This window comes from Panthera uncia (assembly GCF_023721935.1).
Source record: "Panthera uncia isolate 11264 chromosome A3 unlocalized genomic scaffold, Puncia_PCG_1.0 HiC_scaffold_12, whole genome shotgun sequence".
Taxonomy (NCBI): domain Eukaryota; kingdom Metazoa; phylum Chordata; class Mammalia; order Carnivora; family Felidae; genus Panthera; species Panthera uncia.
Window position 1 is genome coordinate 18,773,061 of NW_026057579.1, and position 71,654 is coordinate 18,844,714.

At 45.9% G+C, this 71,654-nt stretch overlaps 1 protein-coding gene across 6 annotated transcripts; it reads right to left on the reverse strand.

The window, feature by feature from the left end:
- Positions 1–2,062: 2,062 nt before the first annotated feature.
- On the reverse strand, positions 2,063–55,376 carry MAPRE3 (microtubule associated protein RP/EB family member 3). 6 transcript variants are annotated; one of them, XM_049652421.1, is made up of 8 exons: positions 55,211–55,376; positions 18,674–18,786; positions 5,757–5,884; positions 4,985–5,130; positions 4,170–4,371; positions 2,729–2,883; positions 2,459–2,611; positions 2,063–2,214 (listed from the first exon to the last, which is right to left on the reverse strand). In XM_049652421.1, the coding sequence occupies exons 3-8, from the start codon at positions 5,875–5,877 to the stop codon at positions 2,146–2,148; spliced, it is 846 nt and encodes a 281-aa protein (XP_049508378.1). In that variant the 5' UTR covers positions 5,878–5,884; positions 18,674–18,786; positions 55,211–55,376; the 3' UTR covers positions 2,063–2,145. The 6 variants fall into 6 exon arrangements, with proteins under 6 accessions (XP_049508378.1, XP_049508376.1, XP_049508381.1 ...); XM_049652419.1 differs by lacking the exon at positions 55,211–55,376 and adding an exon at positions 34,766–34,900; XM_049652424.1 differs by lacking the exon at positions 55,211–55,376 and adding an exon at positions 34,766–34,895 and having other exon boundaries at positions 4,215–4,371.
- Positions 55,377–71,654: the final 16,278 nt, after the last annotated feature.

A 71,654-nucleotide genomic window follows, 5' to 3' on the forward strand; every position in this document is an offset into this window, starting at 1 on the left:
AGCCCGACGTGGGGCTCGAACTCACAAACTGCAAGATCAAGACCTAAGCTGAAGTCGGATGCTTAACCAACTGAGCCACCCGGGCACCCCTACCTCTTACAGTGTCTACCTGGAATAATGGAGGGAAAGCCCTTTGAAGTTAGGCAAGGGAATTAAAAGTCATAACGATCAATAAAAGCAGGCAAGGAACTTGTTGGGAGGAGAAAAACAGAAGTAGAATAGGGCTAGAAGTATCTATGTGGGGGTGGGAGTCAAAAGGAGGAGGTGAAGCGAATGAGGAATGACCAGGAATGAACTGCTTCTCTAAGGCTTCTATCTGGAGTCATTAGAGAAATGGCAGTGGTCTGGCAGAGGCTCAGGGAGCAGGGTCACAGGAGAAACAGTTCCAGTTTGATCATAATTCAGGATGATGAGGAAACACCTACAAGGACGACTAGCCTGCAGCCACAGAACACTCTGGAGGTCACACCTCCGTGGTCTTTGGGGATGAGCGCCGAATCGTGCGTCAGGAGGTCTGAAGTCTAATCTAGATTTTGACCACCTTGAGCAAGTCATGTCACAAGCAGGCCTTGGTCCCTTCATCAGTAAATGAGATGACTTTGTTTGATTGGGCCTGGTTCCCACATTCATTTCAGGGCCCTCGGTCCCTGGTCGGCTTCCGGGCCATTGGTTACGATGGCCCTTTACCGGGGCACGCACCAGGAATGTAGGGCTGTGTGGATGACGTGAGGCTTCCTGACTCCTGGTTCCTCAGAGCTTGTTCGAAGAAGGAACCACTCGGGCACTGCTGTCCTAGGCTTCAGCACTCAGAGCTGCTTGCTCTTTGTAACCCACTCAGCTCTCTCTGTCACATAATACCTTGTCCCCAGCTGGATCACAGTTGTGAGGTATATAACAATATGCGCCCTGACTGGCCCAAAGGAGACTGAACCAAAGCAACCCTTGGCCGGGCCCCCAGCCCGCCCCCAGTTACTGCCCCCACCCCCAGCCACTTTACTGGGTTGCCCATCGTCACAGCCATGGCCCCAAACTTTGTTCCTTCACGGGGATTGGGGCTTTGGGGCCTCCGTGAATTCCTTCCCTTAGAGCCCTGGCACCAGTGTTGAGAGATGGGGACTAGGTCAGAGCTGGCCTCTGAGGCCAAGCGCCATGGCAGTTTCTAGGCCTGACAGAGGATGGCAGGGCTGCAGTGCTCCATGGCCGGCACCTCTGGAGAGGGGAGTGCTCGGGAGGAGAAAAACATTGAGACCCAGGCCGTGGCTCGCTTGAGGGAGACAGGGCATGGACTTTTACCACACAAGTTTATTTAAATAAAAGTGAACACATATGCAGGCTGGGTGGCCCGAGGGGGCAGAGGTCGGGGAGGAGGGCAGATGGGAGGCAGACGAACAGGAAGGTCCAGGCAGAATCTGTGTGGTATGAACCAAGCTGCAGAAGGGGTGGCTGGGGGCCTGGGGGCGGTGCTGGGCTTCGGTGCTGGGGGCAGGGGGCCGAGGGTGGGTGAGCCTGGTGCCAGGAGGTCATTTTCATCCCTCACGTGCTCCCCCCGCCTCTCCCTGACCACCGGGGCCTCAGGCACCCCCCACTCGGTCCCCTTATCCCTCTCCCGACATCAGCCTTCCCCTCAACTACTGGGAAGTCAGAAGACAAAATAAATAAGAACGGGTGAGTCCTGCCGAGGCTCCCAGCAATGGGGTAGGGATGCCAAGCCAGGCACACTGCCCCGGAGCCCCGTGCTGTCAGCCCTGGGAAAAGAACAGGTAAAGTGCAAGGAAAATCCAGTAAGTAAAAATATACCAATGACTTTGTCAAATATACAGCTGCTGGCTGTCAGGGGAGCGGGCGGCTGGCTGGGGCGGGCGGCGGCAGCGCCACCCTGGGAAGTGTTGGCCGACACAGCGTAGAGACAACGGAAATAAATAGGGGTGGAGGGGTGGACAGAGGCCTCGCCCAGCGCCCACCGGGCCTCTGCCTGCTCACCTGCCCCGTCCCCACAAGCCTCGCTCCTTGCCTGACTCCCCAGTGCTGCGGCACTGACACAAAGCACCCGGCGCCGACCGGCTGTAAGGAAAGGATTATAATGTGGGGCGGGAGCAGGGCGGGGAGGCACGGCAGCCGTGCAGTCAGCCAGGGCTGGGGCCGCCCTCAGTACTCGTCTTGGTCTTCCTGTTGGTGTTCCTCAATCTCATCGTCCTCGGGGGGTGCAAATCCTTCCTGGAGGGTGGGAAGGGAGAGGGAAGTGGTGAGCCAGGCAGGCCAGGCAGAGGGGGAGACTTCTGCTGGGAGCCAGTCCCACCTCCCCTGCTGATCTCTGTGTGACCCTGGGCTCTGACTTCAGTGGGCTCTCCCCACCCTGTTCCCCTAGGCCCCTCGGGGTGCTACCCCTTGTGGTCTGCAGGGGGCAGGATGGGGAGGGCCCAGTGGGCCTGGGACATGAGCGAGTGAAGGCAGAGCTCACCTCGGTGGCATAGAGAATGCCTATGATGCCCGAGATAACAGGGCTGTTCTCACTTTCGTGTTCCTGGCAGATGAGCTCGATGTCTCGAAGTTTGCTGAAGTAGAAGTCACGCTCCTTCTCCAGCCCATCCACCGTCAGCTTCAAATCCAATAGCTGCTTGGGGACAAGGCGGTGTTCAGGCCAGAGGCCCCTGCCCCAGACTCCCCTTCCCACCCAAGGTCCTGGCTTTTGTTGAGGGCTCTCTCAGTGACCCTCGCCCACCCTACTCACCTGCTGATTGAGTTCGAGAATCTGGGCATCGGTCTCATGGCCGCCATTCCGGGCTGATGGGGGGTTCTTCCGGAGGATGCAGGGTGGGGCCACATTGCTCAGCCGGCCAGAGGTCTGCATGTTTTTGGGGCCTGTGGGGGACGTCCTCTGTGGAACTGCCCAGAGGAGAAAGGTCGGATGGGGCCACGTGAGCCCACGGCTCGTGGGGCCTGAGACAGCCTGGTGTGATGACTGCGGGGGCAGGCCCATGCGAAAGGCAGGCACTCTTGCCCTCCCCTCCTCTCCCACTCGGGAGGGGCATCGACATCTAGACCTCAAGCCATGGCCACACTGACACCACAGCAGCCGGGCAGCTCTTTGGCAAGCCTGGGAGAGCAGGGACTATAGGGAAGCAAAGAAGGTATGAGGTGTGGGGAGGGGGGAGCTGGCCTGAGGGAGAAGTGAGAGCAACCAGGAAGGAGGATTTGGGAAGTGGGGCTGGGAGGGTTGGGCCCTCTTGTACTGTCAGCCAGAGTCTGAGGAAAAGCAGCTGGTGCAGGGTCTCAAGTCTGGCACTTGCTGGGTCTTTCCCGACAGAAGCCCCACCCTCCCCAGGGATAAACTCAGTCTCAGGGCCCCTGCCCCTCCCAGCATCCCTGCCTCAGGATGGGCTCTGTGCTGTCTGCTGGGCCTGACTCCGGGACCCCGGCTCCTCCCCCACAAGCCTGACATGCTGAGGCCACTTGTCTTCTAGCTATGGCCGCTCCCTAGACAGAGCTGGCTGCTTCTAACACAAAGCAAGCAGGTGAAGGGGGGGGGGGGGCAGGCCCAGGCGGGGCAGCAGCGCAAACAGAGGAGTGGCTCTGCTATGACGGGTTCAGATGCTGGGGCTGCTCCTTTCTCTTCCTTTCCCCAACCCTCTCATCCCCCAACCGCCCTATTGCTTCTCTCCCTTTTCCTCTCGAACCCAGACAAAGCCTCCTTTCAAAAGACTCATCTCTTGAGGACTCAGGGCTGTGGGCCTTTGGAATAGGGGAAGATCGGATCCCAATGGGGGAAGCTTGGCAGACTCCTGTCCCCGGGGGGCGTCCAGTGGGCAGGGGGCAAGAAGGGTGTGTGGTGCTGGCACCAGGCCCCTGGCCTGGATGGACCTGGACAGACGAACCGCGCCACATGCCGCCCCGTCATCTCAAGGCACAAAGCCAGTGCCCTGGGCCTCCCAGCACCACTGCCCCCATGGCTGGTGCCGGTGGCTCTCCGTTTGCGGCCCTCTTTCCAGCCCTGTCCTCCCTACTGTGATTCCCCCTGGTCTGGGCGGGCAGCAGGCGGCGTCATCTGAACTCCGTGATAACAGTCTCCTCTAGGCTGGCAGGACCGGGCCGGCAGCCCAGGGGGCGCTCCTGGCTGCGGAGCCATGCCGGTCAGGCCCCCCACGCTCCCTCCCCCAGCTCGGGCACGTTACCTGCTGTGCCAATGAGTTTCTTGGATTTGTTGAAGATCTGATCACCTGGGTTAGGAGGGGGCGCTACGTCCTGGCCCTGCCGCGCCAGCAGAGGGTTGTAATCCTTTCCGTCATAGTTTGCGTCAAAGAATTTCTTAAACCACTGAATAAACTCAAAATTATCTTGGAATTTTCCTTTCACTAATTTCTCTACGGGAATTATCTGAAACAGACCACACAAGCAGAGAATTTTAGCCACCTGCTGCCGCAGGGCTGCCTTCCTCTGTGAGAGGGTCCACTGCTCTCAGGAAAGCCAGCTCCTGGGCTGCGGCGTCTTCCACCTTCTCCACGGGGCCCCTCCCTCGGCACCGGGAGCCGGGACGCTGTGGCCGGGCCTGGGAGCCAGAGACGGCCCTCTCCTCCAGGCACGGGAGGAGCCGGCTGCGGCCCTCGGTGCTGCCGCCGTGTGCCTGTGGGGTGGGGGTGCCGGAACCAGGGGCTGGGGGCCACTGAGGCAGTAGAGTGAGCCAAGAGACTTTCCTCAGGCCCTACAGAGAAGGACCTTAGTAGGAGCGGCGCACTGAGCCCCAGCTGCTGAGACAGACAGGGTCCAGAGAGAAGGAAGGGGAAGGAATGTCGGCAGGATAGGATATCAAGTGTGGGGGTTTTTCCACCATGCCTTGAGCTGGGGGAACATTCCCTCCGGAGAGCAGGGGGGTGGAGAGAGGCGTGAGAGCTGGAATGACCCCAGCAGCCCCTGCTGCCCCGGCTGGCGGGTCATCTTCTTCCCCAGGGTCACACAGCTCCTCAGGGCCCCCCGGAGCACAGGCACCTACTTTGTCAACACCCATCTTCTTGAAAGCTGCTTGCAGCACCTTGAAGTTGTGGATGTATTCGTGCTCTAGTTTGGCCTGGAACTTCACCTTCCTCAAGTGTACACAGCCGGGGAAGAGCATGTCCATGAACTGGCAATAGGCTGCCCCTGGGGAGAAGCACAGCTGCCTGAGGGGGTCCCCTGCCTGGGCTGCTCCCCCAAACTACCCAGTCTCCTCTCTCCTTGTCCTGGCAGGGTCAGTCCTACGGGTGGGACAGATGTGGCCAGAATCCCCCCCCCCAGCTTTCCCAGAATAAGAGCAACTACGACAGATTGATACGGTCACGTCAAACACTGCATACGTGTCATTTAATCCCAACAGCAGCCCTAGTTTGACAGGCATGTTCTCTCCATCTTGTGCATGGGGAAACTGAGACCTAGCGACTTGCCCAGGACTGCGCTGCAAGAAGAGCTGAGCTTCGGGCCCAGCGTGGCCAGATTAGACCTCATGCTGTGGGCCGCTGGCTTCGCTGCCCGTCCTGGCTCTTGATACCCCACGGCCCCTGCCCTCCCGCAGCCCCTCCCCGAGCCTCTCCTGCTCTTCGCTTCGGACTCTTCCCATTCCACGAGACCCTCATTTCCTTTACCGCCACGACTGTGACTAGTTTAGGGCTCTGCTGCTCTCCTCCTCAATCCTAATTTCTGACTCCGTTCTCTGCTGTGGCCCTTCTGCCTCCCTCTCTCTCTCCCCTTCCCTCCAGCAGGGCCCACTCCCCCCACACCCAGGCTCCTACCTGAACAGAGCTGTTCTATCTTGGTATAGTTGAGGTGCAGGGAGTCATTGACCCATGCCAGCATATCATGGCGACTCAGATTTTCACTGGTCACGGACGTGGAGTACACATTGACGGCCATACCCCAGCTGCAAAGAAAGACGAGAGGCAAGGTCAGCATCCAGGGGCCTCGTGCTATTCCTTGACTGTAAGGACAGAAGGAGCTGGACAGTCCCGGGCGAGTCAAAAGCACCTTCCTCCAGACCGGCCTTGCGGTTTTCCCTCCTGGAAAACCCTTCAGGCATTTCCCTCTTCAGGCATTTAACTAGTGCCTACTATACGCCAGACATGTGCTAAGAAACTGGTGATAAGATGTGGTCTCTGCCTCCAAGGAGTTTACAGACAGGCAAACCCTCACAGAAGGGAGTGGCAGGGCAGTGAAAGCGGCACACACGAAGTTAAGAGACGACACAAAGGTGGGAGTGATCTCTTCTGCGTGACAAGGTCAGCGAAGGCTTCGGAGCAGAGATGCTGCAGTCTGGAAGGACCAGGAATTTTCCAAACATGCAAAGGGATGGGGTAGAAGGGTACCGCAGGCCCAAGGACCAGCGAGAACAAAGGCATGGCTTATTCTGGGACTCTGAGTTGTTCAGCAGGCCTGGGGAGCAGGTTTTTGTGTTGGGGTGTGGTACAGTGAGGTTGGCAGGGACAGATTGCAAAGGGCTTTGTTTCCCACGAGGAGGAGTCTGGACTTTCTGTTCAGACAACGGGAAGTCATTAGAGGATTTTAAGCCGGCAGTAACCTGACCAGATTTGTGTTTTAGAAAGCTGACCAATCTTGTCCTCTCCTTTGACTTGAAACCCCGTATTTCTGTGGCCGGTGGCCTGCTGGCTGACCCACAGGCACCTAAACTCTGCTTGTCTAGAACCTCCCCTCAATACATGCGTCTCCTGTTATACTCATTATCCCAGTGACCGTCACCACCAGTCACCCAATCACGCACGTTAGAAACCTGGGGTTATCCTACATAGCCTACGCCCCCTCACACTCATATCCAGTCATCCATCAAGTCCTTTCCAGTGTGCCCTGCTCAGACTAGTCTCCTGCTGCCTGGGGGCTATGTATGCGCTCTCTCAGGCCAAGGCCAGCAGTAGTCTCCTAAAGGCCCCCCCAGCCTCCAGTCTTTCCTGGCCCACCCCTGATACTGCTCCGATCAGAATCCATGTAAAAGTAGCCCAAACCACACCACTCTCCGTCGCAGTCATGAACGAGATCCCCATTGGCTGAATTTGCCTTATAGACTTGAGCTGTTCAGCACTCCCAGCATTGGAAGCATTTTTGAATTAGTGCCCAATATTTTAACGTTGGGATGTTTCACACAAACAACTTGAGGTTTCTGGCTTTTGGCAGCGCTGGGCCTTTGTTCCTGCACAGCAACCAATGGCTGCAGCTGGGCAGAGGCGCCCCCTTCTGGCCAGCGGATATGAGCTCCTCCTTATCCTCCCCCTAGCCACGGTCAGCCCAGTGTCACCGACTTGCACAGTTAAGCACACAGTATACCTTGTAACTATGTCTTTATCAGAAGTGGAGAAACAGAAGACAGACAAAAGGACAGGGTATTTTGAGAACTAAGAGAGAGCTTACTTCGGACTGAAGAATATTTCTCTAGGTTTAATACATAAAATGTCTCTGTGAAGGAAAAATATGCCCAGACCACTTCCCTTCCTCCCTCCTCCCCCCAGCAGGCACCTGCCCTTATCGTGTGACCCTCCCCACCACTTATCAAACTCCTAACTGGGCCCCACTTCTCCAGCCCTGTCTCTCACTTTGCTCCCTGAGTTGGGAGCCTCCTGCAGCTGCCTACTCACCCTGTCTGGAATGCTGCCCCCACCCCAAAGTCCACTCGTTCTCTGCTCCCATGGTTTTCAAACCATGGTCCCTGCAGGAGCAGCAGTGGTGCTGTCTGGGCTTCGGCTTGCTAGAAATTGCAATCCTGGAGCCCCACCCCAACCTACTGAGTCAGGATCTGTTCCTGACCAAGATGCCCAAAGGGTCTGCAGGCGCAGATTGGAGAAGCTGCTTTAGAGAGGAGCCTTGGGTGGCATCCACTGGGCTCTGCTCCCTCATGGCCTCCACCCCAAGTATACATAATGGAACTTCACTAGATGCACACTCAACTTCAATGGCATTTTTGAGAAAAATCGAGAGAGAAACCTTCTTGTTTTGCCCTTCATTGCCCTGGGAAAGGGAGGTCCGGCAGGCCAAAAAGCCAACAGAAACAAAAATTATTGTATTGTCTTGCATTGTCTTGGGAGCTCCTAAGGACTCAGAAGCTGGGAATTCCAAAGATTTCTGAGGGTAATTTTGACTGCACTTGGGTCTCCTCTTACACAGTGGTTTTGAGCCCAGTGCCTTTGCCCTTCTGACCCTTGCTCGAACCACAAGACTTGTCTAAATGCCTGCCCCCCTTGTCAGTAAAGGCCTTAAAGCCAGGGGTGGGGTTTTCAGGCCAGTCACAGGCAAGGTATTCAGCAAAATTGTTGAATGACTGAGTGATGCCTCCTCATGGCCTCTCCTCTTTCTGAATCATCTTTCATCACCTCTGGCCTGGACCCTCTACCCCCACTCAACCTTTAGGACTCAGCTTGGGCATCATCTCCTCCAGGACATTGTCTCTGAACGCCTGCCCTGCCCCTCTCTGTTTCTATAGCACGATGAGCATGCTCATTCACAGAATTTGTCAATTCTCCTGAAATCACTTCTATGCCTGTCCCTTCCACCTAGATGTAAGTTCCTCCATGGCCAGGCTGTTTCATTCACTTGTGGGTTCCAGACCAATTCTCCATGAACAATAATTGCAGAGACTGGATTTAGGAGAGTGCTTCTGAGTTCCTAGGAAACTCACCTATCAGTAAGCTAGTGGGAATGGGGAATGGATGGACACCAAACCTGACAAAGAGGCAGAATGGGTAGGATCAAGGAAAGTGCATTTTATTTTGATGACTCTTTAGTTAGGGATTGTGAGAAATAGAAAAGACTTGCTCCTGAGTTGAGGGAGTTTATAGTCTTACTGGGAAAACTCACAGGAGAATAATATAACCAAATGCCCCAAAGCGTAGTGTCACCTACTGTTGTGACAGGAAGTCAGGAAGGAGAGGGCGGGCAGAGTTAGAAAGAAATGGGCTTGAAAGGACCCCATCTGAGTGGTCAGACCCTTCCAGGCCTCCAGGGGGGTTGCAGAGGCCTCCAGGAGTTCAGTGCGGGAGGAGACAAGCTATTGTGGATACTGGCCTTCCACTAGCTTGAGCTAGGGGAATTATTTCTTCCCCCAGGCCCCTGAGGCAGGGTGATGGGAGGGGTGGGGAGGGGGAGGGTTGTGGCTCTGCGTTCTGTAGGAGGTGTCTGCCTCAGGGGGTCTAGGCTGGTCAGGGCTGGATCTAGGAGATAATGGGGGGAGGGGTCTTAGGTTGGCCCTGGGGATTCCTGAGCCACTCTAGGGATTTTTTTTTTTTTTTCCTGTTTAGTGTATGAGTTTCAAGGGCTGATTATTGAATAAAAAGCAGAGGCATTGGTCTAGGTCAAAATTAGTCCTCCAGAACTAATTCAAGAGACTTCCAGCTTTCTTTGGGTTCCATAGGACTGAACAGGTGATAGTTCACATTCTTTACTAGAAGAGTACATCGGATTCTCCTTCAGAGACATTCAGTAGGCCGGAGTAAAGCCCAAGTGCATCGTGTGTGTGTGTGTGTGTGTGTGTGTGTGTAACTATATATGTATTGTATATAACTATATTATATATGTTACATATATAACTACATATAACATACTATGTATACAATTTATTAATACATATTTATATATAATATATAACATGTAGAGTATATATACAGTCGGCCCTTGAGCAATACATGGGTTAGGGGCTCTGACCCCCCCTCCACAGTTGAAAATCTGTGTAGAACTTTTGACTCTCTCCAAAACTTAACTATTAATAGTTTACCGTTGACCAAAAGTCTTCTTGATAACATAAACAGTTGATCAACACATATTTTGTGTATGTTTTATATACTGTATTCTTATAATAAAGTAAGCTGGAGAAAAGAAAATGTTATTAAAATCACAAGGAAAAGAAAATACACTTACAGTATAGCCCACTGTATGTATCAAAAAAAAAATCTACGTATATGTGGTCCTGCACAGTTCAAACCTGTATTGTTCAGGAGTCAACTGTATGCAGTTACACACACATACATATATACACACAAATATTACATATATTATGCACACACACACACATACACACACACCCTCAGGTGGGTCTGATCCTCATCTGATACAGGGGCTTGGCTGGGACTGACTAGCCTACACTGCAATGGCGTACGCTGGGATGTTGGGATGTTTTGCCACCTCCCTTGGGGGGGAAAGTGTTAGCCATCTTCCTCCTTGATACATGGGAGAAATGTCTAGTTTTCCTTCCAGGATACAACCAAAGAGCTTGCTATCAGGGCTCCAAGAGCCACCAAGAGCTATACAGGTACTTGAAAAATGCCAAAGTCTTCTCAGCTTGGCCAGAAATTCCCAGCTCGGTCTGTGCCTGATGATGGGAGGGCATTCTCCACACCTTTGATCATTTCTGAATCTAGGGTCCCCAAAGTGGCAATGGGGCCTGTAAGAAGGAAGTTGGAAAAAATGTCTCCTTGAGGGCCAACAATCATGTTGTTGCCTCCTGTGGGGCTTTTGGGAAAGAGGGTGGGGTGTGGTGGAGTGGGGTGGGAGAGTGGGGTGAGTGTAGGTGGGAGGCTGATACTAGGAACAGAGCCATTATTTCCACTCAGGACTGGCCACTCTCTGCCTTGGTCAGGGTCCATTTTAGCTCAAGAGGACTCATCTAAGGTACCCAGGGGTCTCTGCAAGGATTTTCTGTCACACTTGCTAGAGGGTCCCAAAGAAGTGGCTTCCTAGCTCCCTTATCCCCCATCCTGGTAGGGAGGGCAGGATTTCATTTTCCTTTCCTAGATTTGACACCGTAAATAAGACTAAGCTATGACCAGCAGGTGGCACCCAGGTCCTGAGCTAAAACCTCCTCAAACATTTCCCCCATCCCCAAATCCTCCTCTCCCTAGCTCAATTTAGAAAAAGAGAGCCCCCAACTTGGATGTGGGCCCTCAAAGAAAAAGCCTGGTTTTGTCAAAAGCTCGTGGTGTCAGGGCACGGGGGGTGGGGAGGGGGCGGTGGGGAATGGAGTGCTCATTCCTGACCCAGACGTCCTCTGAGAGCTGGACCAGCTGGAGTGGCCTGGAACGCTGGGTCTAAGATTCTGGACTGAACCACACCAACCTCTCTGTTCCTCAAAGCTACACATGAAACTCATCAATTGGTCCACCTTCGGATGACGTTTTGTATTGGGTGTTAACTCAGACCTAGACTCAAACCAGATCAGCTTCTGGGGGCAAAGATATATAGAGCATTTATCCAAGCATCTGGCCCTTCGTGGTCCAACTGCCTCCAATTAAAGCGGAGAAACAGTCTGAGAAAACTCTTGAAGTTAACACACCTGTTACCAAGAGCTGCTTTCTCTCTTCTGAGACAATGGTAGCCACCCCCACAAGGGGTCAGGCTCTGTTTCAAAGGCTACCACAGCGAGGTCTTCCCTGTCCCTGGGTTTCTACCATCATCTTTGGCACATGGTGAATATCAGGAGAAACGGCCCCTGATGGGGTTGTGGCATGTCACCGTCTGAGCCAGCTGTAAACCCCATTCCGGGACCAGACTGAAAATGCGGCCTCAGGAAAAGCCTGCTCTTCAGAGCCATGACTCCTGCTACAGGTCTGGAGTCATGGGAAAGACAAGTTGAGGAGGTTTAAGCTGATGGTTTTGCTAAATCATTTCCCGTGCTAGGACTGTAAGGTTCACGGTGCGTTTACTGGAGATGGGAAAGGTGGCCACAGGTCTCGTCCAGAGAGGCAGAGCGGCTGGTCACTCTGTAGCCTAGTGACTTCAAAATGACTACATCTCAACATCCCATAGTCAGCAGAGTTTCTAGAAATCATCCAGTTCCTTCCCAGATACCCAGGACTACATTAGCTCTAAGTATTTATGTTCCTAAATCATAAATAAGTCTACAGAACTCTGAAAGTTCACATTCTGATATTTAATAATAGTATCACGAGCCTAAATCTGATTTTGGCTTTTCGTTTTCAGGTCTTCAGTGGAAATCTATCTTCTACAAATGTGTCTTGAAGCTAATTCAGGGACATCCAACCCCCAGTTCTTTGGTCCCTACAAGAACCCCCTGCAGTTCCCAGGACTCTATCCTCCAGCCAGCACGGCTATGAAAGACACACCGGGTCTTTCAGTCCTGCAGTGGGTGTTGGGCAAGCCTTCGGCAGCCTCCAAAAAGGTGCTGTGTTAAGCATACTGAGCTCCAGTCAGAACACTTGCGTTCAAATCCTGGCTCTAACATTTCCTAGCAGTTTGGCTTTGGGCCTCAGTTTCCTCATCTATAAAATGGGGACAGTCCCCACTCCATCAAGCTTTCATGAGGATTAAGTGAACCACATACACAATGCTGAGCAGAGCCCAGCACGTAGTTTTCAGTAAGTGTTTGTCAGCACCACTGGGGCAGACAGCGGGGACTCCAAGGGCACTTGTTTGAGAAGCAGGGGCTCAACACGTACCCAGCTTCAGGTCTCCGAGACCAAGGAAGACCAGTCCTGGAGGGAGAGAGACTACAGAGCTCTGCCCTTTCTGCCTGGGGACAGCCATCTGGGCTTCCTGAAGCTGGGCCTCTGACCACAATCCCTCCCCAACTCCAGATTTCCCACATATTTGGCTTTGTAGATTCATCCTACCGGTCAGGAGAACTGGAAGAGAAGCTGTGGGATCAGAGGACAACTCTGAGGAGTCTGCCAAAACGTTTCCTGCTCCTGACGTGGGGCTATGCCCATTGTCACTGGGTTAACCTTTCCTGCCCAGGCCCAGGGGGGCTGAAGTCACCTGTCTGGAAAATCTGCAAAATTGCTACCCCTTGTCCCTTTGGGTCACACATCCAGGTTATTCCGGGGTTGCATGGAGGCAATATGTGCAGGCAGGCATGAAGGGTTCTGAGGGCCTGGAGGAGTCCTGCCAGCGGGTCACAAAGCCCTGGCAGACCCAGCCAATCACCTTCTTCTCACGGCTGAGCAGGGACCTGACTCATATGGAGGCTCAGCTCTCACAGTTGAATTGTCAAAGGTAGAGAGGGGGCAGGTGGAACAGCTCCAGGGCTGGTGGGGAACCAGCATACGCCCAATCCAGCAGATCCAGGACAGGGATCTGGATGGTACTGGTTCAGGTGGGGACTGGAGCTTCTCTAGGATTCTGTTCTCACAACACTTTTAGGTCATGTGGCTGTGGCTGTTCTCTAAGATCCTGAACCCCACAGAAGTCCCAGCTTCCAGGGTCTGGGACATGTCCTGCTGAACAATGATCTCAACTCTATTTATTTATTTATTTATTTTAAGAGAGAGCAAGCAAGCAAGCGGGAGTTGGGGAGAGGGGCAGAGAGAGAGAGAGAAAGAATCTTAAATGGGTTCCACACTCAGCACGGAGCCTGACACGGGACTTGATCCCACAACCCTGAGATCATGACCTGAGCCAAAATCAAGAAGTCGGATGCTCAACCGACTGAGCCACCCAGGTGCCCCGATCTCAATTCTTTTTTTTTTAAAGTTTTTTTTTCAACGTTTTTTAATTTATTTTTGGGACAGAGAGAGACAGAGCATGAACGGGGGAGGGGCAGAGAGAGAGGGAGACACAGAATCGGAAATAGGCTCTAGGCTCCAAGCCACCAGCCCAGAGCCTGACGCGGGGCTCGAACTCACGGACCGCGAGATCGTGACCTGGCTGAAGTCGGACGCTTAACCGACTGCGCCACCCAGGCGCCCCCCGATCTCAATTCTTAAAGAGGCTTCCCCAGGCTGGTCCGGGTAATGCTGCCATATCCCCGGAGGCTGTGTTCAGCCCCTCTCCCCCGGCCCTGCTCTGCCGGGGGTGGGTTGCTGGCCCATCTGTGGCTAGCCTGAGGACAGACAGGGAAGGAGGCAGCAGCGGCTGCTGTGACATGTTAAGAAGAGAACATTGGTTTCTGCAGCCCTGGTGTGCCTGATTTTCCTTAATGATCCTTCGCGATTCAAAAGCAGGTGTCTCCCAGGGGGCACATACAAGCTGTGTCACTTTATCTTCCTTAAAACGATGTTTTGTCAGCCTGTATGCCTTGCAGTTGTCACTGGACCAAGTGGCATGTTCTCCCTACCTCTGGAACAAGTGGATCTGACCGGTTGTTTAGCCTGCTTTCCCTCTATCCCAAGCTCAGCCCTCCTCTGCCCTCATAGCTCCTCCTGCCCCATAGCCAGCCCCTCTCAGAATTCTCCAGCTTTATTCCCTTGCCTTTTTGACAGACTGCTCATTTCATCTGCTAGCTTTTCCACCAGAAAGTCTACCCTGGTTATGTCTAGAACTTGACAAGCTTCAGTGTTTGGTCTTCTGTCTTCTCATGCAGACTGTCATTCTTCAGGTCCCCGAGACTCTAGCTGCCTGCCCCACAGGAAGACAGTGGCCCCCCCCCCCGCCTCAGTGGGGATATGTGCTGGACGGGGTACGGTGCCTACTTTCAAATAGCGTCTCCCCTGGTCTGCCATGGTTCCTGAAATTCCCACCACAGATGATACTCTTCTGGATGATAGCCTTCATCTCTGAAAAGCCTTAGTTATTATCTCAATTTTGAATATGAGGAAATGAAGGCTCTGGGTTCAAGTAAGTGCCTTGCTCAAGCTCAAGATCAATCACTGGCAAGACTAGAGCATGAACCCCTTCCATTTGAACCTGAAGTCTATGCTCTTGCTTTACCACTACACTGTGGCAAGAAGAGCTGTTTGATCTTGCACAGCCCCAGTGTGGTGCGTGATAATTTGATCTAATGATTTAGGCCCCTGAGCATTAGGAGAAGGGAAAAGAAATTTCAAAGGTTTTCTTCTTTACGTTTCCTTTTCCTGGCTACTGCAGCATTGTCTTAATCTCAGTCACCAACTATTTACTGACCACTGACACAAGGTGCTAAACACTTTGTGAGGCACCATGAGGACACAGGATAATTTTAAGACACGGGTCTTGTCCTTAAGGAGCCTTCGTTTGAAGAAATAAGAGTAATTCATAAAACAACAAGGGATCCCACAAACCAGAACAGAGGAAGTGCGACCCAGTGAAAGTACATTTGGCTTTTAAGTGCTCCAAGAGAGCGCAAAGGATGAGTGTGGGCTCAGTTAGATGATTGCTGGGGGAAGGTGCACCTAACACCTTGATGACAGGGTATCAGAAAGCAGTGAAGAGAAAATGGGAAAGTGGAGACACAGAAAAGAGGTTTGTTGTCACTTTTATTTTTTAAAATGAGCATGAGACCAGTGATTCAATCTTAGAGGAATGTTAGGGGATTCGATCAAGAGAGGAAGTAGGAGAGGTAGGTGATGTGTCTAAGCCAAGGGAGACACCAGTTTCAAGGAGGAGGTCATCGGCCCTGTTGAATGAAGTTACCAGACAGACCTCTCATGGAGAAATGGTCATTAGATTGTGCAAGAAGAAATGATGAACATCTGAGTCACCTTGCTGCAGGGTGGAGAGAGAAGCTAGACCCAAAGACAGTTACAGAGTCCCAGATCATCTGCCCAGATGGATGCTGAGTGGGGAAATCAGGAGTTTGTCATCCAGGCCATTTATGTCTGCTGCCATATCACAGGTGAAGTAACGAGCGACTGCAAGGTGGGGGACACCGCGCTACTCTTAGTAAAGGTTGAAGCAATATACAGATTCAATGTAGGCTCGTGCTCTAATCTCAACATCCCACACATCCTCCTTCAGACTCCATATCCTGTTCTTAAATTCTAGATTGTATCTGTCCACAGAGGCTCACAAGTACAACCTCTTGGTTTTTCTAAAGCTTATCACAACCCTGTGTCATGAATGAAAGAAAGAATGGGGGAAGACTTTAAGTATAATAAAATCTTAACTAATTTGAATGTTTGGAATATGTTTTAAGTATTCATTTACTGTCCTGTTTACCTGTAGTTAATCAGAACAGAACCCCTCTTGATCTTCAGTTTCGTTGAAAATCTTGTTGAAAGGTCTATTAAGGCAGGGTAGAATGCACAAAATTTATTACTAAGGACTTTCCAGAGCCTCAGATTCACTCACTTACTTACCACCATTTATGGAGGTATATTGCAGGCATGGAGCCAGGCACAGGGCCTCTAGAAAGGAATGGGATCCAGTCGGGGCCCTCAAGGCGTTCACGGATAGGGTGGGAACTAGGCCAGTGAACAAATAGCCAAAGGGCTCCACACTATGCTAGAACCCCACAGGCAGGAAGGGCATGCTGTTGGAGCAAGCCTGCTTCTGGGGTCAGGGAAGCCTTTGTAGAGGAAGCATAGTTTGATGCGGTCTTGAAAGAGAAGGTCATCGAGCCAAGAGTTAAGAGGAGAGGAGACTAGGGGGAAGAGGGCGAGGATTACAAATAGTTCACCCAGAATGCATGCTGGGTGCCGGCGGAGATGAGGTTAGAAGGGTACACAGGAGCTACAAACCAGGAGCTCCGTAAAGAGGTTAGGGGGTATTACATCCGGGGGGAAACTCAAGGAAATTTTGTTACCTTGTATATAACATATTGGTAACGATACAAAAATACTTGTAACCATACTATAGTTAAAAAACGGAGCATAATTTCCAAATCAAAATTGCAGCAAATGAAATTGCAGTGAATAGAAACTGCATTAAATTTGTAATTCTTGAGGCTTTATTTTATATTATCTTTTCTAGTAAAAATTGAAGAGATTCCCAAGTGCTGCTTGCAGAAATCAGTGCCCTCCAAATTTTTGGAAACACTTTATTTTGAAATAATTTTAGACTCACAGTTGCAAAATAGGACAAAGAATTCCCATGCACCCTCATCCAGCTTCCCCAGTAACATCTTACATAATAATTGTGAAGGCCAGGAAGTTGACATTGGTACATTATTAATGAAGCTATAGACATTATTTGGATTTAATCAGCTTTTACATGCACTTTTTCTTTCTTTCTTTCTTTCTTTCTTTCTTTCTTTCTTTCTTTCTTTCTTTTTGGTGTACAGTCTATGAAATTTTATCACATGTATAGATTCATGTAATCACCACCCTACTTGGACACAGAATGCTCTATAACTTCAAGGAAACTCCCTTGTGTGGCCCCTCTATAGCCATGCTTCGTCCCCAACTCTAACCCCTGGCAACCACAGATCTGTTTGCCATCACTATAATTTTATAATTTTAAGAATGTTATATAAATGGAATTATATAGTAACCTTTTGAGATTGGCCTTTTCTCCCCTCAGCATAATGCCTTTGGGGTTCTATCCAAGTTGTTGCATACATTAATAGCCCTTTTTGTTGCTGAGTAGTATTCCAAACAATGGTACAAGTATGGATATGCCACATCTTATCCATTCACCCACTGAAGGATATCTGAGTGTTTCCAGTTTGGGGTGATTACTAAAAACCCTATGAGAACTTTCCTCAGTCTTCTCTTGCTTTGTCCATGAAAGTGTGGCTCTGGGAGAGATCTCGCCATGTTTTTTTGTCCTCTGGAACCACAAAGCTGGTTGGGGTTTGTAGCTGGAAGGCCCAGGCATTAGGTTTGGGGACACAGGTACACAAGCAACTCTTTGGACTGACTATTCTCAAAACTATGGGTTTGCTCGATCTAAAGACTGGACCCCTGTAGGCCAGGTTCTTGCTTCTTATATACATTTACTCTGTAACTCAAATTTGTGAACTTATCTTTCTAGATGGCCCAATTTTATCAAGGATACTTTAAAATTATAGTGATCAATTTGGGGAACCTTCAATATGAACAAAATTGAGAAGTGCTTTAGCACAAAAAGGGGACAAAGTTTCAAACATTCAATTGTTTGCAGGGTTACTGGGGCTGAATCCACTGAGGTTCAGAACAGCCTGTCTGAATTTCTACCCAAACCTACACAATACCCTCTTAAAGCTAAAGAAGGACTAAAGTAGTCAAAAACATAACAGAGAAAGGACTCATCATACTCTGAACAGTCCTTATAACACCCCTACCCTTCAGTCAAAAAAACCAGTGGGTGGGGATATAGATTTACTCAGGACCTTGGGGCCATAAATAGAATAGTCATCTCCTGACCAGAACCAAATACTCTTAACTCCAGTGCCTCCAGAGGGTGCATATTTTACAGTTACAGATACATGTTTTGCTTTCTTTAGTGTTCTGTTAGGTCGAAAGGGTCAACATTTGTTTGCCTTCTTCTGGGAAACTCACCAATCTACCTGGACTGTTAAATGCCCTAAAGATTTCCTGAGGCCTCTCACCTACTTCTCACAAGTCCCCAGCCACAACCTTAAAGACCTTAAATTTCTGCATGATTCTTCCTGGATGATGTTACATTGTGTTCTAAAGACAAGTAAACTCTAAGACTGATTACAGCCATCTGCTGTTTTCTCTCAGAAAGGGCACAGCGTTCCAAAGAGAAGTTACAATTTGGTCAAAGTAAAGGTTATTACCCAGGACATGATTTATCCCCAGGAGGTAAATCCTATACTTTTGACGGACTCCAGGCCGTTCCCAACTTTCCAACTTTTCTAAATCATCACACTTATAACTTAACCAAGCCCTCAGTCTGCAAACCTCTTCCTTAGGAATCTAAACATGAAGAGGCCTTTTGCAAATTAAATTAGCCCTTCAACATCTTCCCACTCTGGGCTTACGTAGTTATCAAAAACCTTTCTACCTATTTGTACATGTGAGATCCGGACAAACTTTTGGTGTTTATGACTCAACTTCGTGGGAACCATCAGACATCAACAATCTACTGCAGCGTCTCTTCCCCTGTGGCAGAGTCTACTCACCTGTCCTAAGGGCAACAGCCCAGCAGCTAAGTTATTGGAGGCTTCTGCACACTTCGTTTTAGGGTCTCCTTTAAATTGGATGGTCCTTCATGGTATACAATATTTGTAGCTCACTGAAAACACACAACATTTCTCAGTAAGTAGGCTTACCACCAGTGAAATCCTATTACTTTCTCCTCACATATTTTTCTATTCATTGCAGTAATGCTTTGAATCCTGCTATCCTACTTTAGATGTCATGTTCTCAATGAGGGGATTTTGGCCCATCGGCTTCTGCTCTAGGAAAAAGAGATCGTTAGATAATTCAAGAAGGAGAAAAACCTGGCCTCGATTTAAGAATCAAAACCTTAGCCACTCAAGGGGGAATCAGGGTTGCTTTCTTTTCTCCTCAAGCCTTCTCAGTTCATGCTTTACAAGAGGCCTGGAAAGTAGGGCAAATCCTACTGAAGGTGGAACAGACAGAATGCAGCAGGCCAGCTGGGGGATGTGAAAGAGAGAGGTCAAAGGTGACCCCACAGTTTCTGGCCCCAGCCCTGGAAGGATGGAGGAAACTACAGCAGGAGCAGGTTTAAGGGTGGGGTGGAGACCAGGGGCTCACTTAATATCATACATGAACACTGGGAAGAATAGGTAGGGGTATTAGGAAACATCATATTTAATGGAGCACAATATTCCATGCTTTATTATAAGATTTTTTAAAGTTTGTTTGAGAGAGAGAGAGAGAGAGAGAGAGAGAGGATCCCAAGCAGTCTCTGTGCCACCAGCCCAGAGCCTGACGTGGGGCTAGAATCCATGAAACATGAGATTGTGACCTGAGCTGAAATCAAGAATGGGGTGCACTGAACCACCCAGGCGCCCCTTCCATGCTTTATTAAATCAGTCTCCGGTAGTTAGACATTTTTGGTATTTAGATAGTGCTAGATGTAACATCTATGAACATTCAATTTTTGTCTAAATATACTACTACCTGTGGGGAGGGAATTACTATGTCAACAGGCATGGCATGTTTTAAGGCTTAACAGTTTTCTAAAAAGACTGTACCTTTTATTTTCCTTCCAGAAGGAAAGAGTGCTTATTTCACTACACTCTCACCAACACGGAATGTTATTATTTTAGAAAATGTGTTGATTTGGGGCACCTGGGTGGCTCAGTCGGTTGGGCGGCCGACTTCGGCTCAGGTCGGTCCGTGAGTTCGAGCCCCACGTCGGGCTCTGGGCTGATGGCTCAGAGCCTGGAGCCTGTTTCCGATTCTGTGTCTCCCTCTCTCTCTGCCCCTCCCCCATTCATGCTCTGTCTCTCTCTGTCTCAAAAATAAATAAACGTTAAAAAAAAATTAAAAAAAAAAAAGAAAATGTGTTGATTTAATAAAAACCAACTTTTTGTTGTTGTTCTTTTAAAAAACATTTCTTTGATTACTAGTGAGGGAGAATATTATTTCCACATTTATTACTCATATAAATGTATTCTTTTGTGAACTGTCTGGGCTGTAGAGTTTGGGGAACCCACAGGTCATTGATGTGGTCTAAGAAACATCTGGATATTCTGATAGTAAATTCTCACTATTCACACCTTTACTGAAGATCTATCTAGGGTTCTGGGATGGATTTGTACTGACCCCAGATTTATTTATTTATTTGTTGGTTTGTTTGTTTATTTATTTATTTATTACTAAATGGAAGTTACTTTTTTTTAAAAAACTAAATCCCTGATACTCCATGTAATTTATTCTGAACATGAGATACTAGAAATGTCCCTATATGAAGGTTTTGAAGATTCACTTAAGGTAATCATAAAATGAAAGAAAATACTGTTGCTATACTGCAGCTATGCTAAAATGCATTTTGGTTTGAAAAAAGTGGACGTTTGGTAGCAATGGAGAAAACGCACATGACCAGGGAACCAAGATCAAGCTAGACATTACCCTAGATACGCACCCCCTTCATATTTTTGCCTAGTACATGGGGGAAAGGGGTTAAGAAAGGGAAAATGACTTAGGGTTTCCCAAGATTCTGCTGAAAGTAGGAGAAATAGAGAATTAAGAAAGCAAACTTTAACTGCATCTCCAAAAATAGGGAGCCTTACAGTGTATTTCCTAAGAAATATATTGGCATGTTTAGCTGTGTGAACAGACAGCATGGTACACACACAAAAAGACTCCAAAGGACCCAGCTCCAGCCCCGCCTCTCATGATCTGGGCTCTGGGCAAAGGTGGCCTCTCGAGGCCTCAGTTTCTTATCATGAAATAGAAATGCCTTCCGGACATCACTCACTATGTGTATGGCTCATGGGCACCCAAAACACAGATGCTGTGAACAGACCATTCATGGAAGGAGTACAAATGGCTAACAAACATGAAATATGAAACGTGTTCAACTTTACTAATGATTTCTAAGTAGCTATGCTGCTGGACCGTCATGAAGGTTAAAGCTAACCTGAGTGGGGCACTCGCACAGGACCTAACCAATCCAGCTCTATCGTTACAGTTATTGGTGAGAGGCTGGTAAAGCAATTCTGACGGAGAATTTTTAAGTCTTTGACATAGAACCAGTAACAATGTAATTCGGTAGGGAGAGGCGGTTGGAGACTCTAAGTAATACAGTTAAATACAGTAAGTTGTGAGTGGATCTATTTTGTGGATGTCTTACGAAGTCGCATTCCAGAGTCTGGAAAAGTGAGGGATCTGGGTAAAGGCCCCGAGGTGGGCATTTAACAGCAGTGACTGGCCAGGGCATCACAATCCTGCTTTAGCTGGATTTGGAATAGGGGCTTCATAAATTTTAGTTTCTCTTCCTTTCTCTTCCCTTGTGGTGGTAATAACCGACAGTAGCTCCAAACCATGCCCCATAAGGAGAGCTCACGCGGAACTCCGTTTCCTTAAGATAGCGCTTCTCACGTCTTACGCGTCACTTCTCCGGAGGTCAGGGTGAGGTCCTAAAGCGACCACCAAAATAGGATCCTTATCATTTCCTTCCTGGAACCAGAATTCTGGAATTTTCCTTTTCTTATTTTAGAGGGTCACGGTGTGGTGCTGAGATCTGGCCTGTGTTCCTGCACCGAGCACGAGTGTTGCTTGGATTCATCATTCCCTAATTTGTTCACACGTGAATATATGTCTACACTCATGAATATTTGATACTATGTACCTACTATGTACATAAAGATGACTGGGCCAGAGGAATTCTTCTCTCATCCATGGATGGCTCCTCGTTTAATGAGTAGGACTGTACACAGTGGCCAACTCCTGACTAGTTAATAACTATCTCAAAGGGTAGTGACGTCTAGGGATGATTTACTCTTTTGACCACCTCCCCGGGAACCTGCAGCGTGTCACGAAAGCGGCTTAATATGATTAAAACACCCCCCAAATCTCCTGATACTGTTTTCTTAGCCCTCTCTCTGTTACAGATCATGAGGTAGGCCTGTGAGGCTACCCTACTTGAGGTACCTCAGGGAAGAGTGATGTGTGAAGATACAGGGAGGGCTGTTTCGAAAGAGGCCAGATACCGGGTGCACCTCAATTCCAAATAAGCCAGGCTAGCCCTGAGTTAAGACTAACATGGCAACAGACGATGGCTTCATGGTGGCAGAAAGAACTTCCCAAAAAAAGGACAGATGAGTGAGGTCTATGCTCACCAGGGACCTCACGAGTCCTCTGCGGTGCCTGCCAAGATGAGGACCCACACCTGTGCCTGGGAGCACAGGCCACCCTGCAAACCCCTACCTCCAGGCAGCACTGGAGAAGGGTGGGGGCTGGTTGAAGCTCTCAGCATCCCTGCTCTGGGTTCCCAGAGGCTGCTGAGCACTTTAGAATCTGGTCCACGCTAGCTCAAAGTTAAATCTGTTAAATGGTCATAGGATAATAGCTTACTGATGAACAAACCAACAAACAAAAACCTTTTATTGAGAGTCCAGGGAAATGTGCCCTTTTAAACGTGGTTGGTCAGAGTGTAACTTAGCACAGTCCTTCTGGATGGCAATTTGGTTAAAAAAAAAAAAAAGACATTAAAAGCCTTTACATTTTCTATATTCTCTGACCTTATTTCTATTTCTAGGAATTTTGTACTAGAGCAGTAATTGTGAGTATGTGTAAAACTTTAGACGTAAGCATATCTATAATAATGAAAAACCGGGAACAACTAAAACGATGAACGATAACGAACAGTTAAATAAATCATGGTACATCTAAACTGCAGCTGCTTAAGACAGCGCTGGCTCAGCGCCCATTCCCAGCACCCTTCTCCCTTGCCTGTCTCCGCTAGAGGGGTCAGAAAGACGAAATACTTTTTTCACAGCTTCTCTTATAGCGAAGAGCCATCTGAGACATGAGGTTAACACCCAACTGGCTAAGGGGCTGTAACGTCCTTCACGGTGTCGTGAGCTGTGGTACCGGCTCGTACCTCCTACTTTCAGACTCCTGCCGCGTGAGAAAAATGCCCCTATTATTTGTTGAAGCCATGCTTAGTTTAGATTGGGGTTTGCTATTAACTAACACTGCTAGTTGTCCTTAGAGTTTATTGTTATTTGTATCAAAACACAATCCCGACTGATAAAGACGTGGAAAGACGTTTACAATATATGAAGCGAAGGAAGGTATTACAGAGCAGAAATATTCCAATAGGCACAGAAGAATAATGTGAAGATATGTTCTAAAATAATAATTGTGGTTCTATCTGATGGCAGGGTTATAGGGGATTTTTATTTTCTTCTTCAGGTTTACCTGGATTTTCTAAATTTTTTACATTGAACACGTGTAAGTTTTGTGACAAGAAAAAAATTCAATAAACATATTTTTAAAAAACAGGGCAGAGAAGTATGGAAGGAAGCTTGTGGTCAGTCAGCCAGCAAGAAGTCACTGATAATAGCTGCCAAAATAACCACTTAAAGGCTTCTCTTGCTTTTTGTCCGGGTGGTTCCGACTTCTTTGAAGTGGTGGTTCGAGCCCTTCCTTGCTAGTCTGTCTGGTGATAAGAGGTCCGCACCAGCTTGTCACCGGGCGGCCGAGACCTGGTCCCAGCAGCAGGCTGCTATCCTCCGGGATGGCCAGAAGAGGCCGTGAGGGCCTCCGAGCTCTCCCTAGCTCCTCTCTCCTCTTCACTGTGGGCCTCCCTTCCCATCGCCTCCCCTCTGTCTCACATTTTTTGCTTTCTCATAAGCTTCTTGGCAGAATCAAATGAGATAACCTATCTGAAAGGACTTTATACGTTACAAAGTGTCACAAAGGGCAAGGTATTTTTCTTTGTACTTTATACTTTGTTCTTCCTTCTTTTCTCTCCCTGTTTAAAAATCTTTCACTCTTCTTAATCTTCTTCCGTCTTTCCTTTTTCATTCTTCCTCCTGCCTCCTCTGGCCACGGCATAACAAGGACATGTGGGGCCTCCGCAGCCCTGTATCTGTACTTTAATCACATTTCACGTGACCTTGCACTGTACTTATCCGTTCATGGGCCTCTCGTCTTTGTTCACCAGTGTGGTCCGTGAGCAGTGACCATGCCTTTATACTCCCGACAACCTTTCATAACACCTGACTCAAAGTACACTCCTGGCGAATGTTTGTTTGCCCGATACTGCGAACTACACTTCTATTGTTTTGTTATCTGGATAAAGCACAATATGACACAGAGACACTCATTTATGTGTAAAATCAGCCATCCACAAAATGAGTGGAGATGTGTTATTTGCATCTTAAAAATTAAGGTCTTATGGAATCTTTATTTTTATGAGCCAATAACTGAGAACTGGCAGAAAGATTAGTAAGTTGGAAAATGATTTTTTTCTTCCAAACTGCAGTTTAAAAATACTGGGGAATGGGAACATTGATAATGGTAATTTAGAAAAAGTGTTTTTTTAATGGCAAAATATTAGAACTAAATTATATTTTAAATCTGTATTATCCACTGAGACACTTTATTCTGTTTTAAGTTTATTTGTTTTGAGACAGAGCAAGTGAGCAGGGCAGGGGCAGAGAGAAAGGGGGAGAGAGAGAATCCCAAGCAGGCTCCACGCTATCAGTGCAGAGCCTGATGCAGGGCTTGATCCCACAAACTGTGAGATCACGACCTGAGCTGAAATCAAGAATTGGACGCTTACATGACTGAGCCAACCAGGTGCCCCACCACTGAAATGTTTTTAAAAAGTCTGTGAGGATCCGTGAAATGCTGCATTGAAAGTGCATGTCGTGGGAACCAATCTTATCCCTCCTGCTTTGGCCAAGTTGTTAAATCATTGCTTTTTCTCACCCAGCTCGTCCCAACCATTCTCACTGACTTCATCCTTGTCCAGATTGTTGTCATTCTGTGACCAACAGTATTCCTCCTCTAGTCTCCTTTCAACTTTGTGGCCCCTCACTGCAAGACAAACTTCCCCAAAACACTGCTTTCATCAAACCCCTGCAAAGCTCCGGTGGCCTTTTATGTCTATCTATAGGATAAAGACCAAAGGTCTTGGCCTGGTGTGCACAATTTCACTCCATACCACCCAACCCCTCCCCCCGCATTCTTTTCTTTGACTTCTCCACCCTTTAAACCCTCAGCTTCAGACTGTTGTTCTCCTTCTTCCGGTCCTGATATTGACTCCCACCCTGCCCTTACTTGTTCCTGAATGCCCTACTCCTTTTAAGGTGATGCTTCTACCCCCCACCATTCCCAGGAGCACTGGCTGACAGTGTCAGGATCCCAAACTGCTGTGACAGGCTATGGCAAGAGGCTAAACCACTCAAAAGAGATTCAGATGAGGTTCTGAACTTGGACCTGAAAAACCAAATGGAAGGAAGAGATTAGGCCGATGACATAAGGGTTTGCAACAGAGTGTGCAAAAATACAGAAGCCTTTTAAACGGATACGGGCTTGACGGGAGTTGTCTTTGTGATGGAACTGACAGAAGCTGGGGAAGGGACCGCACTGACTGAGCCCTTGGCATGCGCCTGACCCCCTGTGCGTTTTATTTATCTCATCTGCTCCTTACAACGTGGGGAGGTACTAACGGGCTGAAGGCATCGTCAGCTCCATTTTACAGGCTTCATGTCTACTTCTTTGCAGACCACCGTTAAAGTAACCCCTGACTCAATGTCTTCCCAGCGTCTTCTCATTGCGCCTCACTGAACTCCCTGCGACTGGCACCTGCCTGCCTTTCCAGCTTCGCCTCCCATCACCTCTCGCCCTTCTCACTACGCCATGTTCCAGCTGTAAGACACCGTACCAACTGAGACAAACTTGGGAGCCTTTTGTTCATGCTTTTCTTCCTTGCCATTGATCTTCACCTGGTAAATGCCCACCTAATCTCAAGATTCATGTCAAGTGTCAACTCACCTGGAAAGTTGGCCCTGATTCCTACTTCTTTCTACTGGGCTGGGTTAGGCTGGCCTTCTAGGTATTTCGGTAATACTGTGTGGGCATACGTCTAATGCAGACAGTACTTGCCATAATTATTTCTTCCACTTCACTATGAGCTTCTTGAGGGCTGGCATTAAGTCCTTGCATCCCTAATGTCTAGTATGGTGCCCAGCACGTGGTATGTTCTCAGCAGAACAGAACTGGGGCTCAGAGAGTTTAAGTAACTTGCCCAAAGTAACAGCTGGTTAGAACTGGTTTGAAGCCAGATAAGTGATTATAAGATCTTTCTAGGATAATGTTCCCCCTTCTCCCCTGGAATACTGAATTCATGGAATACCAGTTCATGGGCAGCCTATTTTTAGAATAACAAAGTGACTGTGATGGTGAATGTAGCAAATATACTCATATTAGGTTTTGTGAGGATCTGCTGGAGAAACTGAGGGTTTAGCTTAGAGATGGAAGAAAAACTTGGGGTGACCAGAGAACTGTCTTTAATTACTTGAAGGGCTATGAGGGGAAGAGTAAAGATTAGATTTCTTCTCTGTGGTCACAAAGGGTAAAACTGATCAAGGTTTAAAGGTATAGAAAGACAGATTTTGACCCACTGAAGAAAAACTTTCCCAGCAGGGCTAGTTAAATGCAACAAGCCTATCCCAGGAAGGGGTGAGGTCCTATCATGGCCGGTTTTTAAGCTGGATGACACCATGTGGGATGTTCTAGTAGGGTCAAGAACCAGGTGGAAGGCTGAGCCGAACTAGGTGAGCTTTTATTTTTAGGTGTCCTCTTAAGGTCCCTTCAACAGATGCGGATTCTATTACTCTGTCCTGTCTGCCCTCTCTAGCTATTGGCAATCTCTTACTCCTCCATATTTAATAAATTTTATGAGTTTACATAGTTCATTTGGTGATTAAGTACATATGTAGCTTGCCACAAAATATTTAAGTTACCAATCCTTTATGTTTTCATTTAATTTTTTCCCAACATATTCCTAAACAGATACACCCCTTGAAGTCACGGATCATATAACATGTATTAAATATCTTTGGTCTCACATATCTACACTTGTTCAAAATAGAAGAAAAATATTTTAAATGTTCACTTTGTGACTTGACTTTAATTTGTCTGTTAACAGGATTGTCTTTTATCTCCTAAAACTTCCCTAGGAAAGAATTAATTCTTCATTAGCTACTTTTCCTCCAGGTATTTTGCTATTCCTTTTAACAGCTTAAAAAGGAAACATTGGAAGAGGCAGTCTCTGCTAGTTAAGGAAATGCTTGTCATTTATTTATTTATTTATTCATTATTTATTTATTATTTATTTATTTGTTTATTTAACATTTATTCATTTTTGAGAGACAGAGTGCAAGTTGGGGTGGGGCAGAGAGAGAGGGAGACACAGAATTCGAAGCAGGCTCCAGGCTCTGAGCTGTCAGCACAGAGCCCAACGTGGGGCTTGAACTCACAAACTGTGAGATCATGACCTGAGCCAAAGTCGGACACTTAACAAGCTGAGCTACCCAAGCGCCCCAAGGAAGTACCTGTCTGTTTCCTATGGCTGCCCAAGGACCCTAGAGGCAGGAGCTCCTCCATTTGGACCCACCAGGTTCCAAGAGGACCAAATACACTGACAAGGATAACAGAAGGAATAGAGGTAAGAAGCAGGCATGATTGGGCCAAGCAGTCTCAAGAGACAACACTCCCATTTGCTGTCTTTTCATTGTCTTCAATGGAAGAAGAATTGTGGGCTAAGCCCACATATCAGTTGTCCCTAAACAGAGAAGGCTGAGAAGTTATCAAGGAGAGCTTTTCTAAACACACATACACACATACACACACACACACACACACACACACACACAGCCCTCTAAAAAAAGGCTCAGGTATGTGGAAAAGCTCCCCAAGTGGTTCTGATTGCTCTCCCACATTTGAGAAACACTTTTTCCTCCTAACCCTATCATTAAGGAAGAGCTTTCCTGGGGTGCCTGGGTGGCTCAGTTGGTTTAGCATCTGATTTCAGCTTGGGTCATGATCTCACAGTTTGTAAGTTTGAGCCCTGCGTGGGGCTCTGTGCTGACAGCTCAGAGCCTGCTTCGGGTTCTGTGTTTCCCTCTCTCTGCTCCTCCCCTGCTCACACTTTTTCTGTCTCCCTCTCTCTCAAAAATAAATAAACACTTAAAAAATTTTTTTTTAAAAAGGAAGAGCTTTCCCTTCCTATCCCATTATTATTATTATTATTATTTTATTTTATTTTTTTACTTACCTCTTTAAATCAGTATAAACTCATAGATTATTTTACGGGTTATAATATGTTACTATCATTTGTTTTTATGCTCAAATTGTCCTGGTATTGGCCATTGGAGCCCCTTCCCATGTCCTTTTGACACATTCCCATCATTCTTGGAAAAGTTCCTTACTTTCTGGTGGAACAAGATGTTCCAGGCTCAACTTGTACTTTCCTTGCCTCCATCTTTTTTTTTTTTTAATTTTTTAATGTTTTATTTATTTTTGAGACAGGGAGAGACAGAGCATGAACAGGGGAGGGTCAGAGAGAGGGAGACACAGAATCCGAAACAGGCTCCAGGCTCTGAGCTGTCAGCCCAGAGCCCGACGCGGGGCTCGAACTCACGGACCGCGAGATCATGACCTGAGCCGAAGCCAAGAGTCGGCCGCTCAACTGACTGAGCCACCCAGGCGCCCCTCCTTGCCTCCATCTTAAAAGAAGCCATTTCTCAAAGGATTCCTGTTCTTTTAGGGGAGAGTGAAAACCACTTTTGAAGACTTAACCATCATATTAATATTTATGATAAAAGAGGACCGAAGCAAAGTCAAGAAAGGACAAGAAAGATCCCTTCTCTGATTATGACTAATAAGCAGAGGTCAGCAATTATGAGTTAGAGCCCCCTCTTTCTTTGTAAGTAAAGTTTTACTGGGATATGGCCATAATCATTCACCTATTATTATCTAAGACTGCTTTCATATTACAATGTCAGAGTTGAGTAATTTTGACTGAGACTGTATGGCTTGCAAAATGTAAAATACTATTTGGCCCTTGCAGAAAATGGCTGCTGATCCTTGCTAACAAGTATTTACATGCTGTAGACAGAATCCCTTTCAAGAGGAATAATGTGACTTGGAGATACTGTAAAAAGATTAATATCTCTCCCTATGTTTCCCTAGATGTCACCAGGCAGTACTTTTATCAATGCAGAATAAAATATAAAATTGTAAAAACTGTCATACAGCATGCTGTAGAATCTGGTTGTAAAGGCAATTATAAACATCAGGGTTGGTTATTATGGAATCTAGAAAAAATGATAGCTGGAAAGTAAAACTATGTTAGTACGATTTTAACACTGTCCAATGAAGTGGCACTCTGTTTAGTTGACATTGGTATTCTGGTCACTAGGACAGAGCAAAGCAAGCTCTGATTACCTTTCTGATTGTCAAGTTACCATGACATAGGAAAGAAGTACATCCTTTTCTATATTAAATTTGCTTTCTGGTACCAGTGTGCCTAAACAAATAATAAGTCAGGTTTTTTTCAGGTCTCAGTGACTTTAAGGAGAACTGAACATTAAGGTATCAGATCTAAAGACCTGAGAGGGGTGCCTGGCTGGCTCAGTTGGTAGAGTGTGAGACTTTTGATCTTAGGGTTTTAAGTTTGAGCCTCATGTTGGGTGTAGAGATTACTTAAAAATAAAATCTTAAACAAAACTAAAGACCTGAGATGCTAGGTCCTGAACTGTGTAAATTCTCTTAGAACATGGCACACAATAAAACAGTCAAACTGACGGATTATTATATATTTTTCAAAGTATGCAGATGCAAAAGTATGCTGAAATGTTGGACAGCTCCCATTCACAAAGTTTAGGGCTCCAGCCAAATCCTGGGGGTATCCTGGGAGCATTCTTAAAGTCAATATTCCCAATAAGTCTGTGTCTTGTGGGAGAGGCCCACCCTCTACCCAGGAGAGCATGATTCTCAATTTGTCCATTACAGTCCTGGCTTTCCTCCCAGACATTAACGTTTGGGCCTGACCAGTGGCCAGGACCAAGCTGGGCCTAGAGCAGTAGGATAAAGTGCCAGAACTGCTCTATCTCCTGAATCCAGCAAACAGAGTTGGTAAGGCTGAGAAGGGAGCAGAGGGCTCAGCAGCTGGTCCCTAACTTGGCCATTTCACTAGACAGGAAGTCATACCCACATGCACCAAGTAATTATAGCAGAATGTATTAACATGAACTTAGGGGCAGAGGCAGTGTCTCATATTTGTATTTTTAATTCCAAAGCATGGTCCAAAGTAGGCGCTTGATGTTTGTTGAATGACCTGTCTTCTCTTCCCCTTAAATAACCCATCTCCAACTCATAGAATAGGTCAGTATGTAAAAAACAAAATATCTGGGGGTGCCTGGGTGGCTAAGCATCTGAATTTGGCAGGTCATGATATGGTAGTTTGTGGGTTTCAGCACCATTATCGGGTTCTGTACTGACAGCTCAGAGCCTGGAGCCTGCTGGGGATTCTGTGTCTCCCTCTCTTTCTGCCCCTCGCCCACTCACAGGCTGTCTCTCTCTCTCTCTCTCAAAAATAAATAAACATTACAATTTTTTTTAATTTAAAAAATTTAAAAAATTATCTGACAACATTACTTGGTGAGAATGAGTGTCCTGCTTCCCTTATGACTTTAAAATCACATTTTTGGTTAAAAAGGAAATTTATATAGCTTTTAGATGTAAACATAATAAATACAAACATATCTCCGTTATTCTTCTCCCTTAATTATAGGAGGAATAGGTTTATGATTTCCCCAAATCATGAGATTCAATATTTATACATATCCAGTTTCTCATTGGAAGTTGGCACAAAGGAAGAGTGTGTGTGGGGTGGTGGTAGCGAAGGACAGGGAACCAATTCTCACATGTGTGGCCTAAGAAGGCCAAGGTTAAGGTCGAACATGATTTATGAGAGTGAGTAGTTTCAATGAGGGAAGGAGGGGAGGAATGCCACTAATTTTAGAGGATTGGAGAAAATACAGAGAGTTGTTACCTGTTTACATTTGGCCTAATTTAGAGTTTGAGAGTCTGATCCAGATATGTAAGACAGGGAGTAGATGCCTAGAGGTTGCCAGGGCCTCTCAGAGAGATTGTTTAGGTAATCCTGATTGCAGGATTCTGGAGGGATTAGGGATAGAAAGGAGATACTATGGACAATGTGTAAAAATTAACCCATTTATTTTACTTCTGTAGGGTTCTACAAAGTGAATGAGGAGTTTTATTCTGTTTTCAAAAACAGTAGGAGTTACTTTCAAGCAAGCAGACATGGATCATAACTATGGAGCAGTGACTTTTAATAAAGCGAATGGCAGTGACCCACAGACCTTTTGTAGTCAATTACAATCTCCAAAGTCTTCTTCTCCCTACCACCACTGTCAAGCTCTTTATGTTTATAGTGATCAAGGCTGTAGGCAGTATTGGTCCAGCCACCACTATCACTTTCTTTTTGCTACTGTCCTTCTTCTAGGACTAGACATGCCAACTGATGGGTAGGCTGAGCCTCAGCGGCAGACCTGATTGTCCCTGGGTTGATTAACTAAGCCTCCCCAGACTCTGTTTTAGATCTCTTAAATCTGGTAACTATGCACTGTGCACCCACTGAGTGTCAAGGACAGCGCTGGGCACTGGTGATAGGCAGATGAACAGGATGAGTCCCCTGCTATCAAGGAGCTCATAGATGAACTGTGGAGACAGACATACCAATGACAACATCATATACGAGAGCTATAACATCAATCAATTCCTCCCTGGTAATTATTGGAGCAATTCCTCTCTTAGTGACTACTTTAATTGTTATTAAGTTTGAAAAATTACAAAAGCAGTATTCAAATAACACAGATGGGTATAAAATTAAAAAGTAAAGTTTACTGCTATCAGGTACATATATTCTTCAGACCTTTTAATATATGTATTCAAAACATATACACATATTTATTCCATTGTTTAAAGAAAAACAATAAAACCTTGTGACTTTTTTCCTCTAAAAATATCGTAGTTACTTTTCTATGCAGTATATAGAGATTCACCACATTCTCCTTGATGATTACATATTCTTTTGTATTTAGGAATAGTTAATTTCTCTGAAAAGGTTAGGGAAAGTTTTGAGCAAAAGGTGATTTGTGATCTGGGCCTTGAAGGAGGAGCTGGAGTTCATTTAGTAAAAAGCAAAGCCAAGAGATAATGCTTGTGATGTATGAAAGGTGGTTCAGGGAGTGTGGACAGCCTGAGCATGTAAGAGAGGTGTGGAAGTACACAATCTCTTTGGGGACCACCAGTGGTCTGGTGAAGACATGCTGTTCCTCAGACTTTGGTGTGCATCAGAATCACCCTGGGAATTTTTTAAAATTGCAGCTGTCCCATCCCCTACCTTGAGATTCTGATTCAATAGGCTGATGTCTCCCAAAGTCTTTGCTCTTCACCACTACACTAGACTGCCTTTCCTTCTATGAGGGTGTATTCCCCTCATCCTTCATAAGGCAAGGAAGGTAACTGGAGGCCAGAAAGTCCCCATGATAATGGAGTAGAAAGTCCTGACACGTGGGGTGCCTGGGGGGCTCAGTAGGTTAAGTGTCTGACTCTTGGTTTCAGCTCAGGTCATGATCTCATGGTTCATGAGTTTGAGCCCCTCATTGGGCTCTGTGCTGACAATGTGGAACCTGCTTGAGATTCTCTATCCCCTCTTTCTCTCTGCCCCTCCCCCACTCACTCTATCTCTCTCAAAAAAATAAGTAAAAACATTTTAAAAAGGAAAAAAAAGGGGGGCTGCATGGTAGCTCAGTGGGTTGGGCATCCAACTTTGGCTTAGGTCATGATCTTGTGGTTTGTGAGTTCGAGACCCACGTCGGGCTCTGTGCTGACAGCTCAGAGCCTGGAGCCTGCTTCAGATTCTGTGTCTCCCCCTCTCTGCCCCTCCCCTGTTCATGCTCTGTTTCTCTGTGTCTCAATAATAAACGTTAAAAAAATTTTTTAATAAAAAAATAAAAATAAAAAATAAAATAATATAAAAAGGAAAAAAAAAAAAAAAGGAAAGCCCTGACACCCTTATGTTGTTCTCTCACTTAGTCATCTCATTCTTAGCCTTCTAGCATCCTCTCCCCACCAACTCTTCACTTTGTAATTTTATATTGTCTTTCATTTGAGAAGTTCAAAGTATTCCCAATGCTAACCTCATGATTAAGCAATGGAAACTGGTAATAACCTCATTTTATAGAAGGATAAACAGAAGCACTGGGGGACTCCTATCATGTTGAGTCAAAATTGAAGCTCAGAACAGAATTCAAGCCTGTCTCTCATTCCATTCATGACACTATTGTCCTTTCCCTTGAATTATGCGAACCCTGTATCACTTTTCTCATTAACTGAGGCAAAGTATGGAAAGCATCCTGCATAGGGCCCAGCTCACAGCAGAGAAAAGTCATTTCTTTCCTTGACCACAACAAAACAAAGGCTGCTCAGGGCCTCTGGAGCTTAGTGGATGTTTCTTGATGGTCTGCAAAACAGTCATCAGAAATTCCACATAGCATTTCTAGCCTGGGTGACTCAGTCAGTTAAGCGTCTGACTCTTGATTTCAGCTCAGATCATGATCTCATGCTTCGTGAGATCAAGCCCTGCATCAGGCTCTGCACTGACAGTGTGGCGCTTGCTTGGAAATCTCTCTCCTATCTCTCTGCCCCTCCTCTGAGTGCACTCTCTCTCTCAAAATAAACAAACTTAAAAAAAAAAAAAAGAAACTCCATGTAGACTTTTCTTCTAAGGGTGTCAAGAAAAGCTTTAGAATGCCATCAAATAATGAAAAAGACAAAGAGAGTTGCATCTCAAGGCTTCACTTCTGTGTCAATTTGGGAGATAAGGATGCTGTAATTATAGAGCTGTTTATAAAAACAGTTAAGGAGGTGAAGCTGTCTGCCTGGCTCACAGGAAGAATGAATAATAAACCTGGGATTTCACAGTACATAAGGTGCCGAGCTAGGCCACAACTCTTCTCTAGATTCAAGGGGATACAAAAAGAAGAGCAGGGTTATTCTTCTGCTAAGGCGTAGCCAGGGTCACATTTGGCTTTGAATGAAGCCCTGCAAACCAACGTTCCCCCCACCCCAATACCTCAAGAAGGAAAACTCTCCAGAGCAGAGGTTCTCCAATTTTACCGTGCACAAGAATCATCTGACTGGTGCTCCATTATTAATGCAGAATCCTGAGCCTGTGCCCTGAGAGAGACAAATATGGTCTGGATCTCAGAAGTCTGCATTTTTCACAGGCTTTCCTCACGAGTCTGTGGCAGGACAACACTAGAGACCACCCTGCTCTAGGGAATATGTGCAAGATTTTCCCATTTACCAGCTCTGGGGCAGAAATGCTGCTGTCACTGTGAACCAGTCAGTGGCCTGACCAGCATTAAGCTGAGTCATGGGAAAGCATGAATCTTATACTGCAGGCTCCCCTCATTTCCAAAAAGCTTCAGTCTCCTTTCTGGTTGGATTCTAGAATGTTGTGATGGGGTAAAGCAACTTCAGAAACAAATACAAAGAAATACGCTGACTTCCTATATGGATGCTGAAAAATATTTCAATGGAGGGTCACAGCTATTAATGATCACTTTAGCTAATTGGTTTCTTTTGCCAACATTTAAAAAGAAGCCAAATGTACACAGTGTTATTTCTTGAAGATCACGTATGCAAATGAAAAAAAAAAAAGAGCTAGAGACTAGGGCAGATATTACCTCACACCATTCCAGAATGCTGAAACACTGCAAGTCCTTGTATTAAAGAACTGTCCAGGAGAAGCCTCCCTTTCCATCAAGTCAGGATGCTGGGCCCAAGAAAGACACTGGCGCCCATCACTGTGGCTGCTCAGCCCAGTCGGCCAAGAGACACACTATGTAACAATGGCCTCAGTCCTTAGAACCCAGCCCCCAGGTGGCCCCCCTGCCAGGATTGACTACAGAGAGATGCCCCAGGATGATGGGCTCTTTTCGTCCCGTACCTTGTACCTTATGCTCTAAACTAGAGCAAGTATCCAGCAGGCTGCTGCTTTTTAAAGTGCAATTCATTAATTGGAGTCTCAGACCTCTGTGTTATAAAAAGAGGAGCTAAAGCAGAATTAAGTCGTTAATTATTTGGCAAGGTTCCGAGGCATTTGCCATAACTCCTCGTCGTGTCTTGCAAGCATGCAGGACACTTCTGATGCCTTGTCCTAGAAATGAGTTTGAGTGGTTAGGAACACAAACATTGCTGTCTTAAGACTCTTCTCTGGTTGTCAAATTTCTTTGAAAAATTCTCCAACTTTATGTTCAGCCATGAAAAACTTTCAAAATGGTCACAAGTGTTTTCTAGTAGATCACTGTAATGCTGTGAATTAATTATCTTCCCCACTCCCAACTCTACTTCTTTGAAGTTGGCATGCCTTTCATCCGTAAATATGAAAATAAACGTTAATAATTAATGTCTTCTCATCCTTTTCCAAGTAGGAAGTTTTATTTACTTCTGAGGAAGAAAGTATTATTTCTCAGAGCTAGAGAGACAGGCAGAAGCAGAATGAAACTGCTTCTGATGGTCTAGATGAGGATTCAAACTGCCTCAAGTCACTCCACCTGCCTTCAAGAGTAACTATTACTGGACCGGTCTCTCCTCAATTCTTGCTTCTAGATGGAAACCTGTTCCAAATGGTGGCTCTTCAGCTCCTTACTCTCCCTTCTGACCAACACTCTGCACGAAACACTTCCGTCTTTTACGATAGACCCATACATTTCTCATACATTTTCTCACATTCTCTGTAGGTCTCCCATTACAATGACCTCTAATCCCCGTACCATGTACACTTCTTGTGACTCATCCTTTGGCTCATCTTCAGGATGCTGTGTCTCCACAGGCACCAGCTTTATGACTGATGGCTGCATGAAATGCCCTACAGACCCGTTTAGCTTAGTCTGCCCGATAAGGACCAAAGGTGAGTGCTGTGGAAGACTCCCCGCCGCCGACACACACACTGTCACCTTGAAAGCTTAAAGGGAGAACTTCACTTTGCCTAGCTCACACCCATACCCCCATCTTTTTACCACAGCTGACCTCAGCCCTTCTACAATTTCTGCCTAAAAGAACCTGTGGGGGCAATGCATTCCATGTTTCCTGCCTCTGTTCAAGAAAGTCTTCCTTTGATATTTTCTTTCTTACATGAACAAGTTCATCTAATTTGAACACATAGGGATGTGGTGAACAGACCCACCGTTCCTATTCACACCCTTTAGGATTATATAGATGGTGGTAGGCCCTCAAATGTGTCCATGTCCTAATCCCTGGAACCTGGGAAGAGGTTACCTTAAATGGCAAAAGGGCTTTGCAGATGTAATTAAGTTAAGGATTTTATGATGGGAAGATCATTTTGGAATATAGGTGAGCCTAATGTAATCACAAGGGTCTTTATAAGAGGCGAGTGGGTGGGGTCGAGAGAAGATGTGATGATGGCAGCTGAGGCTGGAGGGATGCAGGGCCCCAAGCCAAGGAGTGCAGGCGGGCAGTTCTAGAAGCTGGAAAAGGCAAGGAAATGAATTGTCTCATAGAGCCTCCAGAAGGAACAGAGCCTTGTCAGCACCATGATCTTTTTTTCTTTCAGTTTTTTTAAATATGAAATTTATTGTCAAATTGGATTCCATACAACACCCAGTGCTCATCCCAAAAGTCAGCACCATGATCTTAACCCTCTATAGTAATTTCCTCTGGCTGCTGTAACAAATTACCACACTGTGGTAATTCTCTCACTGTTCTGGAGGCCAGAAGTACAAAATCAAGGTGTCAGCAAGGTTGTTCTCCCTCCAAAGGCTCTTGGGGAAATCTGTTTTTGCCTCTTCTAGTTTTTGGTGGCTCCAGGCATTCCTTGGCTTGTGACCACATCACTCTATCTCTGCCTCTGGTCACCCTGTCTCCTCTTCTCTCTCAAAACTTCTGCCTTCCTCTTACAAGGATACATGTGATTGCATTTAGGGCCCACCCAGGAAATCCAGGATAAACTCCTCCTCTCAAGATCCGAAACCATACCCTTCCTCATAGGAAGTAATATTCATTCTTTCAGGGCATCTCAGTGGCTCAGTCAGTTAAGCATCCAACTCTTGATTTTGGCTCAGATCATGATCTCATGGTTCATGGGATTGAGCCCCACATGGGGCTCTGTGCTGACAGCATGGAGCCTGCTTGGGATTCCCTCTCTCCCTCTCTCTCTACCCTTCCCTCGATAAATAAATAAACATTTTTTAAGAAGGTAAAATTCATTCTTTCATCATATAAGGTAACATTGATAGGTTCTAGGGAGGACTTTTGGGGAGCTAGCATTCCGCCCACTATTTTGGACTTCTGACTTCCAGAACTGTAAAACAGATTTAAGTTGTTCTAAGCCACAAAGCTCATGGAAATTTGTTGCAGCAGCTAGAGGAACCTACTCCACAGACTGACCTAGTCTGTCCTCAGCTGTACTCTAAGCTGCAGAGCCCCTCTTTGCTCTCACTTGTGGAGGTTTCTCCAGGTTATGGTGATTGCCTGGTGGTCTTGGCACTGGTATGGGCCAAACCTGAGCTGGTGGAGTGGGTCTCTGGAACCTATTTCTGCTGGGTTCCTTCTGTGAGAATGGCCTCACCCACTCAGACCCACACTGTCAGAACTCTGCCTGGCTGTGTTTGCACATGGTGAAATGAGATGCATGGAAGAGAATCGAGAACGAGAACATTGTGAACCATGTCAAGACCTAGCAAGATGGCCCAGGTGGGATTCTGACTTAGTTTGGGGAAAGGCCAAGATCCTTCCCCAAAGGGAGGAAAAAAGTTTCAATGGCACATGGCTTTTAACAATCTGTCTCAGGGCTGAAGCACATGTATCTAAATGGTACTAAGCAGCTGATACCCAGGCTAGGGAAGGAAGAATTTAGGATGTCCCTTCTATTTCTTTACACAAATTTCAGCAAAAATAGGCAGTTCGACCAGTGATATTGGGCACTGAGACACCTGTAGGTAAGCTGAGCTACGCGGGAGTTTTATTTTGATCTAAAACAAGTCATTGTCCCTAGGTTTCAGTTTTTCCACAAGCACAGTGAAAGTGTCTTCTACGAATGAGTTCAAAACAAAGTCCCCCAACATGTTATGTCAGTGTCTTGGAAACAGTGCTACTGGGGACAAAACCAAATACAATGCTATCTGGAGCAATGGGAAGTGCTTTCCACATGTGTCCTACACTGGGATTTAAAAGTGACTGCTGGAAAAAACTGTAAATGGATAGGATTCTAATGTAGTTAAAAACTGGAAGAAAAGGCAGTGATATGGTCACTGTAGTCAATGGCAATGACAGCAACATGTTTTCTGTAGGGAGGGCTTAGGGCTGGTGGCCTGGTGGGAAGAGGGAGCTAGAAGTGGGTCTTAAAGCTGCCTTGCAGGACTAGCACCAATTCACATTGGGATCGTAGGTTTCCTTGGGGTGGCTCTGGGAGAGGGGCAGCGCCTAAGCCACCCCATGGTTGCCACTACTATCCAAGTAGTAGAATTACAAATGGGTTTCATGTTTTCATTTACTCTTTTCTATCTTTTCCAATTTTTTTGCATATGAAAAATAATAAGCTGTCATGTTTTTAAAAAGAAATAATATGCGTGTAGGGGCACCTGGATGGCTTGGTTAAGTGTCAGACTCTTGATTTAGGCTCAGGTCATGATCTCACAGTTTGTGAGTTCGAGCCCTGCGTTGGGCTCTGTGCTCACAGCGTAAAGCCTGCTTGGGATTTTCTCTCTCTCTCTCTCTCTCTCTCTCTCTTCTCTGTGCCCTCTCTTCTCTGTGCCTTCCATTATATAAATATATATATATATGTATATATGTATATATATATATACATATATACATATATACATATATACATATATATATTTCTGCTTAAAGTGTTTCTGTAGTGTTTTAATTTTAAAATATTTTTAAAGGCAATTTTGACTTACACTTGCTATCCAAAAAAGGAGATTTGAGGATTGCTATACACTAAAGTTTTTAGTTAAACACACATTATTCTTAGAAGCTTCTCTGAAAATATGGGCAAGTTAACAGTGATTTCTGAGAATTTTTTTTAATTCATGGGAAAGCTAATGCATGGACACAAATCAGGGGTGAGAGTGGGACAAGCGATCCCAAATTCCTAAAAGTGTCCTTCAGAGAAACAGCTGGAGACCCAGCAGTCTTGGAGGAATGCCTTTCCAAACCCCCAGTCCCCGCCATTGGGAAGGGACCGGAGGGGAGAGGCAACGGCCGCCCAGGGACAAGCTGTCATCGAGGCTTCCCAGTTGTTTCTCTCAGCTCACTTCATGCCTACAACAACCCAACTGTGGCTCAGATACCTGGGAAAGCTTCTGAGAGAAGCTGACAGGCAGCCTCTTTGGAGAGAGAGTTAGAAAGGGCTGCCAATTCCAGAAAACCGAGCTGAAAGCAATGTATAAATTAAGATGCTTCACAGTTCTGGGAGCTCTAAAACAACTAGCTATTTCCTTGTCCCCTCCCACCCCCCAAAGAGGTCATCTGCTCCAGGCAGCAAGCAACATAATTTCCACAAAACAGCTAGATGCTGGCAAGGCCATCTGAGTTCTAATGATAAGCTTTAAAGATAAAGATAAATACTCCTCACAGGGCCTGTGTTATCAGTGGGTTCCCAATGTCCTCAAGAGTCACAAGTCTTCTTGAGTTACAACCTTCAGCACATCCCAGAACAGCTCTGGGAAGAGCAGTGCCTGGCTGGGTCTTGCTGATGGAGCCTTCCCGGCCATAGGAGGTTCTCCGGGCTACAATCAGAGGCTTGTTACGTTGTGGAAGGCGTAGTCTATTTGCTGTCAGACTGGCTAGGTTTGGAAAGATGCCCTGGGAAGTAGATCAGTTGGTGGGCAGGGTGGAGGTGCTGCAGGGAGAAAAGGAGTTCTGAATTTACCCTTGGAACCTGGTGGGCTCCTAGGTCAGGGTCTGGTAACCCACACCCGGCAGAGCCAGAAATGCACCCCTGGGAGAGACCACCCTAGACCAGTCAATTTTCTTTTTATGTAAGTACAAAATTATGTGGTGGGTCTTGCTCTCTGAATGTCTCTGTCTCCATCTTACTGGAAAGTTGACACTGCTCAAGTGAGACCCTGTTAAATAGAGTGGCGATAGTGGTATCTGCTTCCTAGTTCCCTCTGAGAGGAGCTGGGTTGAGACCTCTTGGTCTCTAGTGCCACTACCAATCTGGAGATGAACGTCAGAGGTCTGCTCTTTCCAGTTCTCTTGTCCATTAGGGATGCATGTGCGGGCTTTTTAGTTTATCGTTACAGTCACTACTTACTCACTCCTAGGAATGACTCTACAGAACTAAGGACTGATGGCAACAAAACACACCTCAGAAAGCCACTCGTTCAGCAATTATTTGTTGAGCCTCAACTATTTCTAGGTCTGATACTGATGAGTAAGTCAGTCTTGGTCCTTTACTCATGGAGCATGTTGTCTAGTGAAGTGGACAAACAGTAATATAATAATCACAGAAATAACTATGTAATCACATTAAGTGCTATAGAGGAAAAATACATGACTAGAGTGTTTTGAAAGCAATGGCTTTCAGCCTTTTAGTAAAAAATACATCTTACATTAAAGCAGGGTTTTTTTTTGTTGTTTTTTTTTTACATTTATGTATTATTGAGAGACAGACAGAGTGTGAGCAGGGGAGGGGCAGAGAGACAGGGAGACACAGAATCCGAAGCAGGTTCCAGGCTTCGAGCTGTCAGCACACAGCCTGACGCGGGGGTCGAACTCACGGACCACGAGATCGTGACCTGAGCCGAAGTCGGAAGCTCAACCGACTGAGCCAGCCAGGCGCCCCAATACATCCTACATTATAATCCAAAATACATATATACACATACAGACATGTATAATAAAACAAAAGCTTCATTAATTAAACAATTCTTATTCTTTTTTTTAAAGTTTATTTATTTTGAGACAGAGAGAACCAGAAGGAAGGGGCAGAGAGGGGACAGAGGATCCGAAGCAGGCTCCGTGCTGACAGCAGTGAGCCCCATGCGGGGCTTAGACTCATGAACTGTGAGATCATGACCTGAGCCCAAGTCGGACGCTTATGAACCAACTGAGCTACCCAGGTGCCTCAAACAATTCTTATTCTTACTATGAACTATGCACTCTGACATTTTCTGGTCTATTCATTACAAAGTGCTGGTTATAACTCAGTGAATTGATCTCACAACCAATTAAAGTCTGTGATCCACAATTTGAAAAGTCCTGTCTTGGAGGCCCCAACCTGTAATGGAGCTGGGGTGGAGGTCATGAGACACTTTCCTGAGGGAATGGTACTTAGGCCCAGGCAGGTGAGATTAAGGAGGGTTAGCCCAAAAAGGCCAGGAAAGAATGTTCTGGAGTGGGGGGTGGGGGTGTCGGGGAGGGAACAGCATATACAAAGACCTCTCATTTTACAGAAAAGGAAACGAATCAAAGAGGAGATGTGATTTGTTCAAGGTCACATAACTCTGAGCCCAGGTCTTCCAACTCTAGGTTCAAGGTTCTTTCGTGCACTGCAGCCTACCAGGTGTAGTCTTCCTCTTCATTTAGTAATTATGGGCCAAGCACTAATTATTCTCACCTAGGCTGCCTAGGAGAAAAGAGAAAGGAACAACGGCAGGAGGCTGTGTTTACAAAGAGCCCATTAAATTCTACATGCGAAACAGTGCACGTTAGCTCCTACCCCACCTGGCTCGAGGCCTGCACTGCAAGCTGTTTGTTCCTTCCCGGTAGGGACTGGCAGGGAGCCATACTCCTGCTCAGTCCTGGCTTTAATGAAACAGCATTTACAAAATGGCCAGGCGAGGTTTAGACCCAGTGGAAAGCCCTGGAAAGAATGCAGAGTGCCCCCGCTTTTCCATCTCCCCATGTTGACGCTGGCACCTGACTTTCCACGCATTTCCACCTTGCTCAGTTCCCTGCTATCAGCCCCTGCGACTGCTGTGTCTGGTTAGCTGTGTAGATAGCTCGGTGGTGCAGCCTGAAGGTAATGTGAATCCGGTAAGTGAAATGCAGGCCACGACCATGGGTGTCAGTCTGGGTCAGGGTCAAAGCGGATGATCCAGGAGGACATGAGAAAAACAGGGACCAGGAGGGAAGGGCCTCTTTCAAAGCAGGCAAGAAGAGAAACAGGGCTGAATATACAGATGTACCCATTCGTACACTGCACGAAGCACTCAGGGAGGGGATGCGTGAGGCTGAAATGGAATCCATATTCCACTCACAAAACCGTGTTCCTGGCGAGAGGCTGTATCTGCCTGAAGGAAGAACCTTCGCTGACAGAGGCCAGAGAGGAATGGCTCTGTAGGGCACCTGGTCAGGGGGTTGGAAACAGCCAGAACCACACCACCTCACATCGAAAATGCTGCCGGGCCTAGGGAAGGCGGGTGTCCTCAGGTTTGAAACAGTGTTGGTCTGTGGGTGGGGAAGGGCCGGTGGCTGGGTGCTGCTCTCTAGTGACAAGCTGTGACCACAGGAGCTATTGGTTGTCAAGCAGAGACACCTCACAGTTTTAACACTTAACAGGCCAGACTCTGGGATGCTCTGCAATCCTCATCTCTCCTTCATCAGTCTCAGAGAGCCAGCCGCCCCTGAAGGCACAGCTCTACTCCCGAGATTTTTTTTAAATTAACCATTTGATTTTATTTTCTAACTTGAGAGAGAGGGTGGGGGGGGGGCAGAGGGAGAGAAAAAGGTGAGGGAGAGGGACCGAGGGACAGAGAGAGAGACAGACAGACAGACAGAGAGTCCCAACCAGGCTCCACGCCCAGAGAGAAGCCCGACGCAGGGCTCGATCTCGAGACCATGAGGTCGTGACCTGAACCGAAATCAAGAGTTGGACACTTAACCAACTGAGCCACCTGGGTGCCCCTACTCCTGAGATTTTAATTATCAGTTTAAAAAAATGTTGGGACACCTGGGTGGCTCAGTTGGTTGAGCTCTTGATTTTGGCTCAGGTCATGATCTCATGGTTCATGGGATCGAGCCCCGTGTGGGGCTCCACACTGACGGCATAGGACCTACTTGGGATTCTCTCTCTCCCTCTGTCTGCCCCTCCCCAGCTCATATGCATGTGCTCTCTCTGTCTCAAAATAAATAAATACTAAAAATTTTTAAATGTTACTGGTAATACATGCCCATGTAAAAACACCCAAATCTTACACAGTGGTAAATAATTAAAAGTAAAAACAGTCTCTTCAAAATTTTTAAATTAAAATCTTCCATCAATAACCTCTTTACTCCTCATCCCTCATATTCCAAACCTGCTCTCTGTTCTCACTCGAGCCTGTAATCACTCTGCCCCCTCCTCCCGCTGACAACCAGCACGCCTCAGATTTGTAGCTCTTCCCTCCACCTCTGACCTTAGGGCCCACGGTGTCAATGCCACCTTAAATTCTGCCTCCTCAGACACCCTGCCTCGAACATGCCCATGCCCCGCACCCCCGCTGCTCGCGGCTTGCTGCTGCTTCCCTAGGCCAAGGGACTTCAGAGACTTAGCCCGTTATGAATCCCCGGGTCCAAGTCAGCCCTCCGCCCTGAACAAGACTTTCATTCATCTCTCGTACGCCCAGGCTCATTTCTCACAGCAGTGAATTCAGACCTTCAAGACTTCATTCACTCTCTACCTCAGCAAGGGGCCCTGGCTCCATTTCACTGAGGAAAAGGTCTCTTCTTAGCAGGAACTCCAGTCACTCCCCTGGGCTTCACCCTGTAAGTCATGGGTAGGAAGAGCCATACCCTCTCCTCCTACCAGTCTCAGTAGAAGGGAACCTTTCCCTCCTCTGCAAAGCTACCCCTTCCCTGGTGTCCCTAAGATCTTTCCTATTTTGCTCTCCTTCTCTCTTGTACCCCAATTATTTTCCTCCAATAACTCCGTCTCCCTTCTGCCATTCCACATATTCAGACCTCCTTATTATCAGAAATCATTCTAAGTCAATACCCAACTCTTACTCTGATTGTAAGTTGGTTGGATCACCATGGAGAACAATGTATAAAAACAACAACAACAACAACAACAACAACAACAACATGCAAGCAACCTAAATATCCATGGATAGAAGAATGGATCAAGAAAATGTGGTGATATACAGGATGGAGTATCACTTATCCACAAAAAAGAAGGAATTCCTGCCATTTGCAACAACACGGATGGATCCTGAGGGCATAGTGCCAAGTGACATAAATCAGACAGAGAAAGGCAAAAACCTACACGTGGAATCTAAAAACACCAAACTCATAGATACAGAAAAGAGACTGATGGGTGCCAGAGATGGGGAATGAGGGGTGGGGGGAAATGAGTGAAGGTCAAAAGGCACAAGCTTCCTGTTATAAAAACCATAAGTCCTGGGGATATGTACAGCATGGTGACTGTAGTTATTTATTGTTACTTATCTATTTATTTATGTATTGTTATTTATTATTTATTTATTTATTTATTTATGTATTGTTATTTATTTATTGTAGTTATTTATTGAAAGTTGCTAAGACAGCAAATCTTAAAAGTTCTCATCACAACAAAAAAATAATTTGCAACTATGCGTGTGGTGATAGATGTTAACTAGACATATATTCTACAAATACAGAATCGCTATGTTGTACACCCGAAACCACTATCATGTTATGAGTCAATTATATCTCAATTAAAAAAATGCCACAGAAATGGGACACCTGAGTGGCTCAGTTGGTGAAGAGTCCAACTTTGGCTCAGGTTATGATCTCATTGTTCATGAGTTGGAGCCCCCCATCGGGCTCTCTGCTGTCAGCACAGAACCTGCTTCAGATCCTCTGTCTCCACCTCTCTCTGCCCCTCCCCCACTCGCGCATACGCTCTTTCTCTCTCTCAATAACATTTTTTTAAAATGCTGCAGGAAAAGACCCACAAATACAGAGAACAAACTGGTGGTTGCCAGAGGGAGAGGGGTGGAGGGGAGGGGCCAAATGGGAAAATCAAAAACAAAATAAAACAAAGCCCAACATTGTTTGTACCCTTTGCCTCTGTAATTCCGCTTTATGGGATACACCCTGAAGAAAAAACCCACAAAAGAAAAATAGTAGCTTGTGCAGTGATGTTCAGAGCAGAGATATTTATATTTGCAACTTGCAAAATGTTGGAAATACCCCAATTGCCCAATAATAGATTGATAGTTAAGCATATTTTGGTACCGATATAATGGAATACCACAGAAGGCATGGGATATTTGTTTATTTTGTTTTAGTTTATTTATTTAATTTTAATTCCAGTGTAGTTAACCTACAGTGTTGTATTAGCTTCAGGTGTATAATATAGTGACTTAACACTTCTATATAATTACTCAGTGCTCATCAAGATAAGTGTACTGCAATGGGATATTTGAAGTGACAAATACATGAATTATGCTGACACAGAGAAATGTGCAGATGAGGTCATTTTAATACATAAAATCATATAAACAAAAATACCTGCTTATTAAATTTTTATATACATTTGCTGATAAGGAATAGAATTATAACAATTAGAAATGTGATCGTGCTGCTTCTTCTGTTACTACTTTTCTCTCTTTTCCTGTTGCCGTTCTCTGGTGACCATCCATTGCCTCTATCTTCTCTCTACCCGATTCCCCACTTAACACTACCCAACTTGGCTTCCATCTCCAGGGTTTTACTGGACTGACATTCGCAGCAATCATCATGATCTACTTCTGGATAGATCCTTGAGTCTAGTCAAGCCAGCAGCACCAAAGCTCTCTTCTTGACATCTCTTCTCTCTTCCCTTGCTACTGAATCATCCTAACTTCCCCACCTCTCTTTGCTCTTTCCCTAATTACGGACAATTCTCGAGGCCTGTTACTCGGAGCACTCATCTTCGTGCTCTATACCCAAGACCTCTGGAGAGAGCCCCTTTCAGGGAAGCCATCCCTCCTCCTGTGTTGCTGACTCTCACCTCTGTAGCTCCATTCCCGGCCTCACCCTCAGCTTCTGGGTCTATGGGATCACTCCACTTAGAGGTCTCCAACCGTCACCTCTAGTTCTCTCTGTCTGAAGTGCAACTTCTCTCCAAACTGTCTCTTCGACTTCCTGACTTCTGGCTAATGTCACCAATATTGTCCCAAACTGTCACACCCTCAATTTGGTAAGGGTGACCTGCTTACAGTCCCCATCACACTCGCTCCCAGTCATTCCTTGGCTGTTAGAAAGCCCTCTCTGGGCTCCTGTCTCCTGAAAGCCTGCTTGCTGCCTTCAGGGCAAGTTCAGGCTCTGCTTCCTTTGTGAAGTCTTTTCCAATCACTCCAGTTCACAATGATTATTTCCCTCTCACAATCCTTGTTGAATTTGGACTCTCTAGTACACGCAACGTACTGTTCTTTTCATTTCTTTTACCTGAACTCTCTTACTCATCTGTCCTCTGGTGGACAGGACCCGGCATCATCCTGCTCACCCAGCCCCAGTATGTCTCCCTCTCTGAAGCCCTCCCTGTTCCCACAAGCTCAGGGTCACTCTGCAAGTGTGTTAATAGTGCATTCTGGAAGTGCTTACCAAAGGACCTCTTCCTATTGCTGCTGGGGTTCCCACCCCCTTGTGTTGTAGTGACTTGTACCACTTTTGTTTGACTCTCTGCAGAATGTTAGACAAGTTCCTTAAGGACAAAGACCACATCTTATACAACAAAGCACGACAAATATGTTGCTGACATTCGATGTTGTCATATACACTAGTCATTTCACACATGTGTCTTATCTTCCAAACCAGACTATGATCTCCTTATGGAGACAGGGTTTGAAGCTTATTTCTTTTTCTTTTTCGTTTTTTAAATCTCACTTCTTTTAAATTGCATATGACTTAGAATACAAAACAGAAAGGACTTGGGGAGTACTTGTTGAGATATACTTAGAATAAAGCCTTGAGAAGACAATATGTAAATTTGTATGAATAACCTATAAACCTGGAAACTGTACTTTCTGGGGAATACAAGTCTTATCAAGTCTCAAAACACTGCACCTTGCTATTTTGGGGCCAGCATAACACATCTCTGTACTTAGCAGTGGTCCTGTCACTTAAAGGTGTTAATAGGATGCCCAAACTGGGAGCTCTCAGCCGTGAACCCTACCCATCTAAAATCAGAACAAATCAGAGACTAAATCAGAGTCCCTGATAAGTGGCAATAATCCACAGGAAAGGGGTTGGGGCTAGCAGCTGTCTGCCAAGAGACTGGTGCTGCAGAAAAGTCTAGCTACACAGTGCATATTACACCACTGGAGATAAGCCTTCAGTGAGACACTCCTCACATGGGAACAGATATTTAATTCCATCCAGCGGTCCAAGGCCTGCCCCTTTCACATGGCACAATGCATGTTAGTCCAACTATGGTCTTGCTGACTCAGAGCAGCTAAGGTTTCGTTCTTACCAATCAGGAAACCCCACTTAAATGACAAGGTGACCAGGACAATCACACCCTCAAGACAAGATGAATGCCTCTCTGATAATTACTCTCTCAGGTGATGGAGCATCTCCAGCTAGCCATGCCCAAAGATTTGTTCACTAATAATCCCAGGTGGCTAGGAAGGCCTCCACCCCATCTGGGACAAGGGTTTGGGTACTCAGAACCATCCTGACGAGGCAGATTCTGTTCAGCAAACATTTATGGCAGCATATGCCAAGTTGTGTGACAGGCCGTATGTCCCTCAACTCTAAGACCTGAATCCCCAGTGCTCAGAGGTAAGTAGACACCACCACTGGTGGAGGGCAGGTATCAGTCCTCTGGGCTGGGCCGTGGAGGCAACACACGATGTGTGTGCACAAGAAAGACGAGGTGAGAGGACAGCTACTGGGCCACCCCTCCCTTCACAGCCAGGAGCTCCATGGACCTGGTGTGGCAAAGAGGGGAGCTGCCCAGTCTGTCCCTGCAGGGGGCTTCTGCCCATCAGGTGGCTACTGGTGGGCACCCAACTTTCTCTATCCTTGGAAGAAAAAGGACCTCTGAGCTGATGGCTGAACGGAACATGCCAAAGGCAAAGGGAGAAAGGAGTTTGCGCAGGCTTGAGCACAGTCTTTCAAAAAGAGTTCAGATAGGTACACAACCACCAAAACATGACAGCGAGCCTCAGATAAGGCCTCCAGGACACTGGGGGAAGAAAGCCCACCCAAAACAGAGCTCTGTTATACAGGTTTTACTGAAACCTTCTGATAAATTTAAACAGCAAAAGGTAAGAGGCAAGGAAGACTATCTTAAGATACTTTCTTTTCATATATATATTTTTTTACGTCTCATTTGAGTCAAGCGAGAGTACTTCTCTGGATGATGGACTTGGGCATCTAGGCCATGTTTTTGAGTCACACACCTACACGATATTCCAGGCATGTTCTCTCTCAAAGAAGAAATAAAGTGGTATCTAAAGAAACAAATTCAAAAAGTGTTTTTGATAATAGTGAAACCAAATAATGATAAATTAAATATCTCGTGATTTTCTTTGAGACTGTCTACTACATGGAATCTATAAAGCACTGTTTTAATGTTTATTTACTTTTGAGAGAGAGAGAGAGAGAGAGAGAGAGAGCATGAGCAGGGGAAGGGAGGGGCAGAGAGAGAGGGAGACACAGAATCCAAAGCAGGCTCCAGGCTCTGAGCTGTCAGCACCGAGCCCGACGTGGGGCTTGAACCCATGAACCATGAGCTCACGACCTGAGCCGAAGTCGGACACTCAGACGACTGAGCCACCCAGGAGCTCCTATAAAGCACTAGTTTAAAAGTTTTATAATAAAAGTTATAACTGCTTAACAGAACAATTTTAGGAAACAGTGAAAAGCACTATGAAAAAACTGCATCTATTTATAATCCCATGCTTAAGTGATATCACTTAAGATTATCACCTATGGTTTGGCATATGCCCTTCTAACCTCTTTTCAGATTTTTCTTTATAAAATGGTATCATTCTTGACATACTATTTTGCATCCGTTTTTTTCACTTATTATATCTAAAGTTTCTGGTATCAATAAATATTCTGGGGTGCCTGGGTGGCTCAGTTGGTTAAGCATCCAACACTTGATTTCAACTCAGGTCATGATCTCACAGTTTGTGAGTTCGAGTCCCACGTCTGTCTCCTTGCACTGACAGTGCGGAGCCTGCTTGGGATCTTCTCTCTCTCCCTCTCTCTTTGCCCCTCCCCCCTCTCAAAAATAAATAAATAAACTTAAAAAAAATTCTTTTACAAGATTTTTAATGTACGTGCGGTGTGTGTGTGTGTGTGTGTGTGTGCGCGCGCACGCACAATATTTTACCTGGGTAAGCCTGACCAATCCCTAATTGTTGATCCTTTGGCTATTTTAACTGTTTGATATTATTTATAATGTTACATTAATAAAACTCCTTGTATAAGTATTTTTATATACACCCTTGATTTTCTAAACATTCTTAGAATGGTAATTTTTCATCTAAGGATATATGTCCTTTTAAGGCTTTTGACATCCATTGTCAACATTACTGAAGCAATGTTTCTTGCTCAGTTATTTTAAACATACCACACAGTGGCGTGTATCTCCCATACACACGAAAGAGTTTCAGTAAAAAAAGTAATTTTACTTGGAGTTGAAACATTTTAGATAGGTCGAGTCCTATTTACTTCGGGCAAATGAGGCATCCAGAGCTCAAAATGCTGATGTTACATTACGCCTGTTTAGCAAAGCTGATAGGACGTGACGCTAGTGAGAAAAAGACACAGGGCTTAGGCTGGTATTGGCTGGTCAACTCCACACAGAGGAAAAACCATCCTTGGCCACAGGATGCCTCTCCAACCTTAGCCAACTGTCGCAAATTTGTACTTTTGGCCAAAGGGGAAGATTAGGTGATGGAATGTGGATTACTCAGCATAACCCATCCTAACTCCTGGTTGAGCAAGTCAAAGCATGCGCCTGAATGGTAGGTGTGCCCTCTTTCTATACTAGATAGGACATTTGGCTAGGAAACACAATTGAATATTGGAATACTGATGATGAATTCAACTGGGCAAGAGGAAGGGACTGTTCTTAAGAAGGGAAGGAAAAGACGAGGAAGAGGTGGGGAGGCAGCGGGTCAATGAAGCATGCTGGGCTGCCAGGGAAGCAGCCACTTTGGAGTTTCCTGCCCTTACGTAAGAGGCTGGCTTGGTGTAAACTGGCTCGGCCGACCGGAGGGAAGCAGGCTAACCCTGTCTGTCCCATGCACTGAAGGCTCCGAGTAAAGGCAACGGCTTCTTTGGTACCAAAATGTGCTCAGTGAAAAACAACCACTGATGGGGCACCTGGGTGGCTCAGTCGGTTAAACATATGACTGTTGGTTTCGGCTCAAGTCATGATCTCACGGTTTGTGAGATTGAGCCCCACGGGGGCCTCTAGCGCAGAGCCTGTTTGGGGTTCTCTCTCTGTCCCTCCCCCTCCCCCTCTCTGTCAAAATAAATAAATAAACTTAAAAAAAACACAACCACTGCTAACTCTATTGGTCTGCATTAAACTACAAAAGCATACATGTCTCTCAAAACAATTCACATATAGAAGCACATAAAGTAAAAGTTCCCCTTTGAGTCTCCCTTTCCCTCCTCCACACCCAAGTTCTGCTTCCAAGAGGTAAAACCTACTGTGTTTATCTTTTCAGTCTTTAGATGCCTATACCTGGGCATTTTCTTCCCAAGTGACACTTGTAGGACTTCAAGTTCACTTGTGTTCTGGGCCTGACTGACTTGCCCTGGCTCCTTAATTACTTGGTAGTCTCTGCCTTGATCCCATCTTCCCATCTGGAGATGTTGCCTTCCAAGATGACCTCCCTCTACCTCTCCTCACTAGAAAGAAGGCTTCCCTCCTAAGATGGACAGCTCCCTTCCCTGGCCCTCCAGCTCTCCCGGGCAGGCGCAGAAGCTGGCCTGAGCAAAGTCGCCCATGCGGGCTCCATCTCTAACAGTCGAGAAAGTGCATGAAAGCCACGGGAACTCTAGTCACAAGGGAGAGCTCAGCGGCTTTTTCATTTCAAATTAAGCTCACTCCCCAGACTGGCCTCCCCAACTGGAGGACCCACTGCCCCCAAGACACACACAAACACACCAAGTCGGCACTCTCCTAGTCAAGCACTCCTGCCCTGCCAGGCCTTCAGACAACCAGGTCAGCTGAATCCATGGACACAAAGGGGCATTTCATATACTCCGGTTTTGGCAGTTGGAATAACACTGCAAGTGCCAGGTTTCACAGGACACGTCTTCTCTCTGTGCATGTCAAACATGACGAGAGAGCTGCTGGGAGATGGGGGCTGCTGAATTGAGGGTCCAAGATGGATTTAAGTCATGATACAATTTTGAAAGTAGTGTTTTTTATTTTATGCACTAGCAATACAAAACAGTGGTTGCTATCTCTTGTTCAGCAGGTACTTTACATACTTTCTCTCGTTTAATCCCCAAAACAACCCTGAAAGACAGGTAGGTTATCACTCCAGGCTTGCAGGTGAGGAACTGGCACTCGATCGTTCCACAGCCCCCCAAGGCCAGGAAGTGGCAGGACTAGCATTTGAACTCAGGTCTGTCTGCTTCCAGAGGCCAGACCGCCTCACTTTCTCAAGGAGAGGGGTTAGAGATCTCACCGGGGCTTCCAGGAACTACAGAAGGTTCCAGTCTGGGAGCTGGAAGATAACCCAGTTTTCTCCTCCTCTTGGCCCCTTTCAGCCCTCTGCATCCGGCTTCCTGGGATGCAGCAGCCTCACAGATGAGGAGTTGAGAGGGCTTCAAATACCCACCTTCACATTTGCTTTATATTAGATGATGCAAATTTTTGAAAGCAAAACCTTCCTCAGGTCAGAGTGTGTGAGACAAAATTATTGTTTTTAAGGCAGCAAGAATAAATATTTAATTAGACAGCAGGACACTAGATTTTACCTAGCTTTGCAACATTTCAGACCATAAAACAAGTCTTTGTCTCTGGGACTAATTACAGACTAGTAAATTATTTTTATTAAAAGCCTTTGGAATATTACACATGAGGGGTGGGGCAAGGTAGTAGTGTAGACTAGCTCTAGTCTAGAAATCTGGGTTCTAATCCTGACTCAGCCACTAATAACCACCAACATTCACTTGTATGGTATATACAGTTTACAAAGTGTTTTTACATACTTTCTACATTAGTTGGATGACCTCAGGCAAATCACTTAACTTTTAATGTCTCACGCTAAAATCTGGAAAAGAGAACATTGAACTACATCAACTGAAGTCCCCTCTACTTCTAACAACACACAGGGGTTGGGCATGTGCTTTAGGATCTTTCTGAATGTGTCTGTAAACAAGGGCAGATGCATACTACTTTAGAAAAATACTATTTTCTGTTCAGATTCTGAAAGATGTTACCCAGCTAAGTTCACATATAGCTCATAAGACATTTGCTGCCAGCTAGTTGGCTCAGCTTCTGGAAGGTACCATATTAAGGTCTTGGGTTGGATGCCTACATAGGAGCTTTCCTCTGTTCAATAGTCAACTACTATGCCCACTGGCAGTCAATCATCTTACACACATAAACCCATAAAGTAGGTTGGCTTGGGGGAAGGATTTGACGAAATCCGTCCTCACAGTGCAGGCACCCTCAGGATGGTAGGGCAGTAATGGCATCATCACATACCCAGAAATATTACAAATATCATCCCTTCTCAGTTCTAAGACACGTAAAGCCCCCTTCAAGTCTTGCCACTTCCTGGCTATTTTAATGGTCCTGAAATTAGGATATGCCTTAGAATCAACATACATATTTTGATCTGGTTGTGTTAAACGCTTTTACTAAGAGCTGTCGGTAAATTGCTGGTGTGTCTTAGAATCAGGGAAATATAATGCTATGAAACCACCACCTGGATTACATAGACTTAGGTCTAACTTGATTCAAATCATGCCCCTCTCCCTGATCCTAACAATTACATTCAGTAACAACTGGATAGGCCATGTATAAGGCACAGGTAGCAGTCCTGTTTCCCAACAGTAGCCATTTAAAAGGCATTCCATCATTATCCCATAAAACATTGGTATGGATTTCAAAGGCAAATTAACCCATATAAAAATCACTGTGATGCTCTGAAAATGTACCATCCCACAGCAAACTGGAAAGGGAACATTTTACTCACACCCTCCTCATCTATCTAGCCTTGACACATTTTCTTGCTTCTTAATTCACAACCCTCCACCCCAGTAATATCGCCGATTCCCAAAATACACTCAACCCAGGAGGAGCAGCTCTCCAGCACAGCTGTCTGCTCCTGCCCTGCCCGGGTATTTCGGTGAGCTATGCAACACAGAGGACCACACAGAAGGAATGCAACTCTCAGGCCCCACAGCTCCCATCGCCCCACAGGCAGGTGCATCCCGCCAAACCCCAGACTGGCATTCGAAACAGAAGAAACTGCATTGCTGCATGGGGGCTGTAGTTTTCCTGAACTTCATCTCTATGTTTAAAACTAGGGCGACAGCCGTCTTTGCTACTGTAAACTAATCTGATGGGCATGGGGGTGGGGAGTGGCTCTGAGGAGGCTGCCAATAGGCCATGATTGAGCAAAGTCAAGGAGCACAACCTTTATTTCTCACTGTTTGCAATCCCCCAAACTCCAAATTGGTGAGTCCTTCACTATGATTTTTAGAAGTAAACTATCTACTCCTTTTGTAGTTTGGAGTGAAAAAACCACAAAGCTTCTTTTAGGGTTTAACTGGCTGATAGTTACACATATTTGCTAACAGCACACTGAAATCTGGAAGCCAAAAAAAAAAAAAAAAAAAAAAAAAAGAATCAAAGGAAGCTGGCAATGAGGAATGAGGTACATGCTTAGTAGTTAAGAGCCCTCAAGTTGAGACACGTTTATTAACAGACAGCTTCTGGCTATGGACACCAACTATGACTTCAGCTCAATTTCTGCTGGAAGAAGAAAACAGTTTGGATCCTCCAAGATCAGGAAATGCAGGGTGGGCAGGTGGATTGGTAACAAACATAACGCAGGGAATTGTCCAAATATGCTAGCACCCATATCAGGTGACAGCCCCCACAAAGATTCACAGCTGCAGGAGGCAGGGGGTACAGGCCTCAGACCTACACCATGGAGCAACCTCAGTTCTTCCTCTCCACTCTGCACATGTTATGTTCAAACTCACTATCGCTCAGTTGGTTACTACATGGAATTTACAGGTATCAGAGATTGTCCTGCCACAAGCCCTCAACACACAAACAGTAAGCACCTGCTATGGATGATATCAGGCCTATTTCTAAACCTCACATTACACCAGGGTTGTACTGTATTAAAAAAAAAAAAGTAGAAACGAAAAGAAAAAAAAAAAAGAGAGAGAGAGAGAAAAGCATACTAAATAGTACCGAAAGATGCTTATTCACAACACCACACCGGAAGCGCAGTAACTTCAGCTCCCCAGTGCAACCTTCCCCCCGCCCCCCACTACCTCTAGTCCCTCTCGGTAGCACCAGCCAAGGCCATAGCCCAGCCCACTAGAAGGCCACCATGCACTAGCGGGTGTTCACTAAACACTAGCTGATCGCCATGGGGCTGAGTCCTCAGCAAAATCTATTCTGAAAGCCCCACGAGCTCTTAGCAGCCAGTCAGAACTGTCCAAACCTGCTTCCCCACACCAGCCAGGGCACGAGCTTGTGGGGTAAGAAACCTGAGGCCCCAAGGTTTGGGCAGGCAGAATGTCCCCCCTCCCCCAGTCTCCCCTCGCCTTCTCCCTTGTCACTCTTTTTCTGGCATATCACTGGGGAAAACCAGAGAGGCCGGAGGTGTGAGGCCCAAGAGGAGTAAGGAGAAGGGACAAGGGCGGACTGGAGGCAGTTTGGGGCTGTGGGGAGAGAATCAGTCCCGCGTGGAGGTGCGGTGGCGCCGCATCTAGTGGGGAAGGACGCCCCCGCCCCGACTCCCCAACCCTGGGGTGGGTCCGGAGGGACGGCAGGGAGGGGGAGTGGCTCGGAGGCCTGACGGCCGCCGCCGGGAACCCAGGAGAGAGGGATGGAGGGACAGAGGCGGCGGGGGTGAGTCGCGGCGGGGGGGGCGGGGGCGCGGGTGGGGAGGCGAGGGGGGCAGCCCGGTTCCCCTCCCCCAGCCCGGGCCCGGGCCTCTCGCTGACTCAGCCCCACGGCGTCGGTCGCCTCGGCCGGGACTCACAGTGCGCGAGGCGGCTCCGGCGGAGGCGGCGGGGCGGGGAACAGGCGGCGGGGGCGCTGCGGCTGAGGCTGCGGCTCCGGCCGGAGGCTCCGGGGCGAGGGGTCCTAGCAGAGGCCGCCGCGGTCTCCGGCTTCAACGCACAGGGACTGCGGGGGAAGAGAGCACTGCGCAGGCGCTATGCGGCCACCGCTGTCAGTCCGAGAGGGGCGGGGCCAGGGCACCCGCCGTCTCCAAGGCAACTGGGCGGCGAGGAAAGGACAGCCCCAACCTCCACCTCTTAGCGACGGCGGCGGTGGGGGGGGGTTGGTGGGGGACAACGAGAACAGTCTCTCTACATTGTCGTAGCAACAAGGAGAAGAAACCACCTCATAAATTTATGGTGGTACCGAGGGAGAGCTCTTACCTTGTCACCATGGCAACTGGGAACAGCCCCTTCCTTTTTCCTTAGCAACAGGGTAACAATTCCTCCGCCCTGTCTAAGCGCAGAAGGAACAACCATTTACACCTGATTCCGTAGTAGCCAGATGACGGATTCTTACCTCACGGCTACTGCAAAGGAAAAAATTCGCGCATTATTTCTTCTCTTTCAGCAACGCATGAGAGCTCTAAGGCTAAGCTCCTCGCGGTTTATGGTTTTTCATCACAGCCCGTTACTCTAATCTCCGAGTTCAATTTTCCCCTCCCCGTGTTAAACATACCTTTTCGTCTTCTGCCAGAAAGTCAATACCTTTACCCCTAAATCGAGCTAACAGAATCGCCTATACACATATCTCTTGAGTTTTTATCAACCTCATTGTCTCTCCCAATGCATTTGTGAGCATTTCTTGTGTCTTCATCTTGTCCATTAGCTGGTTGAGATTCTATCTCCTCATAACTAGTTCCCTCCCTGATATGTTCACTGGTGTCTCCAGATTCCCTATGCTAAGTCTGCTTTTATGGATCTCCCCATATTTTCTAGAGCCCTCTTCTTCCTCTCCACGCCTGCTGTCCTTGTTCTTCAGTGCTCTGTCCAGGGCTCCACTATGCTCACCCGCTTTGTGATTTCATCAGCTTGGTTCTCTTCTTGCAGATGATTTCTGGCTCTGTCTCCCTCAGCCCTGACTCCCACAGATGTCTGAGGTCACCTCTGTACCCACCATGAACATAGCTCTTTTATTACACACATCCAAAGACAGTGTTGTCTTTGGTTTACATTCTGTCTCCCCAATCAGACTACGTGCCCCTTGTGGGCAGGAATTCCTTCAGCATCTAGCACAGAATGTGACACGTAGTAGATTTCCACATAAATACATAGTGTTGATGTAACTGAATCGAATGAAGACAAAGATTTCCTTGAAAATTCTTCAAGATTTTCTTTGACCCCCAAAGAAATGGGTGAAGGGAGTCAAAAGGTTAAAAAAAAAAAAAGGTTTTCATTCTTTCTCACTTTCTCTGACCAAACTGCCTCAGAGTCTCCATCAGTGTTCTCCTTATGATCTTAATGCATATTTAATCTTTAATACTCCTGTTAGAACTCCCTCACTCCCTTAGCTCTCCATCTTAATGCTAAAATTCTAGTCATCTGTTAACTGAGACTCTAGCATTCTGTATTTCCTGAATCCTCGCCTCTAGCTAGTGTCCCTTCTACACTATCCCAAATGTATCCACTAAAGAAAATTTCCTCACTGGGTACTGACCTCCTCCATGACTCCTGTCAGCCTCTATAATCAGTCTAAGCCCTTCGCACCTTACCATTCTATCATCTGCTGACCCAGCTTGGATCAAGCCCTTTAGGTGCGCATCACTGGATGCTGCTGGGCTCGTTGGCATACTGGAGACACTGCATTCTCTTCAAATGACTCAGAGGTAAGAATTCATTCTTTTCCCAGTGTCCCTGCTTAGCTCTCAGAGATTCCATCCCAGGACTATTGGTGCCAAAGGATTCTGGGCCCATTTTCTCAGGGGAGAAGGAGAAGGCAGCCCATCATAAGTAGAGTATGAAAAGAGAGGCACACAGCAAGTGTTGAGTCAAGACCGTCTCCTCCTATCCAAGGCAACTCTCAGAACGGAGAGGGTTCCTTGTAGAGGTTAATCCTCAGGACAGAGGCGCCTGGGTGGCTCAGTCGGCTAAGCACCTGACTTTGGCTCAGGTCATGATCTCACGGTCTGTGGGTTTGAGCCCCGTGTCGGGCTCTGTGCTGACAGCTTGAAGCCTGGAGCCTGCTTCGGATTCTGTGTCTCCCTCTCTCTCTGCCCCTCCCCGGCTCACAGTCTCTCTCTTGGAAATAAGTAAACATTAAAAAAAATCCCCAGGACAAATCAAGGAGTTAGGAGAGTGAAAACCCAGGCCATACTTTTTCCTAGCAACAGAATTGGAGAATGGAATTGTTCCTAACTGTATCTGTAGGGTGTCTGGATGCTATAAAGACAAGGGGAAATTTTCAGATTCAGTGTATTTTGTGTCTCCATTCTGAAGTTCCAGCTCAGCTCCACGGTTGTAAGTGTAGACTTGGGTGGTGTAGACTGCCCCAAGTAATCGTGAGAAGAGACTATGTCCTTGTAGCCCCACATCTTTGCAGGGGATAGAGGACCACTGTACAAAGAGTTCCTGCATACCTTTCACCCAGCTTCTCCACCTTAACATTTTTACCATGTGCGGGTTATCTGTTGGTACAAAATAAATCACTCCCAGTGTTTAAGATAATAACTGTTTCATTATTTCCATTTCTGTGGGATGGGAATTCAAAAAGAGCTCAGCGGGGTGGTTTTCTGGCTCCGGGTTTCTCCCACAAGTGCAGCAGTCACGTGGTGGCAGGAGCTTAAATGGTAGGGGGCCAGCTAGACAGCCCTCTCTCTTCCAGTTGTCTTGGAGCAAGCTTGATAACCACGTGGTGTCTTCAGGGCTGTTGGACCTACTCATATGTAGAGTAACTCTGCACCCCCTTTTATAACCCAGCTTCAGATATCACTTCTGGCATATCCTTTGGTTGGAAAAAAAAAATCACAAAACTCTACCTAAGAGCAAGGGGAGGGAACCCAGACCCCACCTCTTAATGGGAAGAATATCCAAGTCATAGAATAAGGGAATGTGGATGGGAGAGATTGTCGAAATCATCTTTGGAAAACATCATCTGTGTATTCCTATTCTCTGATGACAACCGTTCATATCCCACTCAATGCAAAATACATTCATCCCCTCCCCCAAGAACCCCCAAGTCTCATTCCATGACGGCACCAGCCTGAAGTCCAGGATCCCCTCTTCTAAATCGGGTCCCCGTGTGGATATAGCTCCTCACATCCAGTTCCTTGGGCATGGCTCCTTGAGGATCAATCCTCCTGACCTGAAGACCCTGCGAAGTAAAGAAACACATCGCGTGCCTCGTATATGCCCAGAAAACACTAGTGGCACAAGCATGGGGTAATTTCTATGGATATTATCATTTCAAACAGGAGAAAAACTGAAGGCACACACAGCAGTTACTAGTTCACAGCGATTCTGAAATCTAGCCGGGCACATGTTGCCAATTCCTAATGTAGTGCTCGGACCCACTACCATTTACTTATATTAGCCTTCGCATGGATTTTTCCCCCCAGTGGGTTATAATCCTTGCCTATGATTATTTGTTTTGATATGCAATTTGTCATCGATTTGGCCAGGGAAAGAAATTCCAAGTTGGCTCTTGTGCCCTTTGGAGTTGTTTTCATCATTCTTTGAACATTTCCTTGCTTTCTGACACAAGATGTTCCGGGCTCATCTTGTGCCTTTCCTGCCCCGCCCCAGAATTGGCCATTCACCAGGGAACCATGGGTCCTCCTGACTTTTTGATGTTCCTTTTTCCATTCCCTCTTGCTCCCTAAATCTGCCCTTAGACTTCGATGTTTCCCTGAGTTCCCATCTCATTTTTCTCTCCCCTTCCTCTGTACCTACTCCCTGAGTGCCTTAATCTGTTCCTGTGACTTCTGCATCTGGGTCTCCAGCCCAATAAGCTCTCCTAGCTATCAGAACTGTTCATGTAATTGTCTTCTAGATTTCCTCCAACCCTGTGTTCCATAAGCACCTCAAGCTCAGTGAGTTTCAGTTAAACTTATTTACCCTTCCCCCCACCAAACCCCCCCTTGCTATATTCCCTATTATTGTTAATGGCATCACTAGGAAAAACGTGAGGATGATCCTATCCCACATCTTCTCCCAGCTCCCTATACCAGAACGTTTTTCCAATATTATCAATCACACTTCTAAATGTCTTTCAGATATGACCCTTCTTTATCCCCATCACCTCTACCCTCTCTTACCTGAGTTATTGCAGAGCTTCCCACCTGGTCTCTCCGCCTCCAACCTCTCCCACCTCTGACCCATCCTCAACGCCACTCCTAGAAAGCTCTTTCCAGAAGGTAAATCTTATCACGTAACGTCTCAGCTCAAATCCCTATGGTTGTCCTTTTCAAACCAGCTGAAGCAACCACTGGCCACGGGGGATTCATGTAAGGAGACAGAGAGGGAGCAGCTATGGAATAGTGACATCTCCCTCAAGTTTCATTTTTATTTGGCGAGTCAGTAAACCATTTAAAACTAGTAAGACAAACTGGCGTGTGATGACGTAGAATACAAGAATCACAAGAGTTTAAAGGCCAAACTTTTCAAGAGAGTTTGAACTCAAGACACCTCCGTGCCTGTACCACCCACTGCCTTTGAGGGGACTTCAGTGGAAAGTTTAAGAAACACCGGTGAGGGTAAAAGGATAAAGTTCAGGTTCCTTCACACGGTGGACAAGCTGTATTATACTCTGGTCCTTACCAGACATATGGGACGGAGAGCTGGCATGTTCTCCTTGGTACCAGGCATATTCTTTATCATGGCCCAAGGTGCTCACACTCATAGACCACATCTTGTTTTTACCTTTGTATTCTTAGCACCTCACATAAAACACCTCACTAAAAACAGCCAAGCAAGCTGAAAACAATCTGACCTTTCTGCACTTTTCCCAGGGTGACTGGGGAAGCCAAGTGGTGGAGGGAGTCTGAGTGAACGGGTTAACTCTGGCTGGTGGGGGGCTAGATTTTAGATGGGAACATGCAGGGGTGCTCTGCCTGGTGGTGAGGGGGAGGCAGGGAGCTGTGAAGCCGGTAAGCGTCACCAGCCGTGTTCATTATTCATTTGAAACTAGCTGAGAGTGGAACAGGCACTCACATACGACTGATTCCCACATATAGGAACCCCTTGACATGGTTTTAAAATTTACAAGGGACCTGTGTAGGCAGTATGTAATTTTGCTGAGGGATGAATTCTAATCACATGACATGATACAGTTGCGTCCTTATCTAGAGAGTGACTCTAACCCTTCACCCTGCTGGAACTGCATAAGCAGTGGGTCCAATACTTCCTGGCCACGTGGCCTTGGACCTTGGTTTTTCTCATCTGTTGTTGTGATGGTCAAGTGTGATAATGTATGAAAAATGTCCAGCAGTGCCTTATACACAGTAAATGCCTAGTGAATGGTAACTATGAGTAATGACCAAACTTTCACTAGGGTCAAGAGCTCACTTGATTTCCCCCTCAGTTATATTCTATTAAATGACATAGGGGCCAATACGCAAATTTAAAATTTGCAACCATCTTAAGACAAGCCTCGTGTGAACAGTAATGATGTACCGTATCCAGAATGAACAGCAACCTCGGACCAGCGGCTTAGATGGCAAGTTGTTACCCTGCTTTTTGAAGAAAGTGCCCACCGTGACAATCAGGTGGGTAACAAAGGCTGGGATTCATTGGATGAGTTTCCTATAACCTCGCTGATCACCTCCTGAGGTTGGTATCATTTCTGTTTTCACAATAAACAACCGAGGCCCAGAGAGGTTAACTGACTTGCTTAAGATCACACAGCTTGTGACCATCAGAAGCATGATTGGAACTAAAGCCAACACCAAAATCCAAACTTCTTCCACCATCCCATTGCTTCCTGCACTTTCTATACTATAATCATTTGTCAATATGTCTTCTCCAAACTAATCTGTAAATGCAGGAGCCATACTCACTTCATTTTTGTAGTATCGAATACATGCCTGGCACATATTCCGTAAGCATGCATTAAATGCAAGGTGGAAAATGTTAAGTAAACCCGAACTAGAGTTACCAGATCAGTGTGAGATGCCTAGTTAAATTTGAATTTCCGATAAACAGTATTTTAATATAAGTTTGCCACAGACACTACTTGAGATACATCTACACCAAGGAAAAAAAAAACCCTAAAATGTATTTGTTACCTGAAGTTCAAATTTAATTGAGCATTCTATATTTTTATTTGCTATATCTGGTAACCTTAACCTAACCCCTGAGGTTGGCCTTGAAAGGGACAAATCCCCCAGGGGTTCTCCTGGCAGGGAGAAGGGCCGTTATGGCCCCTCACTCACACTCAACACTGACCCCATCCCCAGCTGCTCTGGGGGCTGGGGTTGAGACCGCGGTAACCTGGATGTGCCTGCCTTTCCTGAGCCTTACCCGGTCACCTAGGTTAGGTCCCCTTGGCACTTTTAAATGGAAAAAGCCGCCGCTGATGGGCTTAAAGCGCCACCTGGAGGCCATTATGGGTAGTACTGTGGCCAGGGGCCCTCCCACCGACCCAGGATTTGAGGGAGCAGGGAAAGGCCAAACAAGGCAGAGACAGGGCAGAAGGGGAGACCTGTCTAGCAGTGGAGAGCGGCAGGTGAGGAAATACCTTCCAGGCATTTTCAGTTTACAGCTGCTGCTCTGGCTGCCTAGGAACTGAAGGCACTCGCCTTCCGGAGGAGGTCATTGCTTAGAGACTTACTTTCCCGTGACCCTCTGCCTTTTTAGCTGTTCCTTGCTTGTCCCCAGGCTGGAAGTCATTGGCTTATGAGAAGCATCATAACCTCCATCCTGGAGGCTTGATGCTACGTTTTAACATGATGGTGAGCAGCATGGAAACAATGCCATGGACCGGCAGCTGAAGGAGTGGGAGCTATTTGCTCCGCTGCGGCTCTTAAAGTTTGGTCCTCAGCACACCTGAAAATTTGTTAGAAGTGCAAATTCTCAGGCCCCACACCAGACCTACTGAGCCCGAAACTCTGGGGGTGAGGCCTGGCAAGCTGTGTTTAAATCACCCCTCCAGGGGCGCCTGGGTGGCTCAGTCGGTTAAGCGTCTGACTTCGGCTCAGGTCATGATCTTGCGACCTGTGAGTTCGAGCGTCGCGTCGGGCTCTGCGCTGCCGGCTCAGGGCCCGGAACCTGCTTCGGATTCTGTGTCTCCCTCTCTCTCTGCCCCTCCCCCACTTGCACTCCGTCTGTCTGTCTCTCTCTCTCAAAAATAAACATTAAAAAAAATTTAAATAAACCCTCCAGGCGATTCTGACGCATGCTGACATTTGAGAACACCTAGAGGAAACATGCGTAGGGTGGGCGGGGGAGAAGCCCACAAAAATGTGCAAATACTGGAAGAGTCCTTATGTGAGTGAGTCCGTTTGTTCTATGGCCTCCGGAGGAAGAGCTGGAGGGGGGTGGGGGCACAAGTTGCAGAGAGACAGAATTCGGTTTTCATCAAGGAGATACTGTTGAACAAATAGAACTTTGGGGGAGTGTGACGTATGCCTGGTGAAGGCACTTCTCCATCACTGGACTAAATGTCCTGTGTCCTGGGCCAGATGACCAGTTAGGGATGCCGTAGAAATTTCTGCAGAGGTTAAATCAGATGTAAGGAATCTCCCCACTGAGAGAATCCACGATGAATTCTTCTTGCAAATCCTCTTTTCTCTTATCGAGAGCAAGAGCAATACTTCCTGGCTGTTCTGCCCTGTCTGAGAACCGTGTTTGGCTAACGAAGACTAGAGCAAATGGCTTTTCTAGTTTTCCTGCTCAGGATTTTCTCAGGGCTGCTCCATTCTGGACTAGTTGTTCTGTAGGCTGCTGCACAGCTGCCTTCCAGAGGTTTCCCTCTACAACCACTCCTAACCCTCTTACCTATGTGGAATCTCCCATTTCCTCCATCCCATATTTTTTCTATTTTTTATTATTGGTTTAATAGATCAGGGCACGTCACCAAGTAGATTCCCAAGAAAGATCACCAGGAAAGTCAATCTTTTCAATCTTGATTGTCTGAAAATGACCTTTTTTAAATGTTTGTTTATTTTTTAGAGAGAGAGAGAGACAGAATGCAAGCAGGGGAGGGGCAGGGAGGGAAGGAGACACAGAATCTGAAGCAAGCTCCAGGCTCTGAGCTGTCGGCACTGAGCCCAATGCGGGGCCTGAACTCATAAACAGTGAGATCATGACCTGAGCTGAAGTTGGACGCTTAACTGACTGAACCACCCAGGAGCCCCCTGAAAATGACTTGTTATTGACACTTGGTAGACAGATTGTTTGGGTATAGAATTCTAGGATGGAAATGATTTTCCTGCAAGATTTAGAAAACAAGCTCCATGATTTTCCATCTTTTCATAGTTTTGTTGATAAAGTCAGGTGACATTCAATTTCCAATTCTTTGTATGCAGCTTGTGCTTTCTTTTCCTGCTGGCTCTTGAAGCATTATTTTCATTGTTTAGAAATGTCATGATGATGTCTCTTTAACCTGGAAACTCTTATCTTTCAGAAAATCTGGAAATTTTCTTCTATTATTTCTTTGATAAACTCCCTTTCTCTGGTTTTTCTGTACTCCTATTTCTGAAACTGCTGTTAGACAGACTGAGCATCGACTTTTCTTGGCTTTGTCTCCAATTTTTTTCTCTGGTCTTTTTAAATAAGTCTGTACACTCTGAATGTTTTGAATCTTGCTTTGTGGTATAGTAAATGGTCAATTTTTATAAACAATTCTCCCTCTTTTTAAATTTATTTATTTTGAGAGAGGGAGCATGAGCGAGCGGAGGAGGGACAGAGAGAGGGAGAGAGAGAATGCCAAGCAGGCTTAGCACTGTCGGCACAGGGCCCGACGTGGGGCTTGAACTCACGAACCGCAAGATCATGACCTGAGCCGAAGTCTGACACTCAACAGACTGAGCCACCCAGGCGCCGCCCTATCTTAACTATTTTTGAGTGTACAGTTCAGTAGGATTAAGTATACTTACATTATTGTTAAATAGATCTCTAGAACTTTTTCATCTTGCTGAACTGAAACCCTTTTTCTACTACACAATTCTCCTTTTACCTGTTCTTCAGCCCCTGGTACCTATCATTCTACTATTTCTATGAGTCTGACTACTTAGATACTTCATATAAGGGGGATCGTATATAACTTGTTGTTTTGTGACTGGCTTATTTCACTTGGCATAATGTTCTCAAGGTTCATCCAGGTTGTAGCATGTGACAAGGGTCCCTTCGTTTTTAAAGCTGCCTAGTATTCCACTGTGTGCACATATCACATTTTGTTAATCCATTCATCTGTCTGTGGGCATTTGGGTTGCTGCTACCTTTTGGTGATTGTGAATAATGGTGAGATGAACCTTTTCTCTGGGTTGTCATTTCACTTTCTTGACAGTGTCCTTTGAAATACAAAGGTTTTTAATTTTGATGAACTCAAATGTATCTATTTTTTTCCTTTGTTACTTATGCCTTTTGGTGCCATATCTGTGAATTCATTTCCAAATCCAAGGTTATGAAGATATACTCCTCTGGTATATTTCCAGGAGTTTTACAGTTTTAGCTCTCACAGTGAAGTCTTCGATCCAGTTTCAGTAAATTTTTTTCTTTTTCGTTTTTAATGCTTATTTAGTTTTGAGAGAGAGGGAGCAGAGGGAGGGGCAGAGAGAGAAGGGGACAGAAGATCTGAAGCAGGCTCTGTGCAAACAGCAGAGAGCCTGATGGGGACTTGAACTCATGAACCACAAGATCATGACCTGAGCTGAAGTCAGATGCTTAACCGACTGAGCCACCCAGGGGTCCCCATTTTGAGTAAATTTTTTTGCATATGATCTCAGGTAAAGTTCCAGTTACATTCTTTTGCAGGTGGATATCCAGGTGTCCAAGCACCATTTGTTGAAAACACTATTTTCCCCCATTAAATCATCTTGGCATCTTGGTCAAAAATCAGGAGACCATAGACACTTGTTTTCTTGTTTCTTAATGGACTCTCAATATTCTATTCAATTGATCTAGATCTCTACAGTCTTTCAAAAAAAGATTTTATTTTTAAGTAACCTCTACACCCAATATGGGGCTCGAACTCACAATCCCGAGGTCAAGAGTCATGTGTTCCACCCGCCAAGCCAGCCAGGTGCCCCCTGTATAGTCCTGTCTTGATTACTGGTGCTTCACAGTAGTTTTTCTTTTAAAAAATTATTTGTTTTCCAAATTCTAGTATAATTAATGTACAGTGTTATGTTGGTTTCAGGCGAACAGTACCGTGATTCAACACTTCCACACGTTACTCAGGGCTCATCGCGGTGTGCTCTTTAATCCCCATCACCTAGTTCATTCATTCTCCCACCCACCTCCCCCCTCGTAACCACCCGTTTGCTTCATAGTAACTTTTACATTTAAAAAAATTTTTTAAATGTTTATTTACTTTTGAGAGAGAGACAGAGCGTGAGCAGGGGAAGGGCAGAGAGAGAGAGAGAGAGAGAGAGAGAGGGAGACACAGGATCCGAAGCAGGCTCCAAGCTCCGAGCTGTCAACACAGAGCCCAATGCGGGGCTCGAACTCACGAACTGCGAGATCATGACCTGAGCCGAAGTTGGGTGCTCAACCGACTGAGCTACCCAGGCGCCCCAGTGTAGTAGCTTTTAAAATCAGGAAGTGGAAAAAATTATCTATCAATTGTACTCAAATTTTTAAAAATTAAAAATATTAAAAAAATAAATTCCAGGATAAAAAAATAAAATAAAATCAGGAAGTGGCATTCCTCTCTCTCCAATCTTGGGGCGGTATTTTTCCTGTCTTTCCCTTCTTTACAGATCCAAGAATCATTGTTGATTTTTTTCAGTCTGTTCAGCTTTTTTCTTATTGTTAGGCTGGAGTGGTGACCTCTGAGCTCCTTACATGCAGCACGGGTCACTGCCATGCACTCTACTGTAAACCTGTTATACTCAAAGTAAAGCATTTCAATGGAGAAAAAAAAAAGGTGCATTCTTAATATTTTACCGGGCAAACACTGTGACCCTTTTCGGATAATTTTGTCACTTCTTCAAATGGCCTTTTCCAATCTTGATTGTAACCATGATATATAACCTCCTCCAACTGAGTATCATCAGATCTTCCTTCCCTTTCCTGGGTTTTAAGAAGCCTCCTTCCTTTAGTGGGCATAAGGCAGTTCCCGGAGAGGATCTTAGTTTATACCCATGGATCAAAGAAAGCCTATACTTTTGATTGCTAAGGATTTGAGACACGACAGTTCTTCAAGCTGCCACTTGGTGAGTGCTCGACTTCCTTCCTTCCTATAGGCAGAGTCCCAGGAAATGACAAAACCTAATAATGATCAATTCTGTATCTGTGGTCTCTTATTTCCCGCAACATTTTAACGTAATGATGGCAGGATCTGGCACAACATGGACCCTGACAGTGGTTTGTCAGATGAGGCCCGGGCATACACATGGTGAGACCTGTTGATGTCTTACTCTGTAGGCATTTTTCTTACCTCCCTTCTGCTGCCTGGGGATGCTATGGTTCAGCTCCACTCCTGGGGTGTTTTTAGTTAAAAAGCTTTGCCATATAAGATAGGTATCATAAACGAAGCTACTTCTCCCCTCCTGTTAAATTTTTCCCACATGATTAAAAAAACAAAAAATGATCGAATGCCCTGTTTTCACCCTGAGGCTAGACCAGGGTTTCTTAAGCTTGGTGCTATTGACATCTTGGGTCAGATAATTCCTTATTGTGAGGGGCTGTTCTGTGCACTGTAGGATGTTCAGCAACACCCCTGACCTTTACTCACTGGATTCTCTCACGCTCCCAGTTTTGACAACCCAAAAACTGTGTCCAGATGTTACCAAATGTCTCCTGGGGGACAAAATGGCCCCTGGTTGAGAACCACTGAGCTAGACTGACTTAATGGGTAACTTCAGCTCAAGAGCTTGGAAGGGATGCCCCATCCCTGCTCAGTTCGTGTTTAACTGTCATAAACCCCCAACCTATCCAATTTGCTTAAAAAATGGAACTGGTACAGCAGAGATATCCAAAATGACAATTTCGCCTTGATAGCTCCTATGACCGCGATGCCAGCTGAAAGTCTGATAGCTATGAAAAGGCGAGTTAACAAAGAAAGGCAAAACCCTTTCATATGTTTCCACCCAGATACCAAGGAGAAATTTCAAAACCATCTTATGGACATCAAGTAAAATCTATAAAGTGCCCCCAAGGCACAAGTTTAAATCCTCACAACTTAAAAAAGAGACAGGCCCTGACTGTCCACCAGCCCACAGTGGGGAAAATTTCACTATACAACCCCGGCCATTGGAAAAATGAGCAAATAACCTTCAGCAACCCCCGCATGTGGTGCTTTGTCCTAAAATACCTTTGATGCAGCTTCCAGATCTCTCCTTCTGGGGGTGTCAGGAAATCTTCTGTTGTACAACAGAGACAGGAACAGGCCCTTGAGGTCCTGCCACCGATGTCTCCTTTCCCTTGGGGTTCAAAATACCAAGGGTCCTCCCCGGAGACATTGTTCCCCAGTGACTTCTCCCACAGCAGCGAAAGGATCAAAGACTAACTCCGCGAGATGGTCTGGTTTACCGCAAAGGGCTGCTCCAGTGCCTTGAACCTTAGTGTCGAAAGGGATCAGCTCCCTTCAAGGTAAGGGGGCTGCAAAGCTTCCAAGGATAGTTTAAAACCAAGAATTCTAATAAAGGGAGAGGCACTGAGTAGCCGATTAAATTTAAATATGCATCACTGTAAGCAATTGCCTTTCATTTTGAGGCGATCTTTAATTCACAGTTGAAGAATCTATTTCCTCCCAAGGGGGCTTAGAGGGCTGTAATTCATGTAACATGGAGTCAGTCTGTAGAAAGGAAACTAGTGTTCAGAAAAGCTCAGGGTCTCAAGAAAGATAATTTGCTTTTAATAGTAAAAAAATGTGAAGAATTTGCATTTCCAGGAAAATATTCAATGCACTTGTGTGATTCGAGCCAGAAAGACAGTCCGACAGCATGTGCGTATTTTGGTAAAGCTATAAACTATGATAATTAAGATGTTTTTAAGCCAAATTTTTAGCATATTCTTAAGCTCAAAAAGAAAACTTCCTGATAAGAACAGGTCACAGGGCAAAGAATAAATAAAAGGCAAAAGGAACTTTCTAGAACGTTGGTGGTTGACTCAGTCATCTCCACTCCCTTTATTGGTAAGAGAATCATTTATAATTCTTATTGCTGCTTTATTTATTTTAAAAGTTTTAAATGTTTACTTTTGAGAGAGAAAGAGCGAGCAGGGGAGGGATAGGAGGAAAGGGAGACACAGAACAAAGCAGGCTCCAGGCTCTGAGCTGTCAGCACAGAACCCAATGTGGGGTTCGAACCCATGAACCGTGAGATCATGACCTGAGCCAAAGTCAGACGCTCAACCGACTGAGCCACCCAGGCACACCCTTATTGCAGTTTTAAAATGCACCCTAAGGGGCGCCTGGGTGGCTCAGTCGGTTGAGCGTCCGACCTCGGCTCAGGTCATGATCTCACAGTTGGTGAGTTCGAGCCCTATGTCAGGCTCTGTGCTGACAGCTCGGAGCCTGGAGCCTGCTTCCGATTCTGTCTCCCTCTCTCTCTGCTCCTTCCTTGCTCGCACACTGTCTCTCTCTCAAAAATAAATAAAGATTAAACAAAAATTAAAAAAAAAATAAAAAAATAAAAAAGTAAAATAAAAAAAAAATAAAATGCACCCTAATGCAGTTTTAAGATTTCAAGTTTGGGAATTCAGGATTAACTGCCTCTCAGATTCAAAAGGTGTTTAAAACATTAACAAAGCTGGGAAACTCAGTGAGTTTGTTTCTTTAAAATATAATTTTGCCTCCCTCCCCTCAAGGTGATACTATAGAATGTGAAATCAAGAATTTTGAACATGGCATAATTGATTTCAACACGAATTTGAATTTTTGCACTAAAATGAAATAGCTAAAGCATTTTTGTAAATATTATGTAAAGCATGTTTTTTTTTTTTACCATTTAATTTATTTTTTAAAATTTACATCCAAGTTAGCATATAGTGCAACAATGATTTCAGGAGTAGATTCCTTAGTGCCCCTTACCCATTTAGCCCATCCCACCTCCCACAACCCCTCTAGTAACCCTCTGTTTGTTCTCCATATTTAAGAGTCTCTTACATTTTGTCCCCCTCCCTGTTTTTATATTATTTTTGCTTCCCTTCCCTTATGTTCATCTGTTTTGTATCTTAAAGTCCTCATTGAGTGAAGTCATATGATTTTTGTCTTTCTCTGACTGACTAATTTCACTTAGCATAATACCCTCCAGTTCCATCCATGTAGTTGCAAATGACAAGATTTCATTTCTTTTGATTGCCGAGTAATACTCCATTGTGTGTGTGTGTGTGTGTGTGTGTGTGTGTGTATATATATGTCACACCTTCTTTATCCATTCATCCATCGATGGACATTTGGGCTGTTTCCATACTTTCGCTATCGTCGATAGTGCTGCTATAAACATGGGGGTGCATGTGCCCCTTCAAAATAGCATACCTGTATCCCTTGGATAAATACCTAGTAGTGCATTTGCTGGGTCATAGGGTAGTTCGATTTTCAGTTTTTTGAGGAATCTCCATACTGTTTTCCGGAGTGGTTGCACCAGTTTGCATTGCCACCAATAACGCAAAAGAGATCCTCTTTCTCCGCATCCTCGCCAACATCTGTTGTTGCCTGAGTTGTTAATGTTATTAGCCATTCTGACAGGTGTGAGGTGGTATCTCGTTGTGGTTTTGATTTGTATTTCCCTGATGTTGAGCATTTTTTCATGTGTCGGTTGGCCATCTGGATGTCTTCTTTGCCCGTTTCTTCACTGGATTGTTTTTTTGGGTGTTGAGTTTGATAAGTTCTTTATAGATTTTGGATACTAACCCTTTATCTGATATGTCGTTTGCAAATACCTTCTCCCATTCCGTCGGTTGCCTTTTAGTTTTGCTGATTGTTTCCTTTGCTGTGCAGAAGCTTTTTATTTTGATGAGGTTCCAGTAGTTTATTTTTCCCTTTGTTTCCCTTGCCTCCAGAGACGTGTTAAGAAGTTGCTGCAGTCGAGGTCAAAGAGGTTTTTGCCTGCTTTTTCCTCTAGGGTTTTGATGGCTTCTGGTCTTACATTTAGGTCTTTCATCCATTTTGAGTTTATTTTTGTGTATGGTGTAAGAAAGTTGTCCAGGTTCATTCTTCTGCATGTCGCTGTCCAGTTTTCCCAGCATCACTTGCTGAAGAAACTGTCTTTATTCCATTGGATATTCTTTCCTGCTTTGTCAAAGATTAGTTGGCCATACGTTTGTGGGTCCATTTCTGGGTTCTCTATTCTTTTCCACTGATCAGTGTGTCTGTTTTTGTGCCAAGACATGGGGTTTTGATGGTCGTTGAAAGATATTGAGACTAATATGGGTTACAAATGGAAAAAATGTATCCTTTATCAATTCATTCAGTAAAATTCAGATAATCCAAAATCATATAAATCCATAGAAAAGTTGCAACCTAACTTCCTGCATTGCATTAAAATAATAATATGTTTCCTCAACATTAGCTTATTAACTTTATCTGTTTAGTGCCATTTTTTCTTAGAGTTTCCTTTTTGTTGTTTTTTGTTTGTTTTAACATTTATTTATTTTGAGACAGAGAGAGCAAGCAGGGGACAGAGAGAAAGAGAGAGAGAGAATCTAAGCAGGCTCCGTGCTGTTAGCACAGAGCCCAACGCGGGGCTTGATCCCATGAACTATGAGATCATGACCAGGGCCAAAATCAAGAGGTAGACAATCCAATGACTGAGCCACCTAGGCGCCCCTTTCCCTAGAATTTCTAATTGGATTTTGGAAGTATGATTCAAACAGCATTAAGCTAATGGATACTTGTATTTATCCAAAGGCCTCATGAAGTTGGGGTTATGTAGTGAAATAAAAATATTGTGTGCATGTGCGTGTGTATAAATGTCTAAATTTTGACACAGGAGTCAGAAGTTCAGATGAAACCTCAAGAGCCTGTGTTTAATGTGCATATTTCTTGTTGATCAGGTGCTATTCTAAGATACCAGAATCTTCTTGTTCTCCCATGGTCAAAGTAAAGACTTTACAATTGATACTGAATAAAAAAAGAGTCATAGCTAGGAGAACCATTTAGCAAATGCCTGTAAAATTTAGGGCAGCACATAGTATGATATATTTAGTGGCTTAAGAAAGTTACATTTTGTAAAAAGAGGAGCTGGTGGGGTCTTAAAAGGGAATAATGTAAATTTAAAAAGTGATGCCAGGGGTGCCTGGATGGCTCAGTACGTGAAATGTCTGACTTCGGCACAGAACATGATCTCACGGCTGGTGGGTTCAAGCCGCACATTGGGCTTTCTG

What these genes read in the sequence shown, in the direction of transcription:
- MAPRE3 (XM_049652422.1), bottom strand. Translation starts at nt 5,877, where the DNA reads ATGGCCGTCAATGTGTACTCCACGTCCGTGACCAGTGAAAATCTGAGT. An exon ending in AGAAGATGGGTGTTGACAAA is followed by an intron (nt 4,372 to 4,984) that starts GTAGGTGCCTGT and finishes GGTCTGTTTCAG; the next exon opens with ATAATTCCCGTAGAGAAATT. An exon ending in GAAACTCATTGGCACAGCAG is followed by an intron (nt 2,884 to 4,169) that starts GTAACGTGCCCG and finishes TCCTCTGGGCAG; the next exon opens with TTCCACAGAGGACGTCCCCC.